Here is a 72,089-nt window from a genome sequence, read left to right as displayed (position 1 = left end):
AACTGATAATCTACTTCACAGCATGGTAGGTGTGAAAAATTATTAAAGTAATGACAAATATTTATTTTATTTTGAATTTTACCGGACTTGTATAATGCACGTGCTAGCTTTGATTCTTTAACTGGTTATTATTTGTGTGAATGTCAACATTAAATACGACATTTTTGTATATACTTGTATGTCCTGAGAGATCCCTTGACCACCCCCCTCTGTGCCCCTTCACAAACACTTCATTCCATTGGCCCTTTTACCATTTACACTGAAAATTTAAGCCCTTTTAATTAAACAAATTATTTTATTGATGTTTTCATTTAATTTCTTTCAGTTTACTAATTGAATTGTTAATCATTAGAAGTAACTGATATTTTCTTCTCTTTCTTCGGCTCTGTGGATCTTCTGTTGTAGTTTGTTGCCCAGCTGGATGCTTTACTGGTGACCTTACGTGGTTATTTATATATTTACTCTTTTTTTTTGTTCTTACTCGTTATTGTTGTTTTTCTTTCTGCTTATCTTTTCCCGACTTAATGAATGAAACATAAACAATTTGGCCTCGTGTTCTAATTCAACTTTCCTATAAAAAAAACTACCATTGCATTATTATATGATTTTTTAAATCTAATATTTGACTTGCACATTAGTGCAAAAAGATCGATTTATATAAGCCAGATTTACCATGTTTATCATATGTTCACTTTGATCAATACGCAGTACAGTAAACACACTTTATCATTTAATGTCAGAGATACTGTTAACTTTGATTCCAAATCTCTCAGTTGTTCGATTGTGGTTATCTTGAAGAAAATAAACGATCGCAGTTTGTAGTGCAAAATGTGTTGACGTTACCATATAGCCGGTTAAAGTACACAACAAAAGTTCATGAGTCCTTAATTAATGACGATAATACCAACAAAAATGTTATCATAAGGGAAACAAACATAATTTATTAAACAATAAGACTTGTTTTGATGATTTTTTTTCTTGTTTGCGCCACGAACGACAAATCAGGACAGGAGATTTGTAAATGAGTAATTGAAAAGGAAAACTGTGGTTACCTCCCCTGTCGTACAGTTATATCTTGTAATGAAATGGCATAAACTAAGATCACTTGCTGACATCTTTCATCATTGTTTAAAGATGTTTTAAATTCAAAAAGATCTTGGCATAAGTATGTTTATGCTGATCTTTGAATCGTTAAGCTTTCTCTAACATTTATCCATTTTGGAAGTTGGATAAGATGGACAAGTCTATTTAAGATTTTTAGCATGGTATTGATAAAGAATTTCAAATATCAAAATAGTAAAACGGCGTGACCAACAGTCTACAATTTGGTCAGACTCAAGTAGAATGGTTTGTGAGACGAAAGATACTAGTTGTATATATACTAGATGTAAACTTGTATGTGCTAGTTATGTACTAGTTGTATACTAGTTCTATACTAGTTCTTTACTAGTTGTATTCAAGTTGTTTAATAGTTGTATACTAGCTGTATACTAGCTATATACTAGTTGTATACTTTTGTTTACTAGTTGTATACTAGTTGTATATAAGTTGTTGCATTGTGTGCTAGTTGTGTACTAGTTGTAAACTAGTTGTACATGTATATTAGCTGTTGCATTGTGTACTACTTGTGTACTAGTTGTATACTGCTAGGCTGATGACTGGTAAGAATGTCATGTCAGCATCGTGATCAGCGTTTATAGGTTTATTGAGTACCGCTCAAGCCGGTGCTAGGGGGTGTGAGGGATGTTGCACGTATTCATTATCCCTCATGTACAGACTCAATCAAACCGGGTCTGCAATTCTCTTGTAATTTTGCTGTGATTAATGCTTCCGAGGGATCACTTTGTTTCCAGATTTTTATATATCATAAACACGTGCATGGCGTCTCAAATATTTGTTCATCAATTTCGAGAGACACTTAAAAAGTAGGTTTAATTGTCAAAATCAAATCAATGTTTACATGAACATTTTTATATCAATTTTATTACCAAAATCGTGAATACATTTGAATATTAAATCGATGTACTACTTTTGTTTTCCGATCATGTTAATGACGACATTTTATGAACTCGTTTATTACATGAAATAATGGTCGTTTACATTTTAATTTGGAACGATCATGTATTCTTTATTGAAAATATTTTAATTAACACATTAGATGGTTTACCTAATTATTATGTATTATTATTGTCCTCTAGTATGGTTTGCCTTTGTACTGCTGTTGTATAAAAATGATTTCTGTATTATGCACGTCATGTTTGTATCATGTATGATGCACTGAGCGAAGTTATATATAAACAATGATTTGTTTGTTTATATATATCATTGGACGATCGTTGTTTACAGGCAAACCTTCGGTCAAAAGTTCGAATAGATTCAGCAAGATCATTTTCCTTGCTCCTGGTAGTTTTCACCACCTTATAGAATTCTATGTCGAATGTATAATCTATTGCGTATTCTCTTTGTTTTCCATTGTTCTATAATAACACGTGAAACTGCAAAACATTGAAAATCGCTCTGTTACAGCTGACAAATAAATATTTCATTTATACCCATTCCATTTAAAATAAAATTAGGCAAAAAAAATGTTTTAGCATAAAGGTTTACTTATAGTCTTTTGACATTATATGCACAATGTACATGTTGGTAGCATTCACGAACTTGTAATAAATATATAGTGTGAAGTAAAACAGACGCCGTTCAAGTAAATTGCTCACAAAAAGAACAACTTTTGAATATTAATGTGGTTTTGATATTGCATTTCAGTTACTGGCGAAGATATCATGCTGATACGTGAACAGACGGAAAATAATGAAGCCGACAAGAAAAAACGAGACCGAAGGAAATTAACGAAGTTACTTGAAGAAACATCACATTTTTTATTCAAGGAAATTTACAAGATTGTAACAACTGGTCTTAAAAAAACATCAAAGCTATTTGCCGGCAGGGACATTCTGTATATTCTTCATTATTCCTATCTGAACAATTGATAATTTTCATTTCCTCAACAATAGATATTGTTACCTCAGCGACAGCGGAAAATCGAATAATAGTAACGGTATATGTCATGAGAGAGAATGTTTCATTATTGATGTCAACGACATATAATACGTTTTGCAAATATATAATACACACATTCTACTGAAGACTAAAGTTGGTACAATCTAAATGGATTAAGTTTATATATCAATCAGACGAATACACAGTCGATCCGTTTTCTTTAAAAATATTTGAAGTATATAAAATAAATTTTGCTTTTTCAGCTAACAAGCTGCGTAATTGGACAAGTTTATGTATTTTTGTGCACTTGTAAATACCTTTCAAAATAATTGTACTTTGACGATCTTTAAGTTTCACACACTCGTTTTCACGCACTAATTGAGTGTAGCAATTTTAAGTTGTGTATCAATCGAAATAATTTGTAATGTCATTTTACATTTTCAAATTACAGGAAAGCGGTTTTAAAAGCATTCACTCGATCAACATGAGCGTTAAATTGTGTTAAAAAGTTTAATTGGCGGAGCTTTTTTCAAAATTTAGTTCTTCACTTAGATAAAAGGAGAAATGCTTTAAGTATTTGTTGACTTGGTAGTAAACGGTGGTGAATTTATCAAAGTTTAAAACAATGACAGTGTTACCTTCTGAATATTCATAACGTAAAATTGACTACAAAACGTTTACGTATTCACTGGACTATTTAAACGAGAAACCTGTCACATGTGCGTAATATTTGTGTGTGTGCGCAGCAAGAGTTAAACATATTACTTCAAGATAATAATGGATTTTTGAATAGTTATGTAAACATTTAAAAGGTTTTTAATAGAGAAAAACATCTATAATAAAGTCATCATGTCGGCGTCAGCTTCTCGGGACAACCGACGGATGTCGGTTACAAGGGAAATTTTCCGCCGACAGTCCAGGGATATTCCTGTACATAGAAATTCTACTCCGCATCCGTAAGTATTTTCTTATTCCTGCATTTGAAAAACAACAACAAAAAAAACAACAAAAAACATTTAGATACATTGCAGTCATTTTATAACTGAGTTTAACCGCTAGTTTGTATTTAAGGTGAACGGCTAGTAAGTGTTTGGTGTGTTTAATGAAATATTCAAGTATAACAGAAAATTACAGATATGCATATTCTGTTGCGACCATCAGGGCCAACACTTCATATTTAAACAAAGTCGGAAATTGATTCTTTTTCTAGGGAGAAAAACAGCAGATTTGATTTCTGCTAATGCAAAATAAAAGAATTCTTACTGGAACAATTCTTTCTTAGCTGTCGATGGCATTATGTTTTTTCCTTTACTTAGATACAATCCATTATTTCATGTCGAGTAATCGACTTACTTGCAGAGCTGTTGACATAATCGACCTTATAAATAAATGATACAGTTATAAACATAAGACTGTCAAAAGATAAAAAGTAAGGTTAAAAAAGTTATAGTTTCTGTTTTGTCATGGTGTAAACCCAATCCCTATTAAAATGTTTATAGATGTCGAACAAATCTCATTTACTCCTTCATCTGGATGTGATAACATCATCTACATGCAGTTTATTTATGTTTACATGTTAGCTTGCAGCAGCTATATAACATGCTCAAATTTCAAACCTATATGAGAATACAAACGAGAAGAAACGTCTCTCTGCTGTCTATAAATTGCTTATCAACTTTAGCACACTTTATACAAATGTTACATGTAAATATGTCGCTAATCTTGCAATTTATCAGGTTTAAAGGGACTTGGTCTCAGCTTACAACAACAAAGTAAATTTGACATTACTTTTTGTAGCTTTTAGTGAAATTTTCCTTTATAATTAAGTTCACGACTGCGTGCCTTGTATTGTTAAGCATTATAATAATTAAATGTATAAGTGTATATAATAGCACACATTTATATCATTATATCTTATTTGATGATAGGGTTAAATGTTTTACCATTATGATACATGGTATGTCCGTTACTGATGTTTAAAATGATTTATTTTTAACTGATAGTTTACAAAAAGTTTATCTTCAAAGTAAATCCAATAACTGGTTTCCAGTTTATAATTTAAATACTTTAAATTGGCTATAAAACATTTTAAGGAATAAGAGAAACAACTTAAATTTACTCTCAATAAAACGTTTATAGTGCAATACACACAAGTGTAATCTTTAAATGTATCTTTAAATGTTTGAGACCTTGGCAAGAATGGGTGAAAATAAATTATTTCATACATTTCACCGGTCACTAACTTGTAATGTAGCATATCTGTATGTAAAATATATAAATATAGTTCTTGTTGTTACAATGGTTTATAAATTTATCAATACATGTGATTTTGAAATTTGTACAAGCTGCTATTTTTCTCAAATAGGTGAAAATCTGGAAACAAAGTGACCCCTCGGAAGCATAAATCGAAACAAAATTACATGAAAATTGCAAACTCGGTTTGATTGAGTCTGTACATGAGGGATTATGAATAAGTGCAACACACCTCACGCCCCCTAGCACCGGCTTGAGCGGTACTCAATTCTCAACACTTAATAGTGGCATCAATGATCCCGAAGGCCAGAAAACTATAACAACACTAAAAGTACGACATATTTGATATTTCAAACCATTATTTTTCTATTCTATCTATTTGTCCTCCACCCTCCACTTACTGTACTTACATGTATATATAAAATATACGAGTTTTGTTTTATTGCGACCATCTTTCACTGTAAATAAAGTAAATAAATGGTATATAAAACGTTCAAGCTATTTTCAAACTTGTTACTTGTTTTAACAAAATGTACCAAAATAAATTACGAAAACCTTTTTTTCTTTCCTTAATAATGCCCATAAACACACACACAGATGTACTGATGCTCAATGTTCAATAGTTTTAAGGGTGACCTCCTTTAACTTGCAAAACAAAATAGTTTACGACTACGAAGAATAGTCTTATCAGATCTTTCATTATCAGATCTTTCATTCTTACACGCACTTCACTCGAGGTCACGCTATACCTTTCTTTTTTACTCTAGTTAAATTTTTGTTAAAAATAGGTCAGTGCAATGATACATGCTCAAAATCAATGATTTAAATTCTGTTTAACAGGAATATGCGTGAGCATTGTGGTGACATGCGGGAAAATAATCATTAATGTCTCATGAATACGAGACAAAAGAAACCGTATTTCTTCCCCCCGGGAAAACAACAACAACAAAAAAAAACAAACAAAGTAAACACAAAAAAAACTTATCGTCTACAGATATGAATATAAGCAAGACATGCTTACTCGTGGTCACGAGATTATAAAAATGAAATCCTCGCATGTCCCCTATGTGATTCCGTAGGAACATGTGTTTTATACTAAACAGTGCAACAAAAAGGAACGCTATGAACGCAGGCCAATTATTGTACACTGAACACGACAAACTTATGATAATTGGCATTTTCATTAGAAAGAGAATAAAAGTGCCGTTTTATAGAATTAAGTTTTGGCATTGTGTAATTTAAAAAAAATGAATGTAAGCTATTAAAATAATTATATAACATTCAAATTAGACTAAAATCAGATTTCCATGTCACAATCCTTTGATAATTTCCTTCAGTATTTCCCCAGTGTTAAATACATATACATATTCTACAATGTATTAACTTCCTATATCATCATTATATCTTAATACCAGTATGTTTCAAAACGAACACTAAATTTCCTTCAGTTATACAAAAGATTTAATAAAGTATTTGCATTGTTTTATACTTGATAAACAAGACAAGTTACTTAGACATGAAGATGACGTAAACAAAAAAGAATGTTGTTTAAACAAGTGTATGATCTTAAAATAAGAGAAATAATGTAAAAGTAACTTAAAGCTAGTTTTTGACGTAATAAATCATAGTTCTTTAAACGAAATAACAACATTTGCATTTTTAATTTTCTTGTTTTTGTCATTGTTCAATCAATTTAAAGACTTATCTATGTTGTTAAATCGTTGTTATATCAATTAAGAGTAGATAAAAAAACTTCCGCCTTTAGTTTTTTTACTTTACTTTTCCTTGTTTGTGACATTTTTTTCAGTTTATTGTGACATATGCCAGTTTTAAGTTTTGACTTCACTCTTTTAGTTTTGTGACATTGCCTTATTTTACATTTGGCAGTCAATTACGATACTTTTCCCAGCTTTGTGAATTACAAACTGTGCTTTCTCTCTAAGACAAGACATATCTTCCATTTTTGTGTCGCCTCTACGGAGTAGTGGCGACATATAGAGATCACTTCTCCGTCGTCTGTCTGTCCGTCTGTCTGTCTGTCCGTCCGTCACAAAACTTGTCCGGACTACTCCTCATAAACTACTAGTGCAATTTCATCCAAACTTTACAGGAATGATCAGTACCAAGTCTAGTTGTGCATATTGTCAGCTTTTTCCGGTTCAATGATTTTTGTCAGAGTTATGGCCCTTTAATTATTTTTAATTTTAAAGTTTGTCCGGACTACTTCTCTTATACCACTCACGCAATTCCAATGAAACTTTACAGGATTGATCTGTAGCCTAAGTCCTTGCGCATATTGCACGAGTTTTCCGGTTGAATGATTTTTGGCCGATTTATGGCCCTTTGATAAAAAGGTGTTTTTTTCTGTGTGTTGCCAGATACACAAAAGCTTGTCCGGACCACTCCTCATAAACTACTGGTGCAATTTCATCCAAACTTTACAGGAATGATCAGTACCAAGTCTAGTTGTGCATATTGTCAGCTTTTTCCGGTTCAATGATTTTTGTCAGAGTTATGGCCCTTTAATAATTTTTATTTTTAAAGTTTGTCCGGACTACTTCTCTTTTACCACTAATGCAATTTCAATGAAACTTTACAGGATTGATCTGTAGCTCAAGTCCTTGCGCATATTGCATGGGTTTTGTGGTTGAATGATTTTTGGCCGAGTTATGGCCCTTTGATAAAAAGGTGTTTTTTCTGTGTGTTTCCAGATACGCAAAAGCTTGTCCGGACTACTCCTCATAAATACTGGTGCAATTTTATCCAAACTTTACAGGAATTATCAGTACCAAGTCTAGTTGTGTACTGTCCGTCTGTCTGTCTGTCTGTCTGTCTGTCACAAAATTTGTTCCAACATGAAATTGGCCATCATGAGGCGACACATGTGATTACTGATCGCTCTTGTAATAAATTTGCGATACAATTTATAATACCAAATTAATTAAGTTTCTATGTATTTTAATGTTTTCATAACTTATTTATTATTGGTTTGAATAATTTATAACTAAAAAACCGCCCAAATTAACATGAACATTTTTTGTTCAATTTTGATTGATGATTCTCAAAATGAATTAGTTAAAACTGTCTGCGTTAGACAGGTAAAGACAATTTCAAATCTTCAGCCGAGACAGTGCACAAATATGTGATAAACAACATGAAGAGTTGCCAACATATTTTGCACTAGTTTATCAGAATGTCACCAGTCTATCTGCATGCCACACATCAAATGACTTTCATGTGCATGTGCATACTTTAGAGAATGTAGATAGCAAATGATTGATATATTTCAAAACCGTATTCGCCATTTAAAGGTTGACGCCCTCACCTGGAGGGTTCTATTTATTTGTGTAAACCTCCTAACTAGGGAATAGGTCAATCACATAAATTACGTTAAAGATGCCTGTTATATGTTGAATATTGAAAACAGAGTATATAATTTTTGATTGTACCAGCAAAAATAAAATGACTTTCCGTAACTAGACCTACGTACTTATTAACACAAAGATGCTTACAAGCTATTTCTGTCATAACAATAGTCTTTAATAAACACGCTGGGTTTCTAGTTAATATTTAGGTCAGAAATTTGGGTGTTATTCCTTTCAACTATAATTACGTAGACAGACCGGATTAATCTTTTGCATGCTATACTAGATAAAAACGGACACATATTTAAAAATCACCAAACTTCAATTAGCTTGTAACAGTGTCTTGAAAGAAAGAAAAAAAAAACATCATCGTACACTGGCATTTGAATACATGCCATAGATAGGAAAATTTTATAAAAAATGATCTCAAACGTAATTTACTTGATACAATAAAATAATACTCAATACAATTTTATCATATCAGCACTGACTTTAGAAAGAAAATGCATGTATACACTGTATGGGTCTATCCATTTAAGACATAGGATTATTGTAAGACAACAGATCCATATATACTTGTTTCTGATTTAAAACTAGAAAATTTTGTTAAAACAAATTCATGCCTAGGTGGTCCTTGACCTTTTAGTTCGAAAACAGTTATTCATTTTACCTGCCAAAACATTATTATTACCTCTCAGAACATCAAATAAAAATGTAATGCATTATTAGTGGATGTTTTAACTGAACCTTGTAAGGAAAAATTGACATAAAGAAAAGGAAGACTCGCCTTTTCATCATCCTTACATATTTGATTTTATTACCAATTATCCGACTTAATATGTCAAGGTACTGAAATAATTATTGTTTTATCTTCGTTTGTCTAACGAGCCATTTACAAACGAGTGACAAAACGTTACTGCCTTTCGACAATTTAAGCGTATTTTAAACGCTGAACATTTTCATTTATTTGTAAAGAGAGAAAAACGATTATTGCCATGTCTAAGAGCTTACAGGTGTTAATTCATTTTTTCTTGCATTTTAATCTGAAAACATTGAAATGTGTCACAATGTTTTCCAATGGAATCACAGAACTACAAGATACATTTTATTTACAGAAAACTATGAAAATAGTCACCATTTTAACGCTAAACAAAATTGAAATGCATATCTGAAAACTGCCAGAAATTTTTTTTATGAGTGTCAAATCTCAACATTGTTATCTACGACATGTTTCAAACTCTATTTATATTTATCAAATTTGTTATTTTCTTGTTGTAAATAATCTTACAGTAGTTAACCTCGCTTTTATCCAAACAGAATACAGGAGTAAAATATTTATTGATAAGCATCTCACCTTACTATACTAGTATCAAATAAATCAAAATAGTTGTACAAATTTTCTATCGTTGTCATTTCTATACTTTCAGTCATAGTGAGCCAACCCAATCTTCTCCTGCCGGTATCCGAAAGAGGAGAACTTCAGGACCAAAGCCTCATCTACTGAAACGATTCTATGCCACTGCTCCTGAAGCCGAAAGGAAATACCTACTGGTTCCCAAATCATTCCGCAAAGCTCAGGAGAAACCAGTTAAGAGGAATTATTTTCGTTTAGGTCTACAAGCTCTTCGTAACAGGGTACCAGTCATTGATACAGTGTTAACGTACAACTTTAAAGAAAATCTTATTGCGGATCTTGTTGCCGGTCTAGCAGTGACAGGGCTGCATTTCCCACAAGGCCTTGCTTATGCATTATTAGCCGGTTTACCACCAGGTATAGGCATGGTCTCGACAATCTTTCCCGTGCTCATTTACATGTTCTTTGGTTCCGCAGCCCACACTTCTATTGGCACAAACGCCATAGTATCTATAATTATAGGGGATATGCTTCTAGAACCAAATGTCCAAGCGTTTATGCAAAAAGCGTCTCACTCAGGTCACCAAAATGTAGAAGTTCATCTGAATACAACAGAATCAATTATTATGGACAATGTAACAAGTACGTATACAATTGATTCAAGGACAGAACCAGAAGTGGATGAATCGGTTATGCAACTAAGAATAGCTCTTGTCGCTGGTGCTACATTTTACACAGGGGTCTTATTTGTCGTTATGGCTATATTTAGAATGGGATTTCTCGTAACGTATCTATCACAGTCATTCATGAGTGGCTTTACAACCGGTGTTGCAGTTCATATCTTCAGTAGTCAAATTAAAACAGCACTTGGTTTGAAGCTCCCTCCTATAGAAGGCGTTGGTAAGCTTGTCAAGTTGTATTTCAACACGTTTAAGTACATAGCTTCAGTAAACATCGGTGATCTAGTCGTGACAATTGTTTGTGTTATTACTCTTTTATTGGTAAAAATTGGAATAAATGAACGGTTGAAACTTAAAGTTCCAATACCTATAGATTTTATCCTGCTTGTACTTGCAACCATTATTTCCTACTTTGCCAAACTGCCAAGTCTAGGTGTTCACGCTCTTGGAAAAGTTGAGTTGGGAATCCCAGCACCGGAACTGCCAGCATTTACGCCAGCGGGTACATTGATCGTCTACGCCATTCAAATAGCGCTAGTGACATTCTTCCTCAACATCTCAGTCGTCAAGCTCATTGCAAGAAGAAACGGTTATGAAATCAGTGAGAACATAGAACTGAATGCCTATGGAATGTGTAACATCATTCCAGCGTTCTTTTCCAACATTCCAGCAAGTGTGGCGCCACCTAGAACGTCACTTCTTTCCAGCATGGGAGCAAAGACAACAATGAACGCAGTATCTACATTCGCTATAATGCTTGCGTTAATCTTCTACTTTGGTCAATTCTTTGAAACATGTCCGAAAGCAGTTTTAGCGTCAATGATCATGGTTGCCATGAAAGACCTTTTAAAACAGGTCACAGTCCTTCCGAAACTGTGGAAAGTCAACAAAAATGATTTCACAACATGGTTGTTTGCAGCGATTGTTTGTGTGTTTGCAGATATCCCCTATGGTCTTGCATTAGGCGTGCTAGTATCTCTACTTTCTGTTATAAATCAAAGCCAGAGAGGATGGGTTTCTGTTATTGGCAAATCTGATTCAGAGGATCTTTATTTAGATGCAGAAGATTACGGAGCCATACACGAGATACCGATGGTTAAAATTGTCCGAATGGAGTCGTCTTTATATTTTGCAACAGCAGAAATGTTTAGAAAAAACATATATAAAATAATCGAAAAGGATTCCGACAAATTTAGCGAAGAAAACAAAGATAAATCGTCATTGCATGATGGAAAATCGTCAAAAAGTTATGACGATGTCGAAGAGGCAATGATTGGTCAGGGTGGTATTTGTAAAGATACAATAAAAGAAGAAGAAGATGATGAACAAGAAAAAGTAGTGAGTTCGGACGAAGAGGAAGAAGATTCTTTCAAAATTAAAGTCTTGATAATTGATTGCATTCCGATAAACTTCATCGACGGTACGGGGTTAGACATGCTAAAATTGGTCATATTTGAGTTAGGATGTTTAGATATTTCAGTGTATCTTGCTAGGTGTTCGAGGTACATGCTTCATCTAATGGAGAAATCAGACATGTATGACGAATTTCCACGAGAAAATGTGTTTATTGACCTCCCTGATGCTGTCGATGCAGCTCTAAAATCATGTAAACCTAAAGTTAAAGATCATTTTGCAGAAATGGAGCCGGAACACAAACCTAAACCTTTTCCAAAAGTGATGTCATTAGGCTCAATCAGTTCAAACTATGACAACTTTATTCATCGCAACAGCATTTTCCAACCCTTGTAAACGTTTCAGTTACAGTGTTTTTGTACTCAAAGTGTTTTATATTACATTTTGTATGATATTACAATTGCTGATAAATTTTCTTAGAATTTCATTTCTGTAATTTTAATTTCCGGCAATATTTAATTCAGTATAACAATGAATTATTTTTTAGAAAAAGCTAATAGATTTGATGGGCTTGTAATGTATAATGAAGTAAGTGTGTTGAATCTAGATGATGGAAGATCAAAGAGAAAGCACTATCGAATTTAACTATTGGCCTTTTAAAGTAACAACAACGTTGTTATCATTCACATAGATTTATTGCGTAAAAGGAATGTGTTTTCCAGTGGTATCTACATTCAAAAGTTCGTTAATATCATTCAAAGTTTCATAAATTAAGCTCTCAGGAAAAGCACTCTAAAACTTTGCTAAGCGCTTAAACAAATTATTACACATTGTGAGACATTTTAAGTACGGCTAGACATTAAAAGATTCTTTTACCATTATCATTTGTACATTTCTCATAGAATAATATTTCCTTATGCTTCTAGGACAACGAGAGAAACATCTACATTCTTGGGTTGTTTGTCATTTGATGTAAATCTTATTGCTTACTTTATGTCTGCTTATTTGTAATCATATTTCAAATAATATTTGAAATGACGAAGCTTCGCTTTTGCTTCTGTTGAATATTACATATTCAACGATTGTTGTTGTAGTAATCATAAAATGTCTTATACACATACCTCGATGATATGAGTTTTTATGACAATATTTGTTGGTAAGGGCTCGCTCAATACTATACATATAAATATAATGGTGCCCGTGTTGTTATATTTTCTTATCCATCACTTGGTCCTTACTTGGCGGATATGATAGTTCCAAATATATATAGAATACTTACAATAGCAAAGGTAATGGTTTCCCTAGGTGCAAGTGTACAATTTTCTTTTCCTTCGATGTAGGTCGTTGTGTTTACATACTTTTACATTTTGTAACTAATCTAATAGATCCAATATTTTGATTTACGAATTATTTCAAATATTTGTAACAAAAAGAGTTACATTATAATCTGTTCACACTTTTGGTAGAAAAGGAATAATAGGTAAATAATGTACAACCTTTTAGCACCCCGGTCATTTTAAGAACTAAATTAAACAAAGTTCAAACGTTAATACAGCCTAGTGGCACATCAAAGTGATAGTCTTTTATTCAATGTAAAGCGCTAGTGTTGCATCTCGTATACCATTTCATATACATTCTTTCTGACTTGCGACAAAAGGATGACAATTCTAAAATCTTCAATGTTGGTTAATAACGTGCCTGCAGAGTCAACCATGCCTAGTTTAAACCTCGTGGCTACGACACCTGCACATTGAAAATTAGTGAAACATGTAGCTCTGTAGAGTTTTTGTCGTCAAAAGACGATTGCATGATACATACTGATATTAAAACATAAACGTGTAAAAACTATTAAGAAGAAGTTGTTGCAAATGATGTGACAAAATTGTGACAAGGGCTGTAATTTTAATGAAAATATTTTCACCAGTGATGCATGTAGAATAATAGAAATAGAAACACATTAATATACAAATGAGCCGTGTCATGACAAAACCAACATAATGGGTTTGCGACCAGCATGGATCCAGACCAGCCTGCGCATCCGCGCAGTCTGATCAGGATCCATGCTGTTCGCTATCAGTTTCTCTACTTGTAATAGGGTTGGTTAGCGAACAGCATGGATCCTGATCAGACTTCGCGGATGCGCAGGCTGGTCTGGATCCATGCTGGTCGCAAACCCATTATGTTGGTTTTGTCGTGACGCGGCTAAAATAAGAAATGAAAGTGTTTCGTGTATATGAATGAGACATGTGTTCTGTAAAGATTTCAACGGAAGAAGTAGCAATTCCAATGATGGCCTCTTTTCCTCTCCCGTAAATTATTTGTCAAGTTTTTATTTCTGAAAATGCATACAGTGAGTGATTACAAAAATCAAAGCATTCCTAGGAATAAAGTGAAGATAATGTAATTTATTTATGTTGTATGAAATAACTAAGCTGTAAAATTATGATTAAAATTGTAGGATTCAAAACTAAAATGTTACGTGTCAACCTCGTGCGTCAAGAATCATCGCTTTTTTAAATGTATCAAATGTGTTTGTGCTTCACATAAATAATCAATTTGACATCCAACAACCTTACTGTTACATTTGCTAAAAGTATGACGGAGGCATGCATTTTATCATAATAATCATTTCTGTTAATACAAGTATTTGATAAGTCATCATAAATTACATGATTTACACACGTAGTCCACGTATCATAAATACACTTATGAGAGAAATATTGACCCAGTGATCTACTTTATCTTACAATTGTATCATAGTTTGGGGACCTTTCTGTTGAAAATGTGACAGAGTTAAAACGTATACATAAACAAGCACAATGCGTTAACTGGAGTGCAGGTATTAGTTACCCGCACTCCAGAGCATGCTCATTGATTGGTTCATTTTGTCTGAGGTCGACAGAGAAAGGGATAGCGATGGAAATATCATATTAAGATGCTCGTTCATTGGTTACTTTTTTGTGGGGTTTCATATTGTGGTATCAGGGAACGTGTTTTTATGTTTGACTATGATACAAAAGAGAAAGAACATCAAAACATCGGCAATTTATACTCAATTTATATTTGTATTTGTACAAATCAGATAGCCTCGTGTGTCGATGCTCTTTCTATTACTAACTAAATCGAAACTATAAAATATAAAGTTTTACATTACAGTTGACAACGATAACGATAAATTATTAATAATGCTTGAAGGAATATCTTCCTCTGTCGAAGTAATCTTTTTATCACACGGAGTTAATATAGATATGAATGTTATGTTTTAAATGGTATAAAACTGTATCGAAAGGTATGTAAGCCAGATAAGCCGTTATATTGATAACAACAATAGCAATTGATTTTTAAAGTCCAGCAGAAACATGATACGAGGTCACGATGATATGACGTGATTTCACTATATAACATTGCTGTTTTATACATGCAAACACAAAGTACTTGCAATCGGTTGTGTAGTTGATGCATATCATTTTACATTCAATTGTGGTAACTTCACGTGCGTGACTCAGAATTCAATTACTGTCGATTAACTTCAAAATTAACAATTGGAGCGAAAACTGTTAAAAAAAACAAGAATATGTCAAACTCAGCATATACAGTGAAACCCCTCTAAACCGGACATATTTCCGACCAATCTATTTTAGGGGTTTCCGAACTACTTTCTATGCAGAGACAACATTGTGTAAAGTTGAGCATATAAATACCAGTATATTTAAGAATTGTTTGCTTTCAGGTGATAAAAATTATACTTGACATTCTTTAACGGTATAAAGTCTTTGATTTATAACATATAAATATAATGTATAGCAGTTTATATTCTTTAAATCCCAACGAATATTTATTGACCCTTTTTGAGTATGTAAGATATGCAATTCTCGCATGATCTTTTGATTTTAAAATATGTATAATATAAATAAAAGTTCAAAGAATCAATCAGCTTAAATAGAGAAAAAGTATAATATTGTTGGTAAAATTCATATTTTCCGGCCTTTTATTTTATTTATTTATTATTTTTTTTTTTTGCATCTGACCATTCAAAATGGTTTACTGCCATTAAGACGTTTGATTTAAATGAAAGTATTACTGATAAGTTAAATGTGTATATATATGTAATTCAAAATATAAAACCTAGGTAGTTTCATTCGTATGTCGAACAATGATTTAAGTCAAAAAGTCGGCATAGCTGCAGTTTCGTTTACGAATTCAGTTGTTTATTTTGCAACATGCAACCTGTTACATGAAGTGTGAAAATAAACTATTTTGTTATAAAATGTAGGCCAAGGTTGAGGAAAATAATTAGTTTTTCAAACGCTTGCACATGTTTCCACTTATCACTTTACAGATGCAAGAATTATTTGAAAGCAACAGACCTTAACGGAACCCCGCTTTGTTGGTTTCTTTATAAACGTCGTAGGCAATTGTAAGTTTCATAAACTCGTTTCTATTTAAGTAGTTGTATACTGGTGTAGGGAAATCAAGTAAAAACAATTAATTTATATGAAGTATCTGTTCTAACTTTCCAAAATAGAAATGCATTTATCACAATGTACATGTAGATTTAACATGACATGTTGTTACTGGTAGTGGTAGTTTATTCAAGTATGGTGAATAACAGCCAAATATAGTTCCTTCATTTTCTAAAATTTCAACATTTTTCAACAAGTTGTGGTTTTATATTTATATCTATCAAGCTGCAACGTTTGGATTTGTTAACGTTTTAGAATAATAAAAATCGGAATCCCTAAAAACGCCCAAAACGACAAAATTGAAAATGTTGCAGGCTTGGTTTGATTGAGCCTGTTCATGAACGGCACTGGAAGTGCAAGTTACCGTCTACACCCCTCTAGCACCGGCTTAAGCAGAATCCAACTTTGAAACATGGAAGTAGTGACATTTTGAATTTGGAAACATCCGCAAATGTGTTCAATGTAACACGAAAGTGATATTCCGTGAAAAGCGAAGTATGATCCCCTAATAAAGAATGCGTGTGCTCGAAATGAGAAAATAATGAGCGGAACTAAATAAAATGGAGTTTTGAAAAGGGATCTGAGGTTATAAAACCTGCGTATCACAGACAAAACAGCAAAAGACAAATTTAAAAGGTCGGTACTATATCTAAAGGATGATTATACAGTAATCAAGGAGGAATACTGGAACCATCCAAGTTGAAAAAGGTCAAAAAGAAGGAACTAAAATACCACAAACCATGTACACACAACAATAATGTCGTGCAAGGATCTGAAATATAACATCTTTGACTGTATGTACTGGACGACTTTTAACAGCATCCACACGGCACAAATAACGTGTTACGTCGCTCTGCACGTTGTGAATATGCCACCTTTGAAGGTTCTGGTTGTGAAGATTTTATTAAGATGCCTATTTTAGAAGATAATGGTCCGATTTAGAAAATGACGATTAAGAAGATGCCAGATTAGAAGATGTACATTGTGAAGATGCAGGCTTTGGAAGTTAATATAGTGATAAGGTTCGTGCTGTTATGTCTTAATTGTAACGTATTTGGTAAGATGTCCGGAGTAATCTCCCTTTCAGTACATTACATGTAGGTCTATCTACATTAGTCAACAACAGTTGTTTAAGTCTAAACATAACGTGTTATTATATCAGTTGAAATAAGATACTCTTTGAATTTCTCATTAAAGTCTTGACATTTTTACTTAGCATGCAAAAAAGTATTTATAATGGTGCTAATTACATTCCATCACTGAGCTAGTCACGAACATCGAATATCAACTTTCATGTATATTCACCGTTAGCTATACTCTTACTGATGAAAGAAAATACAAAAGGAATTTGAACGTTATATACATTCTCGTGCAATGGTGATACATTTTTCACTTTGTGAAATTCATCTAGATGTAATAAAATGAAATCATTTGAATAATGATAATGCATGAATAGTTGAAATCAACCTGCATACACAGGCGAAGAAAACATATAAATACGTAAATTTATCTTCTATTCGTCTGTTTTCAATCAAGTTGTGATGATAGATTTCAAAACACTATTAAACATTCTTCTAACTATCGGCATATTATTGAAATAATCTTTTTAAATCACAATTTAATTATTTTGTCACCCGTTTCTATGGTTGACGATGACTTTTAAAATATTAAGTTAATTTGTTTCTATTTCCTATCATTACGGATAAACAAAAGAGAGAGGTTGATTAACGGTGGGTATCGTTGTTTCTCACCCAGGGACCCACCAGGGATCATTTGTTAGGATTTTACTTTCGCCAAGCCAGTTATCTATTACATATCACTAGAACTGGTTGGTAAAGATAACGAATTCTTCTGTGATTTATATTTCATTGCAAATAGGCTTTCATTGTCCCTCTTGTAATCGTATAAGCTATCATCAATATATGAGCCGCGTCACGACAAAACCAACATAGTGCGTTTGCGACCAGCATGGATCCAGACCAGCCTGTGCATCCGCGCAGTCTGATCAGGATCCATGCTGTTCGCTATCAGTTTCTCTACATGTAATAGAGTTGGTAAGCGAACAGCATGGATCCTGATCAGAGTGCGCGGACGCTGGTCTGGATCCATGCTGGTCGCAAACTCACTATGTTGGTTTTGTCATGACGCGGCTCATATATGTAAAATATTACGTTGTCAGACTGAACATTCATTTATAATTTGTAAACTTTGCCAAAATAGTAACATTTTACAGTCATGGATTTTTTTTAAAAGATTAAAATAGCAACTGGATCTTTTTGATATATCACGCATTTAAATGTTAACATATGTCAAATTCAACGACAAAAACAAACAGACAAAAACATAGAAATAAGTAAATAAATGAAGGATATTCAAGAAGTTCTGAGATAATCATAATATGCCAACACTTGGCCTGACCACCCAGGCTCTTTAATCGTAAACGGACGACTTTAATGTTCTCAAATTTGTGTTCATACAGATGTAAATAAATCACAAATATTATTAAAGGTAGTTGTATTCACAAAAGCACTATATTTGCTGATGAAGCGTTTTTTGACGTTAAGTTGTAATAAATTGTTGTTATTATTGCTTCATAAAATCTAAAGTTATGTTTTCACAAAAAACAAAGTGAAAGAACACGCAAGTTAAAGCTGTCAGGAGAAAAAATTATTTGTAGGTATTAAAATGCATATTTCTTTTCCGGCCGATTAGTATATACAATAATGACAAACACCTTCATATTACGTTCTAGGTACACATGCACCAATGATATTTTTACTTACAATTGGTCAAATTAGAAAGAATTGTCTTTTGTTCTTTAGTCTCGTTTTTTTTTTTAAATCTTATCTTTAATCGTCACAAAATGATATGAAAGGAATCAAGACAGTCTTTTTTTGAAACAGTTCTACCTTATAATTGATATATTGCGTGTTGCATCTTTATTTCACAGCTTAAAATAGACACAAAGTACTTGGTTTATACAGAATCTATTTCAGATTCATTATGTAGGAATTGACATACATTGTACATGTACTTTCAAATCCGTCTTGGAACCAACCAGCACTGTGCAATAAATATAAAGTTTCTTGCTCGAGGAAACAACGACAGACGGGGTTTGAACCCATGTGGTTAACAATCATTAGATTACTAGCCCGACGCATAAACCATTCGGCCATACCGCCACACCACAAAGTACTTGACATGGTTTCTGCCTACAACTTTGAATACTGCAACCTATGCTGAGTTTTGCTTTTTAATGATTTAGTAATTAGACATCAAAAGGTGCTCAGTGCACTAATAACAAGTGTACAACTTCTTTTTAGGGATTATGGGTTCGAGCCCTACTTAGACTACGTCCTTGCTTCCTCATATGACACCAGTATTAATTAGTTCTCCTGGAACCTGACTCGAACTTCTCCTGGAACCTGACTCGAACATGAATTATTGAATATATTGCAGATATTTTTGTACATGTGTATTGCTAATAAGCTTATATAAATACAGCCAAACTAAACTCCGGTTTGTGTTTGATCCGCTGTGTTTGAGGCGTCCATGCAACCATTGTCGTCTAAAAGTTCACATCATACAAAGCAGTGAATGTACTACAAGCCAGTGGAATATGATTATTTTGTGGTTAATACCAAAACAGTTTCGGCAGTATGTAGCACGAATAGAAAAACATTTGACTGTGAATCGAGCGACCTTGGTTCGATTCCCGTACGGTGCCGGTTATTTTTGTTGTGACTGATCATGAAATTTTTTCAACGGTCTTCGCACTGTACCCTTTAATATGTACAGACGTCCCTTGCAGAAGTGATGGCAACTGGTACTGGTAAACTGCTTGAAAACCTGTCCAGGAAAGATACGGTGACTGAATCTGTGCTCTTGTGAATTCAAAGTGCCTTACTGCCGTGATACAGAGGGTAAACTACTTACATAACAACCATCAGGTCAATGAAAACAACTCGCTTTGAAATGTGCTTTCGCTGATAAATCGTTTACGCAGAAATGTATGATTTACTATTTAACTGTGACAAATGTCATTTTGATAAATAACTTTCACATATATGGAAGACTGAAATAACAGTTCATTAAGTACCATTTCAATAAAGCATACTCGGGGGGTGATTCGCCTGACTTTAAATGTTAAGTTGATTTGTTGGTGGACATTGTCTCTTTTTGAAATGAAATGTATACCGGTTTTGAAATGTGTTTGATAAAACCAGCTGCTCTAATAATTCTTTTGACATGGCAACGTCAACATTTGCCAACACGATTTTGGTTGATTTAACCTGGTGGCCTAGTTTATGACGCAAAATGACAAGTTTTAAAAGTGGATCTGTAAATCAATAAGATAAGTATTCTTACAAAGTTTGCTAAAGAAAAATTCAACTTGAAGTGTGCAAACAATGTCTTTTTATATGACCTAATAGCACAGCGTGTTTCATTCGTTTTTTTCAGGGCAATCCCTATTCAAACTGATATAAAATCTGATAGAAATATTCTGATAAAGTGCTAAGAAGATCCAATTAAAACAGCGACTTGTAGAATGTTTATATATGATCCTGGACAACGAACTCCGCATTTTATTACCGATGATCATTGTTTGAGATATCGCCAAGGTGACGTAAAGTTAATCAATAGAAACAACATCTTAACAAGAAACATTTTATAAAGATTTTATTTGACGTCATCAAGTGTATATTTAATCAAGTAGATATAGTGGTTTCAAAGCAACACATTATTTACAATTTGATAATGCACTTTTTAAGTGAACAAATGATTAAATGCATTTTTCGATTGGAATTTTAGCTAAAAGCATGTATTTTGAACTCATATTCTTTTCAATTCAAAGGCAAACGAATGTAGTAAGTTATATATACATTATAAACCGTATTTTAATATAACGTAATAATGAATTTGTTATATAAAAAGCAATTATAACATATTTTAATATAACGTAATAATGAACTTGTTATATAAAAAAAGCAATAATAACGTATTTTAATATAACGTAATTATGAACTTGTTATATCAAAGTACCTCCAAATGACTTCCTATCAAATTTCACATACTTAATTTTTGATATGATTTTGTAAATTTTGCATTATTGTGCGATTTTTGATCATTGTTCAAATTGAACAATCTCATTTTAATTTTCAGTTCAATCAGTAACGGAGTAGGAAATCTATTCAACCTCTATCGAAGATCGTATTCATCGATAAATAAAATAAGCCAAACACTCGAAGACAAAAAAATTGAAAGAATTGCATATACCAAATCTATACAGCATACCAAATTTAATATGACATCACTATGTGCGTAAGTTTCATAATGTGTTCATTTTTTATACACTATACCTTTTGGATTTAGTCCATAAAGACTGAAAGCTAATTAATTTACACTAAAATATACAAGTATGTACACTCATATCAAAATCATTTACTTGTATCTTGTAACAGTTATACTAATTAAGAAAGGCATGCTAAATTGGCATGATTACAAAACTCACAAATATCAACTAATATAGTCACTTTGTGCGAAGCTGTACATTTCTTTAGAAAAGCATCCATGTGTATCTATATACATGTACATGCAAATATCAATCAAAGAAGCAGTTTTATCCTTTACCACGCTTAATATCTGAAATAGATTCATTCATAATTTTTTATGAAAACTTTCAAAATAAATACAAACTGATTAGCAAACAGTGTAGAAAATGATCAGACGGTACAGCACGGGTGCACGGCTGATCTTTGTCGGCACTAGTCGCATTGGTAATTCAGCCGCCTCCAGCAGGCTTACGATTAATCTCTAACTAAATATCACGAAAAGGCACTGTCTCCCAATACTATTTTATAAAACACACCCACACAAAAGTTTTAAACATGAATTACTGGCCAACAGACAACGATTTTTAAACTATTAGAAACATAATATGTAAAAGAATATAAATCTGATTTTTGTATTTTTTTTGTGAATGTCAAACTTAACAAACAGATTATTTTTCATTGGAGTACTTCATATTTTACGCCTCTATCTACCCGTAACAAATATGCTGTCATACAAACAGAGAAACGATTGTGTATAAGTTTTGGCTTGAAAAGATAATGACTTAATGATAAAATTTGAAAATTGATAATTTCACATCACATGAAAACCATATTTTCATAAAAAGTTCAATTCTACATTAATGACATTCTAGACAAAGCTAGTCAAAATCATAACAACCTAGACAAAACAAGTCAAAGTCATAACAAATCAGCATTCACTGATATAGAACACTGTTAATTTGTGTCAAAATATGACTTGCAAAAATTCAATAGTTTTTTCCTGTATTTCCAAACACGCAAGTGTGGTTTTGTCGAAGCATCACTTTCTGAAAACAACTGAAACAAACACACGCCAACCTCGGGCTTAAACATCGGGTTTTATCCCTTTTAAAGTAACTCTCCTTTTTTTATTAAACAAATCTCTTACCCTTTTTACACAAAGGTAAAGGTGTTCTTCTGGAATTATTTTAATATTCACAAAAAGCAGGTTTCCCGTTGAAGGTCCGTTTCATTAGAATCTTTTTCTTAATACATCTCGCGCTACCATTTTCCGTTAAAAAACGCAGTTTTCACTGGGAATATACATGCTTTTCTTTTTGTTTTTTGTTAAACCGATTGTCGGTAAAGCATTTTCCCCTTTTTTTCTGAACATCGGTCTTGGCCCGTGCGAGGGTTTTACACGATTACGGGCTTGAACCTAGACTTTTTTTCAATTAAACACTCTTGCCATGCCAGTTTCTTGTTATTTATTTCAATTTTTTCCCTCTGATTTCACATTATTGGTTATTGGAACGTCATTCACATTAATTTTGGGTTTTAAAAGAGTGAGTTCCTTATCAGTATACATCGGGGGTGGTTTATTGCGATGTCACCTAATTTGGGGGTCGCGTTTCCATAAGGCAGGTTATTTATCATCTCGCCCCTTTTTTGACTGAAGGGGGTTGGGTTTAAAATAATTTTTCGTGATGTATTTTCATTTACAAAAGTAAAAAATTTACTTTGTCAAAAGGTACTTCTTCTTATCACATTTTAATCACAGCGCTCCCCTTTCAAGAATTTCCTTTTCCTCATCTTTCTCTGAAACAGGAAAATTTTGTCTGATTAAATAGTCATTCTTTAAATTAATTACGACTGGGTTTAGTTGATAATGTACCGATCAAGAAATATAATGCGAAAATAAATGTACAGAATGTCCATTCGCTGAGATTTTTCATGAAATATATACGTGTGTTTACCATATTTTAATATTGATTTAAATGTTTTTTTTATATATGATCATGTTCTTAGTCTTTCATTACTCTTTTATTTAGAATGGTTTTGTACGTATTTTTCTTTTATAACTTGATATTGTTCATGTATGTACACAAGTGAGACTTGAATAAACAAATTATCTTGTTTTGTCTATAAATTTTGGGTAGACGTATGTATAAAATTTTTTTTGTAAAAAATCAATATTTATCAAAAGTTTTCAAAACAGTCATTTAGACTTCGCAAGAAAAACAAGAGATCATTCAGCTATTTCTAAGCAATTGTAACTTACCTATATAGTTTGTGTTGAAACACTTGTTGTACAGATCTGATATCCGAATATTGTTCTGTGATAAGTCAAGGTAACCCTGAAATCAGAATAGCATGTCTATAAAACTATTTTGTTCTTTATAGCCGTACAAATTAACCAGCATTGCTTTTGTACAATTTGGTAACGCTAACTTCTGTATATACATGGGAAAAACAGTGAGCACTCCTGACGTTTTACAATAATTGTGACTTTTATACAGAAACCTTGACATTATCTAAATGTATATATATATTGCCTGTATTAGCGCTACGAGTAATGTTTAATAATTGTATTCCGTCTGTGTCAGATGTTTAATATTTATTCGGCCCTCTGTTCCATTTGTTAGCTGGTGCAGCGGCATATTGAATCATCTGCAATTTGTAATGCGTTAATAATGATATTTTGTCTTCTGAATCAAATGTCTGAGTGCTTAACTTAACTTAAGGTTTTGACTGCCTCCCTCTCGCCATCTTTGTATTTTGGCGACACAAATTTCTTAATTCCATTATATCTGTATGACTGTCATTGACTTCTTTCAACATATTTAACTAGTTTGTTATTCAAGGGATGTTCTTTCTTTGTGAAAAATGTGAACGATTTGTTTTAACTAAACTAAATATCTTCTTATCATTCATTTATTTTATTATAGAGATGCATATCTTCACAGGACAGACGAATCTTTTGAGTGAGAAATAAGAATAAATCACAAATTTTTAATCTTGATGTAAGGCTTGTCCAGATATTTTTTTTTACATTCATAACACATTGTATATTTGATCATATATAGAGTGATCTATAATGGTTGACGCACGCACACGCAATTTTATAATTTATAAGAACATACTTGAAAATGATCAATTGCATGTCTGACATATAATACACCTGACAGGTTGTTATCTTTCCTGAACCTATTTGCACTTATTTTGGTCTGAAATTATTTTCGGATTGAGAATCTCTTCCAACTTGTTGAAAGATACTGCACTTAAAATTATTTTTTTAGAATGAGGTATTAGAAGTTTTATTAAGAATAGTTTAATGTACTGATACTGATATGTAACACGAAACAGGATGAAAAAAAGCTAAAAGTTCAATGAATAAAAAATCTTCAATATATTTACCTAACATTAATGTTAAACATTGTTTTTACATATTGTAATACCAAACAAATGCTAGAAATATGCATGCATTACCGTTTTCTCTTGCAGTATTCTATCAAATATTTTGGCTAATGTTGCAAAGGAAGGTCTGTCGGCGGCGTCAATTTTCCAACATTTCTGCATCACTGCATACCTTTTAATATTAAAATGAATTTGTTACATCTACCTACGACTGCAGTATCATACAGTAAAATGTCAAGAAATATTTTTGAACCTGGGATGGAACTCGATAACAGTATCAAATTAATCGTACTATATGTGCATTAAGATACAAATAAAAAATTTGAAAGGTTTCTTCCTTTAACTAAGGTAACCAAAATTGAATACATTTGTAGTTATAATAAAATTGGATACAATGTAGGAAAGTCAAATTTCTACTCCTACTGAAAGTAGATACAAATGATATATAGAATGTGAATGGAGTAAAAAAGTAAAATTTACATTTCATCTTGACAATTTTCTGGTCGATCCATACGATATCCTCCAATCAACAAGTTATACAATCTTTCAGGGGGTATACCAGGGTATGGTGGGGCTCCAAGTGTCACCAACTCCCATAAAACGATACCATACGACCAGCTATAAATTATAGAAACATATGTTGTTAAATACTTTGTTCTTCACAATTTGTCACTTATATATACATAAATACATTACAGCACTTGATGGTCAGCCAGTTACTTGTTAGATCAAAAAAATATATCCTGTATTACGCTGGTCTGTATCTAAAATAAAGACTTATAAAACGCATACACGTATATACATGTATATCCATTGTTTTATTTAAGAGTGACATTCGTTTGAATTTTGTTACTTAGACAAATTATCTTATATAATAAAAATGATTGTTAGGTCATGAAATATAATAAAACACTATCAAGGCAAGTAATTCTTATTAAATGTTGTCTTTGCTAATGATAATTCAATGTCATCTCTATTTGCCATTTGTATTTGTATACATTCGGATTGAATTTTTGATGAAAAGTTAATTAAGTATGCAACAAGTAATTATTAACTAAATATCAACAGTACAACTACAATTTTAACAATTCTTTTTTTAAAAAAAGGACATCTTTAATAACGGAACAAACAAGATAAACGGGCCAATGAAAGCTTTTCTATCATAAACATGATTTTGTTTAAAAAAAAAGAAATTTGGTGTAAAAGTATATAATTACTGAGGAGAAAATATTAAATGAATATACATGTATGTACAGCCATTCATCCAATGTAAAAAAATGTTTAAGATTATTTTCAAAATATATTGCTGCATGCCTAACAATTGTTACATAATGAACTTGACATTTTATTTTTTTTATAGGAATAGCGGTTATCTGAAGCATGAAAAAAAACGAGAAAAAAGTCTAAAAATGACTGACAGAAAATATAGATGTAAAAATATATATCTTATGTAATAATGTTTGTGAGAGATACAAATGTTATAGCGACTCATTTTATAATCTTTCTACTTTTGAAAACCGTTTCTAATTGTAAATGAACCAAATTTAAGACATTTAGTACATTGTAGTAATACAAGGTCATATTAAATGAAAACAATAAAATATCTCACATGTCACTTCTGGTGGTGTATATCTGTGCATACAGAGATTCTGGTGCAAGCCACTTTACCGGTATTCTGCCCTGAAATTATAGTTTTGTCATCATTATTTAAAATTATATCAGAAAACAACACGTCTATGTTAATTTAACTTAGCTTGTATCTTATGATGGTATATTTGAATGACCTTGAACAAAAGTAAAATATCATATGATGTAAAACATTTAGCGTTTACACCATATTTTATAGTTTTCATTTGTAACGTTGATTTATTTATACATCATATTTATTTGCCATGGAAACCTGAAATAACACCATTTAGTAGATTGAATTTCCTCGCTAAAGTAAGTTAACTGACAACAATATGTGTTATGTAATATACATGTATGTGTTTAAAATGGTAATACAAAATTATTCTTTTGGGCGTCCGTGGCCGAGTGTTAAAGGTCGCTGTGGATTCAAATCCCGACAGGGACTTTTGGATTTTTCATGTGATGAAACTATCCAGATAACTAACGTAACGTCGGTGGTTCTACTCAGGTGCCTGTTAGCTATAGTGCCTGAAATAATGCACGGAAGAGCACCTGAAGTCTTCCTTCACCAGTAAAGCTGGAACGCTGCCATATGAGCTATACTGTGTCTGTGCGACGTTAAACCCAATGAAACGAACATACAATCAAACAAAACTATTTTATCCTTTTAACTTACTTTGCTCTTTTTGAGATATGTATCTGCCTCATACACATCACGGGTGAGTCCAAAGTCTGAGATTTTTAACACTTTACCAGAAGCAACGAGGATATTTCGAGCGGCTAGATCTCGATGAACCAACTGAAAAAACACAATAAACATATTTATTTTAAAAAAATCGTTGAAAAATATGAGAAATATATTACATATATTGCTGAAATTAATATTCTCCCTTGCAATTATAATTTCGATTACATAACCGTTACATAAGCTACATTCGAAGACAAACATCATGTGCTCCTTTACTTTTTACTTGGACAATATATGACTACATATGGGCCATTCTGGTTTATTGATTCTTATAACGTTACGAAAATAACTCTCTCAGTAACTATTTACGTCGTAATTTACATAATGTTTCTTAAATGCCAGTTTTAAAACTTAATGCAAAAATAATGTTTTTGTCATAACACATGGGGTGAAAACGCTACTTTTTATACATTATAGTTAGCATGTGGTGAGACATTCAATTTTTATGTTTTATGTAGCTGTAGCTTCATTCTATTTATCATGTTTAACAAATTTACCAGACATGCTCAATCACATGAACAATTTATTATACATATTTACCTGTATAAACAGGTATAGTCTAATTAATGTACATGTTATTCAAATTAGAAAATCATATTAATACATGCTACATAATGCCTGAACAATAAACACCTAATCATAAGTCGTGTACGATGTACAACAATGTTAAATTTAAAACCTTGTTGTTTTTTTGTTAAGACATGTCATACCTTAACAAATAATACTTCAAAAACAACAATAACAACAACTATAGTATGAGCCACATATATGCAAGTATATATATCATAGCGCTATTAATCACATGTTTGGAAATGTTCAAACGTATATTGTTAAGATTGACAGGCTGCCTGAGGATGCTCTACAAAATAATTGTACGATTAAATTATGTTTCAGTTTATTTAGCTTTTGTGTTAAAGGAATATGATAGAGGGCTTTTCTTATGAATAATTTGAAACATTTGAAAATAACAATTTTAACAATGAAAATAACCATTTATGCTGTTTTAAATCATGTTCAACATCAGCGGTTATGTTTAGTGTCGCTAAGCTAAAATAGCTTTGTTGCTATTATATTTACCTTTATTTCGCTTAGATAACTCATGCCTTTGGCTATTTGCCATGCAAAGGAGAGCAGATCCCGCATACTGAGCAAGTCCCCATTTAATTCCGGGTCTGTTTGTTCCTTTACGTTGGGAGACTTCAATCTACCGGATACAAAAATAGAGGTTTTAGATTGGACGTTAAATGAAAGGGATCATAAAATCAAACATCCGTATGAGTTTTGAACGTAAATCAATTTTTATAATTGTATGTTAAACATAAATTTCTCAAAACTATTTATCTTTGTGACAAACTTCATATTAATTATTGCACTTCATAATACACATTTGTCTCGCGTATAACATACATGCCATTATTAAATAGTTGTATGGTTTTGTTAAGACAAATGAGCTTAATACGTCTCAATGATTGTCAAATGTAGCTGGCATTGAAAATTCTAATTGATAAGAACGCGCTAAAACTAATACGCGGATCATAATTTATCCACTTTTATCGTCAGTTTTGACAACTGAGGACTTATCACTCAAACTTTAAAAGGAAGATGTACGACTTGGATAAAAGTATAAATCGACAAAGAATAGTAGATCAAGGAACCCTGAAGGACAATGCAATTTTTTGTGTGTTCCAATATTCTACTTTACTCCAATAAAAAACAACATAAAAAATGACTTTAAAAGGTTAATATTTATATAGTTTACATAATCAATTTCTCTATAAATCAGATACTTAGAGATCTTATCCATTATATTATGATCTACCATGACATTTAGCCTACTTATTTTGTTGCAACGGTTTCAAAGGTGAAGGCGATTGAATCAGGAACATTTAACATGATAGATGTGTTTATCAGGACACTATACAAGGTAAATAATCAATCAAACCCAGCAAATTATTCAATGCCTTATATTTGATTAGGAGTTTCAGTTAATTTACCTAACAGCAGAATTCACGTATCCGTTCTCTTCTAGACGGCTCCGACGAAGATACTTCAACAGACATCCATGTTGACAAAATTCAACCACCAGATAAAAAGGCCCTGCAGATAAAAATATCGTTTTCTTAAAATAAAATTCTAGCAATTTAAAAAATGTTTGAATTATACAAGATGTGATGTGGTAAGTCTAGTAAAGGATTATTTTAATAGTGTTAATATCCTTTATCTATGCAACTTTATTCATGCATGTTTGTAACTGTACTTTTAATAAGTCACAGGTGTGCAGTTTGTGAATTATAATGTTATATAATTTGTTAAAATGTCTTTTGCGTGTAAAATTCATCACTTTAACTACACTAAACCGCAACATTTCATCAGCATTACGCCAAATGCGAGATAGAAGACAATGGTATGGAAAGTAAGACATATTCAAGGTCATACCGTCAACAGTGCACGCGCCAACCAGACGAACAACATTTGGGTGACTAACGTCCTTCAAAAGGTTATATTCTGACCATAAATCTTGCTCTTCCAACTGCGTTGAACAATCTACAAAATGTGAGAACATAAATTTATGCCTTCATTTTGACATTATTAACATAATTAATTTACTTTCAACTAGAAATTAATATCTCAAAAATAATCGAAACTCAAATTAGTATCGTTAAGAAATGGTTGAGAGAGAGAGCGAGAGTACAAAATGTAAATCCAATTAAATGGTTGAAATTTCATATTTAATACAGCAATCATCTTAAGAAAGTGTGGGTTTCTATGAACCTGTTTGCAGAAAATGTTGGGGTCGTTGTCAAAGTACAGTCACTGGTTTGCATCAGACATTCACCTTAGAAAATTCAATAATAGCAACACACTTAAAGCACCTTTTTACCAAACAATTATTTATATCACCTAGCCTCCGCGCAGTCTGATCAGTATCCATGCTGTTCGTTTACCAACTCTATTACAAGTGGAGAAACTGATAGCGAACAGCATGGATTCTGATCAGACTGCGCGGATGCGCAGGCTGGTCAGGATCCATGCTGGTCGCAAACGCATTATGTTGGTTTTGTCGTGACGCGGCTCAAATCAAGTGTAGTATCTTACGTTTTAACATTTTCACTGCCACATTACGGACACCCTGATCTTCACTTGTCATTCTAGCTTTAACAACAAGGCCAAATTCACCCTCTCCGAGAGTTTTCTCTAGTGTTAACGAATCTCTAGGAATCTCCCAACGCTCGCTATCCTCGTACTGTAAATGATTTAACAAGAAAAATAAATTTTTAAAACGGTGCAACAGAAACAATCAATTAATAATGTACACGTGTAAAAGTGCTGAAAAAAGACAATTATACAAAAGGAAAATAAAATTAATTAATTTTTGCCAATTAAGAAGCAATTAATATAATCAAAGTTCTAAGATTTCTGTGTATTTTGCGTTTTTATTTGTTTCTGTCTTTATTGTAAAAAAGGTAATATATATCACCAACAGCAATTTTGTCATAGTTACACAATCGAAAAAGTCTAGACTTAAATTTGAAAATCATGTCATATAAAATTGTCATGTCAATTTGTACCCTATGACTGTAATTCCGTTGGTAATTAATGTTTAAAATGATGCGTGACATACAAATGTTGTTGTATGCATTAGTTACGACTGATACAATTTGCACATAAAGAAAAGAGATACAGGAGATTATCCAAGACCTCATATCAACTTGACGAAGAAACGGGAAAACATAGTCGCTGCCTAAACAGACAGCAACAAAAATGTAATTTATAAACCAAAGAAAGTTTGACTTCTTACCATGTACTGGATTTGTGTAGAATAGATGGGACCTTTTTGTGACCAATGATCAGAAGAGTAAGAAAGTCTTCTTTCACGTTCATCCTGGTAGTCAGAAGGTAATCCAGATATAGACACTACACTTCCCACGTGCTTTAAAATAAAATGCTTATACGTGAATTAAGGGCTTACAATACTGTGGCATTACAAATAATAATATGCATGTTTTTTGTCATTCTATGAAACAAATTTTAATTATTTGAACTATTCATATTTGCTATATATGCTTTGTCTTATCGCCAGATGTTATTATGTTTTATTCAATTGATTGTTTCAAAAACTTGACATACACATAATCTTCTAATTGTAGAAAAAGTGGGTTTCTTATTCGGAGGTTGCGAGTTCGAAAAGCAACAGAGGTTAGACTTTTGTTAGGATTCTTCTAACCACACCGGTGTAATTATTACTTAAACTGCCGCCAAACAAACAAACAAGGTGTGAATGAGCAAACAAATAAACGGGCTTCAGGTAATTTGAAATGATTTCAAAAATTGTTGTTGCATACCTTCATGTTTGTTTTCCGTCTGTCGTTTTTCTTCTTCGTGAACCACAGCATGAACAGTGAAAACGTTATCAGGAAAAACATGGTTATACCTACACCTATAGCTACTCCACACACCTTATCACAAATAGGTGGCTGGTCAGTCACAAGAGCTGTAAAGGTAAATATACAACTGCTGTTTAATCCTAGGTACATTTGTTTCTGCGATATGATGTCTTTGTGGTCGAATTTGAAAGCATTTGTTTAAATACCTTTAAAGAACGCATAGTGCTTATGTTTAGACTAGAGATGCAAGAGATGTTGTACTTTAAAGTCATTGTTTCATATGAATGTTCAAACCGCGTCAATATTTTTCTTTATTGTAAAATTGTAGTCAAACATTTCGCAAATATATTGGAAAGGGGGACAAAAGTAACGACTTATACATACAATACTTTCTTTCGAAAAAACAGAACCGGAAGAAATTTTCAAATATGCTAGACAATGTAGTATGATAAATGTCATATACAATGTATTGACAAATATGAACTGACTTATGTGTCGAATGTTTAGTTCTGTGAAAAGGGTAACCGGAAGAGTTCTCTTTCAAAATATGTCAGACAATGAAGTGTTATAAAAGCCATATCTTGACTGACAGCCTAACAAATTGTCATTGTCTTATACCAGGAAATGCAGCATTCACTAAAAGGTAGTAAAGACATAAGTATAATAGCATAAGCCTTTAGAAGATCCTAATCTCGATGTTTTTTCTCTTTTCTCTGATATAAATAATTTTAAAGTGGTCAGGGGTAATAACCGGTTTACTCGCACTTAAATTGTCTACAAAGGTTGTCTGCTCATGCTGTATAAAGGTTACAGCCATTTTTTTTGCATTCGAACAATTTAAATATCATCAAACCTATTGTTTATGTATTGTTTTAATTCAACCAAAAAATAAGATACATATGTGTTCGTAAATTCTTTATATATGTGAATTTAGATTTTGATTGATGAATGTTGTTCTTTAAAGTTTACGTTAAAAATGATGAATGACTTAACGATGGACAAGTCAATTTACGACATTAACCTTGGTTATGGTAAAAAGTAAATGTTAATTTTGAATGTTACCTATGGTATCGGTATGATAAGTCTCATTCTCAATCTGCGTCACGGACTGTGGTATTATTGATTTAGGTGTCTTTTCGAAGTCATATCTCATATCATTCTCTGTAGATATCTTTGACGTTGCTACACTTGGTCTGTCTGATTGTACAGGATCAGGGGCTTCTAGTCCATTCTTAAATATCAATATTAGAGATAATGTATCGAAAACAAAACTGGCAACAGTAATTAAATGAAATATTTGATTGTATATCTTACAACAATTTGAGTACTTAAGTTTAGCAAAGAAGTCGAACGACAAACATCTTTCTCATTCCCGACATATTATGTTTTAAACACCAAGAAACAACATAAAATTTAATTAAGACTGCAGTTATAAGTGCCATATCAATAATTTTATAAAGTGACACCGACTGAATGACAAATACTGATTTTGCTGTGTACGACAAATAAGAAAATTAAAGAGTTACTAGGTAACATTTTAGTTAGCATAATAATGTTTTCTATAAAATTGATGTAATGTTGACTCTGAAACATTTCTATTTATGTTTCTATGGTGATAGACAAATAATTCAATACAATAATTACCTTAACAGTTGTATTAACATTGAAACCAGGTTTCGGTTCGTGTGGTGGCATACATGTACAGTAAATCCCATTGTCTTCTTCACACCAGCAAGGGCTCTCAGCCATCATAATACCGCGAGGATTTCCTAACAAATAAGCCCCTGATACCTCGGCTGTAAACATACAATTTTAGGATCTATATAATTCTACGCAAAAAATTCAGATGGTTTGAAAAACACAGTTATTAAATATAACAAAATATTCCTACTTAAAATGTTTAGGACACATCTTAATAGACCATGTTTAGTTTACATATATTTGAATATATGTGATTCTAAAGAATAAATTATTTTCTAAAGAGCTTAAATAAAAGGATGTTGATAATGTTCGAATACAGCTTTACAGCTTATAATGTTACACTTTCTTTTACACGTACATTTCATGAATAAACCAAGTTTGTGATCTGCTTTCGTAGCTGTAAAGGTATTTTCCTGTCCTAGAATTATATGAAATGCAAAATTGTGTAACCCTATCAAAGAGAAAGAAATACAATAAAAGAATATTAAATACATGTAGTATACATACTAGTACAATCTTGTGGACAAAGGTGGGGAAATCTGTTTTCAAGCTCATCACACACCAGATTGGGACACGTTGCAATTTCATGAGTGCATGTACCATAATTTTTTGACATGCGCGGATTTCTTTCACTTCCACGCATTACACATCCTCCAGAAGTAAGCCCAACGCCACATGCCCCGGAACATGACTGAGTGGAGTCATGTACTGAACAACCTTCATCTAAAAGGAAAATATTAGCATGTGTCAAGCTCTATATAATCATAATTCTTGTATATTTGTGAATATATAAAACACTTTTAAACTTTTTTTCTGAGAAGTCTATTAAATTTATCTGAAAAAAAAAATGATCAAGGATAGGTTTGTATTTCGCTATAACAAACTTTAAACTTTATTAGATAAGTTATCAAGAACCAAACTTTAATCATCAGGACATTTTTGTCGTTTAATTGATAGCCAGAAACGCAGTCAGAAGGCTTCTGGAATGTTTTAAAGACATTGATTTTTGTATATTTCTCCGTCGTGTTCCAAATCAACCTAGTTTTGGTAAGCGGAGAAAGTATTTCGTCATTAAATTCAACTTTGTAATACGATCATCTCTTATTGTTTGATAATCGGCCTGTTTTTATTTGAGCCGCGTCACGACAAAACCAACATATTGCGTTTGCGACCAGCATGGATCCAGACCAGCCTGCGCTTCCGTGTAGTCTGATCAGGATCCATGTTGTTCGCTTACAAACCCTATAACAAGTAGAGAAACTGATAGCGAACATCATGGATCCTGATCAGACTGCGCGGATGCGCAGGCTGGTCTGGATCCATGCTGGTCGCAAACCCATTATGTTGGTTTTGTCGTGACGCGGCTCATTTATACTCACCACATGATATGGAGTTTCTACCGCTTCCCTGTAAAGCAACATCAATTGCAATATTAGGTCCATCATGAACTACAACAGTCATTGAATGTCTGGAAGGTGCGGCGGCAAGGGCAGCTGTGTTCTCAACATAAATGATGCCAGACCTTGGGGTTATACCAAAGATTTCATCTCGAAGTGTATATTTAGTGCTAATCTCCCCGGCACCATTGATAGTGTGTAACTGTTCAAATAAAATAAAAACAAAACAAAAATAAGAACAGCATACTATTAAGTGTTGCGATGGTTATAATAAAACGAATAAAAAGTCTTATGTTAGTCATCCCGAAGAAATGATATTCAAAGCAAAACATACCCTTGCAAGACGTGTTGCATTCCTGAAAAATGATAACGCCAGTGTCGATTTAAAAGACATAGATGGAGGAGAGTCATCTAACGGCTTGTGTATGTTTATAACAACCGTAGCCTGAAAATAAAAAAAAAAATACACATGTAATTCAATGTCGAGAGCGAACAATTTTTTGACAATTTTTCAATATATTGTAATGCATTGCTTTCATTTTACCACGAAATTATCGTTTACCAGCTATTCCTAGTGATCACTTTTTATTTGGTAAAATTCATTACATTTAAACATTCAAGCAAATTTTAATTGCTGAATCCTAGTGGATAAATGAGCATTTAATAAGAGGATGAAAAATATGAAGCACAAATTAACTTGAAATTATGTATCCAAATACCAACCAAATAATTAACGCAAAAAAGCAGTTATTTATTATACACCAAGTATAACAAAATATCTCAATGTACTAATATCAGAAAAATCTAATTATTACCGAATTGTTCATCTTGGAATCAGATTGAATCATATTCTCATCAACAACAGCTATTTCACATTTGTACAGAGTGTCAGTAATGTAGTCAATGTTCTCTAGATGAATACCTGTAAATAAATAAAAAAATGCATTAAAGATATACACCAAACAATCAATTAAAATACAGCATATTTGATCGCCTTAAGAACAAAATGAAACAAATAAGGCATCAGACAATACTAACTACATTAAGAGAAATATAACGATAAAACATAATAAGTCATCGTAAAATCACATTTTTATAAAGTTCCAAAATATGAAAATAATTCGCACCAAAAAGGAAAATGCACCATTGTGTGTTTATCTAGATTAAAACGAGACTATTTATTTATTTGTAATATAATCTTTAGGATACGAAATTTATATATTCAATGGATAAAGGCAACAACAATTCCTATTTTTTACTTTCTTTTACTTTTATTTAATTATAAGGGACACGAACAACCAGTTATAAAAAAGCAATCGTAAAAGAAATCCATTGCCGAAAAATTGATATCTCTAATTCGAAATGCGTGTTTCACAATTATTGTGCATTTCGTAAATGTATTGTCGATACAATCAAATTATCAAAATTTTTAATGCATTACTGCAAATGTTTGTCATATTTTTGTCAAGTTAAAACATTTGATCTTAGGATAAAAGTTTCTTTGAAAAAAAAATCTCAATAAAAAATTGTCATTGGAATAAACCTAAGCATAATTTTGTTTTCATCTTACAAGACAACTTTGAACTATCTTTTTGCATATGTTTTAAGTAAATGTAACGACATACCGTTCTTGTAAATTATTTTTTACAACAATTCATCTTTAGCTTCTTTTCACTTTTATACTGATATTTCTTTACTATATTTGTATCCTATTTGATAATCACGTATATCAGATGCTTTTATTTTCTTCAATTCTAAACAATATAATATATCGGCGATGATATTCCTGTCAAACTGATCGATAAGACTAAGAATCAGCAGTTTTTATTCTAATATCTATATAAACATCGTTTTGTTCTACGTCAAAAATAAGCTGATGATACTATCAAATAACAGTTGAAATATAATAAAAAGCTTTAGTATAAAAACAATGACGTAAATTTATGGGAACACAGTTGGTTGCCTCTGTTTGAAACAATCAAACAATCATCGGATTCGTTAATATGTGTTATTCTCCGGCATAATCAACTTATAATGTACAAGTGTATAATAGGCTCATTAAAATCCCAGAAAGTAATAGCCCCTTAATCTTTGCGTAACGTATAAAGTAATGTACTGATATTCAATAAGCACATTACTCTGTCATTTGTTACTTTTAATCAAACGATAGTTGTAAACACATTCCAATCCAGCACACGGATGTAAACGTGCTTACTTAAATTTAATATGATTGTTTTTGCCGTGTCCACAAGAACGTCAGGTTTGAATAAAGTCAGCTGTTGCGACTTTAATGATGTCAGCAGAAAAACTAAAGTGGACAAAACACGCACATAGACACATTTCTCTTGTAGTTCATTTCAATATTTTTATCAATTAATCTTCTGAAATAATAATGCTGAATAATTGAGAAATATTATGTAAATAAAACAAGTTGGCCTATATTAAGAACTCATATCTTAAGCAGAATTTAACCATTCCTTCTACATACATATTTTGTTAAAATAATCTTTTAATCTTCTTTTTTCAATATTTAGACAGCGTTAATTATAACAAAGAGAAAAAGGAATGCCTAAAGAACGCCTAAAACGGCAAAATTTAAAATGTTGCTGTCTTGGTTTAATTACGCCTGTTGATGTACGATAATGGAAATTGCAAGCTACTGTATGCTACTGCCAACACCCGCCGCCTAGTTCCGGTTAAGAGGAATTTAACATGTAAACATGAAAAGTTTGAATTTATTAAGATCGCAAGAAAGAGAATGCATGTGCACTAAAACTGTAAATGATGCGCAGAACTAAGTAAAATGATTTTTTGACAGGCGATAATCATTTTCGGGTTTGCCATTTAGAATATTGATACTTGTATTTGCTTACATTAACAATTCTTATCAACATAAACGGTTTTATTTAATGTCAAATCAGCAACGTTACTTTTTAAAAACATTGTTTAATCAGCCATAAGAAGAAAAAAGTTTCATTCATCAACTACATGTTTGCCTTTTACTCATTAGGGTTCTTGTTAACGTTTAATGCATGACTATAACAAAGCTATTTAACTGTTTAAATAAGGAAACAAAAGCTGTTTGATTTCCATTTTGCTCTTATTGCTTCTGTGTTTATGATAATAAAACTCAGTTGTCGATCTGACAATGTATTCAGGGGATTATATTTCAATCAGAGCCCAAAGACTTCTGCCTAAGAAAATATTCACATTGTAATTCAATACATAGAAAATAAACCGGCTTTTGTAACTTATCATACTTGTTGAGTTAATGCAGACTATTTGACGTCAAAATGAATTGAAATATAACCATAATGATAATTGAGTTTTGCCTATTAAAATGTATTAAATAGTACAATAAAAAAAGATACTATACTATACGAATGTGTAGGTTTTGAAATATCAATTATATTTAAAAGGTTTACTCACTTTAATATAAAATACAAAAAAAGCTCTCACGTGTTCGAACATGCGGTTTACATTTTTCTTCTGTTAATAGTTTGAGAATACACTCCTATTTTAATTATTTAAAAACAACATTTTTTTACGTTGCAGTGTAATTATTAAGAATTTAAAAAGAAACATTTTAATATTAACTGAACTGCTGAGTAAGCTTGCATGTCATTCCGATAACGTGTTTAAAGTTACTGAATCGACGCTACAAACATTAAATTCAATTGATTTATACATGATTTAGGCAACGTGGCTGAGGTAGGGCTGTTTTGACGTAATAGGTGCGGCACATGGCGATTTTTCTCTGCATGTTGCACTTAATAGCTACCCTCGAACAATGGTATAAGTTGAATACTTGGCATTTATTTTGAGGGCAATACATATAACGTTAGTTTATTAGTATTTCCAATATAATCAAACGTTATGACCTAACAATGAATACTTTCTTAAACGGTATTTTATAATCGATTTTAAACACCTTGGCCTTTTAAATTAATATAAAAAACCTCATTATTCTATATCTTTGAACCTTTTCACTTCTGAGAACTGAATAATAGCCACTAAACCCAGTATTATAACAGTTCAAAAACAAAGCAAACTTTGTAATTTAAATTTTAAGGTTAACATGATTCTATTTAATGGTGTTTACACATTTAACTCTAACTGCCTACAAATTGCCTTATTTAACTGCAAAGTTTAATTAAAGCACATGTAACAATTACGTCAGGTGTCTACCGGGCGTTTTAGAATTTCATTTTGGTGTCACGTTATAGTTAAAAGGAATGTGAAGGTCTATTGGCCGTAATGCTCTTATATATACTTGTGGACATCACTTTTTACAGACAATTTTAGATTAAGGAATTTCATCTTGACAGACTTTTTAGATTGTGTTATTTTGATATCTTTCATTAGATCCCCGTTAACGAATTCCGACAGTACTGATCTGTCTTAAATACAGACAATGTAATTGATCGGTAGTAGACCCCCTGTCACCGTTCATGCTTGCAGAGAATATTTTCAAATAATTGTCAAATAAACTATTCTCAGAACACGATAACGCAAGACAGTCTTGTGTATAATGTTATTACTTTTAACCTCTAATAACATTTAACAATGTATAATTTAAGAATAAATAAATCCTTTAAAAATCGCATGGAATTTTTTAGATGTAACTAAGTAAGTGGTTTAATGTATTGGTTTACCCTTAAGTGTTTATAGAATTTAATTGCATCTTCTATAACAAGTCATAACAGCTCAAAGAACAATGCTTATTGGCTACTTAAAAATTGTTTCTAATAGGTAAATAATGAGAAACGTTTACAAAATGGCATGAGCATTGACATGTGAATGTTTTAACAACTCTCGATGTACTTAAAAACATGTGCTTGAAACATTGACTGTACATTTTCAAAGCATATGATCACACAATTGTATATTCACTTTTATTAACATAAGAAAATAGCCCCGGTGGAAATTGATCACATGTTGTCATCATTTCAAACGTTTCCAGACTTTACAATTTAAATTATTTAAAGTAATTTACGGACTCCCTGATGTTGTGAGTAACCGTCACGTTATCATATTGTAAGGAAATAAAGTGAAAAGAAATGGTCGAAATGTGTTTCCAGTTCACGTCTGAAACTTAAAATGCAGTATCAAGTCACTTTGTTATTTGTCTTTAAACAAACCTTCGGATTGATTTGTATTGTAAAAACAAAAATTAAGCAACAAAAAAAAGAAGAAAAAAAAAGAATCATTTATCAGCACCAAATTTACGGCACAGTTGAAAATCTCGCAAGCTCGGTTTGATTGAACCTGTGCATGGACGGTAGTGGTTAGTGCATGCAATCGTCTAAGCCCCCCAACCACCAGCTAAAGCAAAGTTCAACATTTGAATATGACATGGCAGAATTTGAATTTAGACAAATCTGCAGATGTGTAAAACGTTTTCATTACAAGCCGTCAGATGCAAAAGGTAGCACGGGGGAACATTTGAGACTTTGATAAATTTATTTGGTCACGTGTCATCTTTTCATTATTCTCCTGCTTTTTTCGTTAAAAAATTTTGAAACGAAATATCACAATGGTTCCGTTTTTAACTGCTGCAAGTTTGTCGAGAAATAATGATTAGTATGTTGGTCTATGCAATATGGTTGTTCAATTGTTGATCAACATTTCATGCGACGAAATAATGTTATGGCAACATAAAATGTGTGGTGATATCATTCAATCATAGTCTACAAATAATTATATTACAATGAATGCGGTAAAGTTTTGCCTGTACCAGCAATATATGATATGGCCTGCTTACTTCCTATTTATGCAGAGCAATCCGGTTTTTACGTTACCAGGTCCATTCAAAAGTTTTATGACATAATAAAGAATCATTTAAATTTAGAAATAAACAGTTCTTACTTCAAAGCAGGGCAAGTAGCTGACGCAAAGTCAGGATGATTAGATCTACACTGAACCCATTATTTTGGACTTTATCAGAAACGGTAAAATACTTACGCAATCTGCAGACTAATTTTGCAAGTTGAGGACGTACGCAGTGAAGATTTGTTTTGCACACATTTAGCTCATCTGTTATAGTTTTCACCACATGATTGGAGATCGTGTCACTCTCAGCGTCCATATCTTCTACTATCTCTTCAATTATGTCCAAGGACTGTAAGGATATAAACAATGTGATTTTAGGACACAAGATGTCTCTTTTCTCTCTTATATATGACAAATGAGAGAATAAGCAATATATTCTTATAAATGTATATAATGTACGAAAGGGACAGGAAGTGTTCAAACTTATAAAAAAACATTAAAGTACTATTTACATCACACACGTGTATTTTGAAGTTCTGTATGAAATTAAACTAGTTTGTATTGTTTGTGTTATGTTTTTATCTGAACATTTTCCAATTCGATTACATAAAGAAACAACCTCTAAATTTGGAACTGTTATTTGGCACGATATCAAATTTGTATATAGAGAATAATGTATTATAGAATTTACATGAAGATACTCAAAGTCATTCCCCTTCAGATTGAATGAAATGCAAATATCACAAAATTTCACATATTCGTGCCGTTCATATGAATTTCAGCTCAAATAAATCCTTAGCACAAAAGCATCTAAACAGATGAACACTAGTTCATTACTTTTAATACCACTACTAGATTAGATAAATGAGGCCAAATCAGAATGACCTACCGCGATATTAATTACATTTCAATTGCGATGTAATTTCAAAATTAAAACTATTTAACGAGGAACCTATATTGTCTTTTGACATGATGTGGTTCACGATATGTTACTTGTATAATATTTACCATTGATGTGTGAACTCTTGTAAAGACTTGCTTTCAATAGTTAAAGTTCTGAGTGTATACAAATTTACAACCTTTCAATATATTAAAATTTAAGAATAATTCAACTAGCACTAACGGTACTTGTATTAATTTTATTAAACAGTTATTACCCATTTTCCTTTACTGTTCTATTCAATTGATGTTCATAAATTGCAAACCATAACAGCAATTCTCGCAGAATAAAACGTTAATAACAATAATATTTTACTATATCTATTTCTTCATCGATATCAAAAGTGTAGAAAACATAACGCATGAGTTGTATCAATTGATATTTTCATGAGAAAAGGCATGCAAAGCTTAAAGAAGAAAGAAACTAAGGCTTGCATCAGGAAACTTATAGGTGATTGTTGAATGGAGCTTCTAGGGCTTGCTTCCTTGCTTTTATTTCAAGCTTTTAGCGGCTATTTAGACTTTAACAGTGATCAATAAAGAACAAAGTAAAAACACATTAGCTCATAAATTCGCACATTTAAAGACCTGGAAAAGACCCAATCGCAGGAGCCCTGCAGACTTAATAGCTTGCAATGATGTAAAAAATAAGACATTTACGAGAGCTATCGTGAAGAGTGGCATAACCTATGTTTCCTTTCAAGTTAACATTCACAGCTCTATGAATGAGGCATTTGTGTTTTAAAGATTACCAATACATACGATATATTTCAATGAAATGATGAAAAGCAAGCCTTTGAAATTTTCAGTTGTAAAGGATGGGTTCTGAACATGTAGACATTGGCATATATAAACACGAAAAAGTGCAATTTCTCTGGTAAAAAAATCTTCATCATATAAAGGTGTTTTATAAAATTAGTTAATTTCTTTGAAATTCTGTTTTTAGTTTCTAAAATGTTGGATGATACCTAAAATATATGACATTTCTCTTTTGTTGCTATAACACTCGCAAGTAAGTCAATTGGTTCACCACAGAGCTGTGTTATTCCCTGACAATTTATTGTATAAATTTCATAGTCTTGTTACATTGCAGATAAATAAAAAAAATGCTAGGACAGGTAATTTTGAAAACTGGAAATGATCACAGTATTTGTCTGGTGTAATCATATTTTAATGTATTGTGTGGAACTTAACACATTCCTAATGCTATCATATAAAGATAAAAGAAGAACACATAAATATATTACGTAAACAATACTGAAATTACTATTATCTCTTCACTTTATTAGGGTGACATCTTTTGTTTCTATATATCATTAAAGCGAAAGTGAGAATTGAAAAAATCCACTATGTTTTATGTCATAAAAATACATAATTTTAAGAACTCCACATGACTCCCTATTTTAATCTTTATAAAATAGAAGCTTAGACTAACAGACTCCTAAGATGTGAAACAGACACAAACCTGGGGCTTTGTTCCATTCTGAATTTCGACATATTTACTTATATGTTGCAGTCCATTGTGATGATGGAAACGTGGTGGGTTGTCATTAACATCAAGTACGGTTATGTTTATTCGATGTCTATTTGACGGGTATATTACGTCATCAATTTTTACTTCACATGTAATCTTTAATGGTTGAATACCGGAAATGCTGTCCGGTTGACCTTTGTTATCACCCAGTGATTCCCTATCCAGCTGTTTTATAAGCGTTACCTCAGATGTTATAGGGTCAATGCTAAACCGACTTTTCGCTGAAATTAATAAAAATCATAAGTCAAAACTATAAAAAATATGAACACATATATTTTTTTAATATGACTGGTTATTTCGTTTAATATTTAGTTTTGATGTATTGTACCTTTGTACATTGGACAAATATGTCTTACACCAGCGATGTCATATTAGCGACAGACACGTTATAACATAGCTTTTAAATTTTTAAATAAGGTTATAAGTTTTGTTTAAAAGTTTGTTTTAAAAAGCTAAGTATTCCTACAATAGTTGTTTTTTTAATATCAAGGAAAAATGAGATATTTAAATTAATTCTTCAACAATATATTACAATACTACTTATAAAATCTTAAATCCATAATGTTATACGTATCACAACATGACAAACAAAATATCTAGTTCAGGTTTGTTTAAATGCCAATGAATCCGATTGTGAAAGGTAAAGTAGGAAGATAAATTTAAACATTTTTAAACAATACCAAAAGATCAAAATGGGGTCGTATCAATATAAATAATGCTATCACTTGTTTTCAGAAAGACTTTCTGTGATTTTGTAATAAGTGCTTTTTCTTCAATACAATCCCTTTTGTTTTGCGCGAAACCATTCAATTATAGAGTAGCGGGTAAGTAAACAATTTTTCGCAACATGTGTGGATTTAAATGATTTTCAAATCTCTTGTACTAATTTCCCTTTTTAAATGAAAGTAAGCGTTCGTTTTTATTCCAATTTTCACACGGCGAGATTGATTCAGCGCAATTGTAGTTTTCAATTTCCGATTCAACTCAGTGTGCCTGGAAAATCTGTTCAGATAAATAATGTCTGTCCTTGTCAGTATAATAGAGCTATCAGTAAGGAAATGTCCCAAACAATAGATGACACGAATACTCCATTCCATTGATGGCCCAATTCCTTCTCGTATAAAGCTGTACATATCAATCAAAAAGACGCAATATGAATAAAGCTTCCGGATTATTGTTATAACTTGCATATTGACTATTGAATAACAACCATTGAATAGACAAAGAAAACCGTTTTCCATAGCCGCATAAAACAGTTTCTTACCTGCGATAACAAAAAAACGACCTATCTAGTTAAAATATAACAGGGCTTCAGATATAAATCCTTCATCTCGTAAAAATGTTTAAAACCTTACAGATACGTTGCATGATCAGATAATGTTTTTAACATTTCCTAGGTTATGCATATATCTTTTTAAGATTCAGATGTCTACAACCAAATTTATATTATTAATAGAGAAGCTCCCTATCACATTGAAGTATAATTACAGACATCCTTTCAAGCCATATCTGTGACAGTTGCAATTACTTATAATACGTTTTTTCTTGGCGGCTACAGCAATATTGTAAGTTTCTTGTATCCGCTAGGGTGTCATAGTGGTCTTACATACCAATAGCTTTTCACAATTCTCATCAATAGGCACGCATATCCCGCAGATGAAATCTCATATTAATCGAACAATCAATTTTGTTGGTATCCGGCTTGTGAAACGGAATAACAATCATGTTCTACGTGCAAAAATCCCCGACAAACTTTTATGAATAGAAACTAAAACATTCATTTCAGCCTTTAACATTTAAATTTAACTGTGTGTTAAATCATAATGCATGTTGTGTTTATGCCATCTTAAAGAATAGAGGATCGGTATTTTTCAGAGCAGTTTTAAAGTTCGGTTATTATTTGCACAACGAAGTGAAGAACACTTCCTTTTTTAAACATATAGAAATGTGATATTACATAACCATTTTTTGCAATAAACTGATCTATCTATGGATAAATTGTATTTTTTTTTATTTCTGTAAAACATTGTTTTCAAATTATATATTATCAGTTTTTTACAGAATTCAGTGACGCATTAGCAATCTGAAGTATTTTGTGTGTTACAAAACTATTGAATATAGGCCAAACTTTTATCAGACAATAATGATAGCCCTGAATGTTAAGCATGTATAGCTAGCTATATACAAGGAATATGATGCTGCAAACAATTATTCAAATGTATGATGACAAATATTGATAGGGCGACATGCACGGAACATTTTATCTTTTAAACGTCAGAGTTATCACGTTATTTTGACAGAAACCAGAAACACCTATCTATTAATCTGTATTTAACCAGTAAATCTGGAGGTGGAAACCAAAAGAAAAACGTCGCATGGTCTTCACCCAATTTTTTCGAAAAGGTCACATATTCCATATCATTTTTATTGGTTTATGTTTTTTTAATGTAGAGATAAAAAGAAAAGTTGTGTATATAATTTGTTAAGAGTTGCACCAATTATACAAATGCTTTATTTCTTAGAACTAGTGAAAGTAGAGAAAATGTTCTATTTTCATAAGCTCCCATTGTTAGACATTAATTCTTTATTGATATCTATCTTATTACTAATTACGTATTTGATCCTATCTGTACTGTCATTTGTTGAAAGTAAATATGTGTATATAGTTTACACTATATGTGTATCTTTTCTCAGACATCAATACATGCATACGCGAATACATGCGTTAATTAAATAATGTTATGACCACACGCGGTCTTGTTAAGCACTCGGCATTATGCATGCCTATATGAAATTACGAACTGTTTAATCAGTTAAAAGCATACCGTAATTCCCATTAGACATTCGATCGTTTCAAATACACTTTATTTGCTGACAGATGGTATTGTTGACATATTCTCTTGATTTATTTAAGCCTCCTACTTTAACTGAAAGGGCTAACAAAGTTAATAACATTATAAAGAGGACAACTACTGCCCGGGATGATGCTCGTGTTATTAATATGTATATATCTTAGGCTGGTGGGTGATTGTAATGGGAGATAGGCTGCTGTACGTCCTATGTCTTATTGGCCGTTTTACAGTGACCTATTTTTCTGCTAAAATGCATTTGTTTGAAGAATGAAATAAGGGAAGTGCACATAGGTAAATTATTATGTCTTTCAGGGCATGGCGTAGCTTTTTGGGGGTCCGTATTCTGTGTACCTTCTTTTAGCGGGTGGACCCTTATTAGAATAAGAACACATATATCTGAAGTAGAGAATTATGAGCAATGTTATTATTTTAGTGGTACAGACCAATATTTTGTTACTTAAAGAGTAAACAGACAAAGCTCACGTTTTTCTATCCTGTAATTTCTTTCGTATTTAAGGTCTTGCCAGCAGGTGTTCAATCGTCCTATCACTATATCTTTCACATTTTCTTCCACAACAAATGTTGAATCAGCAGAGAGATGGGAGAAACAGATGCGTTCAATAGTTAATTGATCAGGTACTATCTGGTTTGTGGCGAGCTGAGAATCCTCCTCTGTTTCATGAAAGTTTACTGTTACCATGGTAACGCTCGATACAACAACATCGTCTTTGTCTTTACATGATGCGGATACTTCAAATGAAACTGGGCCTGTAGAATATAGTTATTATATGAAAATACATTCATCGTGAAAGATGCATAATTAAACGAAAGATCATAATTGTGCCGCGTCACGACAAAACCAACGTAGTTGGTTTGCGACCAGTATGGATCCATACAAGCCTGCGCATTCACGCAGTCTGATCAAGATCCATGCTGTTAGCTTACCAACTATGTTACAATTTGAGAAACTGACAGCGAACAGCATGGATCCTGATCAGACTGCGCGGATGCGCAGGCTGGTCTGGGTCCATGCTGGTCGCAAACGCATTACGTTGGTTTTGTCGTGACGCGGCTCAATTATGTAGTTTAAGAGTACAACGGGCTTGGAGACAAACTTCGCACGAATCTTGCTTGGTGACATCTAAAAGCAGGATTCTGACTAAATAATTTGAAAAAAAATTCTGCTCTGCTGCTTTCTTTTCATAAAAAATATACGATTGAATAGATTTCAATGCGTTGATGACAATAAAAATATAAATCATTTAATGGGGCTTTGGTTTAGATATATTAGATCACGTCATTCTGTCTAAAATGGGATTTTCTTTTGATATATAATTTACCTGTGGCATTTTGTGGAAGACTTTCTTTTAAATAAATGAATCCCGTAGAATTTATTGCAAACAAAGAATTGTCTCCTACGACGTCATACATTATGGCGTCAGGGTGGTCGGCTGATATTCCACATTCTTCGTTTGCTCTTGGATAGGCATACACTCTGCCAACTATTGTTCCAGTTGTCGACGGTATATGCAAACACAATTCAGGTTTCCGGTGGGCAAAATAAACAGCTTCCGAGTCTGAAAAAGAATTGTAAATACAATAAATTGATCACATCTCAAATTTAATGAAGAAAAGTCATACGCTATTGTTTGTTCTGTAACTGCGCCTGATAAGCTTTTGACGGTCAACAATATTTAATGGTTTGTTTATTTTGGCATAATTTATTGGCCAGGTCAATTAAAACAACTAAAATGATTGATCTTACCTAAGGGAGCCTTTAGAAGCGCAATGGTGGAATTGGTTAATTTGTTTTAAATTGGAAAATTGTAATAATTACAGCATTACTGATGATAACAATCTATGATGATTAATGATTTGCCTGCAGACATAGCTTACAAGCTCGCACATTATTCTCGTGTGTTGTTTCACGTATCGATTGAAAAGGTATTTTTTGCAAGTGTCATTAGTTGCGCGCAGCACATAACGTATTTGGAAACATATCTAAACTAGGTCTAATTCTATTTTTCCGTTCAGATTATAAGCATTGTTGCTCATTATTTGTTAGTCTAATGGGAGAAATAAAACCGTTTACACTGAACATGTATAATTGAACAAAAGGTACATTCGACGATACAGTGTATCACCGGTTTTACGTTTTAAGCATTATCATTTAGTTAAATCAACACTATATTCGGAATTTAAGGTAAATAAATATCTTATAACTTTTACCATTACATAGATAAATATAAGAGCTCAATAAGAATATACATACTGTAATTGATCTGTTCTATAAGTTTTTTTACATTTGCAATCATAATCCCGCTTTCAAATACTTCTTAGAATATTTTCATAAACTAATAAAACCTATTATTGATTACAATGTTTTGATAAGAAAGATTTTGCTTATTATACTTTTTAATACCATTCGTAAAAAATCTAATCATGCGAACATACATTTATTGTTTTAGTATCTATAATTCATTTACGACAATTCAACCAGAAAATAAGATTGAAATCTTTTGAATCACAGCGAATGCTTAAGGTATAAGATTTGGATTCCTGTTTGGACGACATACTTGAAGAATCTGAGTAGAAAAAGAACCGTACCATGATTGGTTTCAACGTATAAGAGCACTTGTTTTAATGGAGTAACATTTTCAATTACCACGTTGTAAATAATTGATGTTGTAGTTGATTATATTCTGAGATTATTAATATGAAGTTCAGGCAGACACAACTGACATGCATATCGCCAATACAATCATACATTTTTTCTTGAAATGATTTTTATTTGCAGATGAAATTGATTTGTGACATTTATAACAAGAAATAACTTTTGATTTTGTTTTGCATGCAATATGTGTACAGTCACGTTTTCCGTTCGGAATTTAAGTCGACGTCTCAGACTGACGTCCTAGTCTTAGTATGATGTCTTTAAATTACCTTTAAATAAAGAATAATAACAACAATGAATTCGGAATGATATATTTGTATTTTTTTGGCATGCATTAAAACGATATCTTAAACAAATAATGCTGTATCAAAGTATATGATTGGATCATATTACCTGTTCCCTAAATACTCAAAAGTTAGATGCGAGAGTGCCTTGCTCTGCTTTGGAACAATAGACTATAAGGCTTTATTTTCATTCATTTTTAGGAAAAAAAGCAACAACAAAAAACCCGTAAAGACCGCCCTAAACTGCTAAACTTAAAATGTTCACGCAACTGTTGTTTAATACATATTTAACCATCTCTCTATAATATTTGATAGATTTTAGACTTGAAAGTCTTGAAAAAACACTTTTTTCTACTTATTTGAACGTTTGTCATATAATAATAAAATGAAAAAAAATATCTTAAAACTGAGATTTTGCAAATGAAAATACTATACACGTATATGTAGCATTTTGTAGGGACTTTGAACGAACTCGTACTCTTTGATAAAGTTGCCGTTTTCACTTTTATAACAAATAACTTTGTAATTATCTGACAAACATCGTGTAATTACGCTATTTAAGTTTTCTTTTACACCGAGATAAGATGTTAATCAATGAATATAGATTACATATTTAAACTTGAAAGACCAGTGTATGACGTCATTTCTTATAAATAGCGATCAGGTTTCAAATCGGATATCCTTCTGGTTATTGCAAGTCTGACGATATTAGATAAGCTGATAATCGGTTCTTGCAGGCGGATAAATATGCATCTACGTTCAGTGAAATAAGTAAAGAAAACAGTATATTTTGCATATATTCTATTTTCACTCACAAAATAGAATATTGAATAATTGAATAGAAATACTCATTTTTTTCTTTTACAGACAGCAGATGAAACATAATCAAGCCGCTTTGCTTTTATTTTTGATGATACAAAATCGCTCATTTTTATGTACGTATGTGGAAACACTTGTTAAATGTGAACTATCTTGTTTATGATGCATTAAGAATCAAACATATAATTCTACTTATTTAGTAACATTTATTTATTTAACATTTCTTTTTTAAGACATTTTAATGATTGCACAAATGCATGTCAGAACTATGCACAAACCAGTTCAATAAAATTGTAGTAAAAATACATTTTCCGGGATGCGGGACAATATAACACCAATAACTATTTACCATTATACTATAGACATAGTAGATTATTTCTCGTTTAAATGTAGTAAATATCTTTGTCGAAACACAGTCTAATTAATCTGCTCTAACAGAAAAAAGCGAATTCATTACAAGACTTCAGGAAAGCCTGGCTTGTCAATTACAGCAGAGCGGGATGATAACAATCAGTGTATCGGAAAACGTTGAAAACAACAGTTAATGAAATTCATATATGTAGAATAACATCTAATTCTTATTCATATCATAGGAAACAAGATTTAATTGCTGATGTAACTGATTAAACAGACACGTTAATTATTCGTGGCACATTTATTGTAATAAATAATTGTTCGAGAAGTAATGTGCTTAAGAGATATGACACAATTATCGTCAAAAAAACCTACTACGTATAAGAATAAAAACTAGTGTATACATTGAGCTTTCCATTGTTTAATTCACACCGACAACATCCTGATGCTGATGTTCTTTTTAATGTACGTACTGCAGGCTTGAAGAAAAACAACATACACTTACGACAACTATTTCGAATATTTTTGCATGTATTTGTGTGCTGGGTGTATCTTCTCTACGATTAAAAACATATATTTTCAATGTATTTAGTTTCTTTGTTATTGAATTATAAGAAAAAACACACACGAATACCTTTGGCAATAGAATTTTGAATGTTTTGAGGTAGATAAGAAAATTAACTTTATTTTGCAATTTCCTACTTCTTCTTTACATACAAGCACTTCTTGCTTATTCATGTCTTTCTATTTACAAATGTAATAGAACATTTCAAGCAATGAAAAAACTTTTTCACAAATTTTCATACCCTTATATGACAGAAAATGTTTGTCATTATGCTCCACAATACAGATCGATTTTCATTATTTATATTATATATTATTTTCTGCCAAGAAGAACTACCCCGGTGCCTTGTTTTCACTTATTGATTTTATTTTACGAAATCCCTTCCTCTTACTATTATACAACAATGCTTTGTATACGGGTCATCCTGCCTTTGCCGCAAAACAAATGATGTATCTATTGTAGCTCCATATCGCCGCCCCTTCTGTAAACACAAGCCTTGATAAACGCTAAATGACAATCACTATAGAATGAAAATAGCTTGAGTACGTTGAACCTTTTATCAGACAGGCAGACAGGCCTTGCAGACAGATAAAATTCCCCTGTCATCCATTATACCCAACAATTACCATATGTTTATAAATATTTAATAAGTTTACTTTCGTTTGTCACTTAATCATTTTCTTTTTTTATAAATAAATGTATTCACACTTGTCAACCGTTTTATATGAACATCAAATAATTTAGAAAGTTATCAACTTTATGTTTTATTACAAACAAGTTACTTAGATTCACCATCTGATTTAGTGAGTGTTTGATTACCCGTACGATGTTAGTATCTAAAATGGACTTGTTCATCTTTCAGGATGAACAAAATACCATTCATCATTTTCGGAACAATTTTATAATTAACACCGATTGAATATCGGACAGTCCACATCAAGATCAACATGATATGGCGGTGTTACTTTTGGACTCCACTGAGAACATAGGTCGTACCTGGTGCCGCAAACAGACTAACGATTAAAACGTTATGTTCTATGACATGCAAGGGTCCTTAAATAATTATCATTCTTAAAATTACAATTCTAAATGAACATATAAAATAGCTATTTTATTAGTTTGTATATGTGTATAACATTCACTTTAAGTTCTTTCTTTCATTGTCAATTTGTGACTATCGCCAAATAAACCCGTAGACAAAATATATTACCATTTGAATCATAATTACATTTACAAATTCAATGTTTAAACACAAATAACAAAATCTGTATTGGTTAAATATGAAATCAGAAGTGCCAAGGATTATTTCATGTCAAATGATTTCAAAATAAAAGAATCAACATTAACAAAACCAATTATTTGGACTTATTCATTGAACAAGATATATTTATATCATAGGGGTAATTATTTCAAACGTGTGTTGATACTAGTATTTTAAGAAGAAGAAAACGATGACGAAAAGAAGTTTAAAACAAAAACAATAGCAATAAGCTAAGAATTGTAAATATTGTTCATATTTGTTGATGATCAATATATGTTCTCCCTGAATCAAAATGTATTCATTGCAGTCTGCTTTTCTATAATAGAGTTTCTCGCGTTTTAAAGAATCATCGTATCTCTTCGACACTAAGATGCCACTCATTTGAATTGCTTTCATTACTTTCTTGTTAACGGATTTTACAAATATCTTCAAAATTTACATATATTTTAAACAGCATGGAATGGAATTTAATTATGTAATATGCAAGTAAATAATAAAAACGCTTCAACAAAGCGAAGGTATAGAAGGACACGTGAAAGAGAAAAAAGATAATTGACGTATGCTTGTTGATGACGCAGTTAATTAAGATCAGACATTTTCAGACATAGCTTTACGTGATTCAAAGGTACCCCTGATGAAGATGTTTTTAGACCAGTGATGGCTTTATACACTTACTATAAAATCATAGAGATCTGAATATTGAAACTCTTTGATTTAATATTGATCTGTAATCAATCTGTCAAAGTCTCGCCTAATGATCTTTTCAACATTGAATTAAAGACATGAACTCTTTGAGTTTAAATGCAATAAAATAAAATTTATACCTCTTTTGGTAAAACTGATATCAGCATAAAGGAAAAGAATAAACTTCTAGCCTCAATTAAAAGGGAGATATATATATTTGTACAGTTATTTTTAGATTCGCTTTTAAGAGTAATGTTGCCCGTATGCTACGGGAAACTATTTTAGAATCGACTTAATGAAATATACCACAGCACAATTAACTTGTTTTAAAAACTCTATTTGCAAAAAAAGAAAACAATCACATGAAGGTTCAAATACTGTATTTTCAATTCTATTACTCAAACTGAGATTTTTTAAATACTTAGTAATCATTATAGCATTTTAATCACAATACATTATTATTTTTTGGGCCAACTTTGGATGGTTATTTTAGACAAAACTGAATAGTGTCCACATGTTGTATAATGTTCAATATACTTTTGCCTTATCCTTTAACATTCCATTTTGTTTCCTTTTTGTTTCGAAAAATATAAATAAACATGTTCCTTATTTGATACATTTCAAGTTCTTAAAAATATAAAAGTTTAAGAATATAAGGAAAAGCGAAGTCTGTTTTCGATTAGATTAAACTAAACAATTCGGAAAAATACACGGAAATTCCAATTTCATTGATTTAAACAACTATTTACAGCAGTTATTTTCGCTTTATTAGTATCTTTTATTAAAAAATAAAGCGATCTTAAATCTATGAAATAAAATGCTTACACAGCAATTTTACGGTAAACCCTTTTTAAAGAAATCACGTAGTAAACAATAAACACATGTTTGTATCTTGGGACGTAAAAAACAGACATAAAAATTACTGGATGTAAATAATATAACACCAAAACGATTCACTTTTTCAGACGGTGCTTCTTTGCTGATTCTTTGTGCGCCAATTAAACTAGGATCTTATAAATAATTGTGTCTATGGTTTTAGGCAGATATTTGTGGAAAAGAATAGGAATAAGAATCACTTAATAGATCAAACGTATATATAGAAACCTCTTCAGACATTAACAATTTAATATGATTCCTGTCTTAAAATGTGATAAGATATAATGACATTTCGAAATGTTTTGACGCAATTTTTGAATACGCGAACGAAGGTGATAGTCCGCCTATGTCTGACATCGACATCTGCTGTAATTATAGAAAAGGATTGAAATATTTTAAGATCCAGCTTACATTTAGTTAATCAAATTTATCTCTTCAGATTTTCACTGTTTATGCTTCATGTTTAAATGAAAACATCAAACTTACTCATCCGATTTCATCTATCTTTATAATGAGAACAGACAAGAATCATTTTTCAAACAGAAATAACGACAAACAAATTGATATTATTATCCATTTGGTGTAGTTAAAAAGACATCTACTGTCAAAACAAAGTGAAACCATATTATTTTCTCTGTCTACAACTGTAAATCAAAGCATTGCTTATAACAGCGGCATAATACAGGTTTACTGAAGACAAGTATTTGAAATTTATAGCTTAATTAAGGCAGACATTTGAACATTTTTTTTAAAGTTTGCGACATGTATATTACATACTTTTGTGAATAAAGTGCGGCGGAAACGTCCGTAAGTAAGGCGTAGTGATCAAATTTGTTTCGCGACATATCTATCTTTTAGTTTGTCTAAAAATTTATTATTAAAGCTTTTTGATAATTGACAGCTTATTACATATAACAGACAAAATAAACGTTAATTCAATGTATCAATCTGAAAATATCTATCAATATAAAATACCATATACATGTATAAATATTTATGAAATATCTTAACAAAAAACAGTGATTGATTTAACTTCACACATGTATTAAAGACATGAATCTTTTAGTTAGTATCTACTCAATTTTAAAGCTGCAATAGTTGAAACATTTCAGGACGAGCAATACAATGTATATTTACAATAAAAAAAAACAATATACAGTCTCATCCTATGTAAAATTACAACTATTTGCATCACAGGCGTGACCGTCGGTCAGTAAAGTCAATATAATCACATAGTTGATATCAAATCATCATCAATCATGACATCGTTTATTAGCTACAGACCATCCTTTGTATAATGCTCTTACGTGTCATCATGACCTCGGTCTAATCCTATTCTAACGTTACATTTACTTAGTAATAAAATATTAACTTATACTAGATGTAAGCCTGCTACATAAATTGCATAATGGACATGAACTAATATTTCAACTATGATAATACGTACTACTTACCTATAAAATAAATGAATATCAATGTCAATGCTAGGATGCTGGCTGCTGTCATATTGAAGTGTAATCTATGCTGCTATATACATGTATATCTGAAAAATAAGATATAATATATTTGTATAGAAGATGCAATAATTAAACATTATCAGTAGGAAACGTCCATTTTAAAAACACAAAATTGATTTATATGACACTAATTTTTGAAACACATCTAAAGGTGGGAAACCCCTAAATTAAAATTTTAGTAAGGGCAGATAACTCAAAAAGAAATATTGTGACCCCCTATTTTATTTTCAATCATAATTCTTAAAGAAAATTGTGTTAGCTACTTTTAAATTTTCATTCTTTGCCCTTGTAAAGAACACTAAAATTTCCAAATGGAGGCAGTCTACCTTATGAAGCGTACATCAATAACAAATTTGAAATAAAGAAAACATTAAAGAAAACATATTTAAACTTTTAAAACTTAATGCAAAGACCAATATTGTACATCAATATCATTGATGTTACATGAATTCATTACCCAGTAAAACGTCAGTAAGTTTATATCAGTTTATACGACAATCTGTTAAAAATGATATGTCTTGATAGTTGGGCTTAAGTGAAAATTTTTTTTTGCTATTCTTCTTTGAAAAGCACATCTAAAATGAATGTTAAACCACTATGGAATTTTTACGACATCACATCTTTAACATCTCACATTTTTTATCCGATAAACTCGCGAACGTTTTTTTATGTAAAATATATCTAAAATATTTAAAATGTTTAAAATAAATCTAAAAAAAAAATAAAATGTTTAAAATAAATCTCAAATATACATGTATGAATAAGGCTTATACATTTTATAATTTCTCGACGCTATCTTTAATATACATGAAATGTACTTTTATTGAGAAATTGTGACATGTTCTGGTAAATATTTTATATTGTCTCATGTGTTGTGTGTTTCCAAAAGAGATTAAACATCCAGAATTACTTGCCACATGTGCGTTGATATTAAGTACCTAACAGCAACATGGTATAAATGGTATATAAATATATATATATTGAAGGCTGATAAGAAAGAAAACTGAATTTCCTTAGACACGAGATATGGAGTTTGTTTTTATTTTGTACTGAAGCAATATACATGAACATCACAATTTAAACTCATTGCTCTTTATCATAATTTATAAATGAACTCATCTCTTAGAGAGAAATACTATTGTGTCTCCCGGACTGTTCTCATTTCTTATAGCGTAATTTGGACACAAACACTTAAATAACAAGATAAATTATAAATCATAAATGAGCCGTGCTTGATAATACTAACTGACACTTTTCCATTGTTTAGTGATTTTTTGTTACGATAACAAAACAAACACAGATAGTTCAAGTAAGCTGAATCATAACTTCATGTAAATACATAAAGGCAAAAAATACATATCACACATATAAAACGTTTTAATGTCGAATATAGAATTTCGATAAAAAATGAAGCCTAATATATTTGCCTACTTGGAATTCTATAACTATTAAAGTCAAAACCTAAATCAGCTTAGATGTTACTGATTAATACTTGATGTCAATTAGAAGAAATTTCCCAGTGCATGCGTTCACATTACCTTTAAAGAACCATTTAATATCCTGTTAGAACCATTAAATTGTGTGAAGTACAGGAGATTTATCGGAAATAAAGGAAAACTTTGATTAGGTTCGAGTAGTTGTAGGGGAAAAGAATTAAACTAAGATGGAAAAACGATGGATGCAGCTTTATTTAACAACAACAGATTCTGGCCATTAAAGTGTATATTGACAACGTAAAATAAGAAAGTTATTATTATATAACAATAGATTTGTGTAATCGAAGCAGTCCAAAAATGCCTCGACATCTTAATTGTTCGAATATTTCACGTCTCACAAAGTGTCAAAATAACAACTTTAGTAACTTTATAAAACACATGTAAACTCCATAAAATATGTGCATAACTCCAACTGTTGAGAACAATAAAGTTACGCAAAAGAAAGATAATTGAACCACCTGCATTAAATGTGAAACTAGATTTATATAAACTAAGCACGTGTTAAAAGTAAGATGTTACGCAAAAGGGTCAAACATTGTTTGTTTATCAAACGCAATTTATCTTTAAGCCGCTTTAATCTTATCACGTCTTAAATCAGCACTTTACTTAACCAATATGATACCATGCACCTGTATTGAATTACAAAACATCTAACTCCATAAAATACTCTTCATTCATTAAAATGTAACGAAAAGGAAAATAAATTAAGTTGAAGGGATTTTAAAATCACAAGTTGGACACTGAGGCAATAAATTTGATCACCGAGGATATATCGGATAAAGACTCATTATTTGAGAGTACAATAAACAGAAGGCAAACTTGTTTGTAAATAGTTTTTGAAATGTCAAGTACCTGTGGCTCACGTTTGATATTTGTAAATACTTTCAAGGTGTTTTTGATAAGACTATATTACAGGACACTTAAAAATGTAACTTATTTTTGCACGTTTTTAGTTCATATTATTGTTGACATAAGGATTTGTGCTTTATGTTATATACACAATAAGAAATGTTTTTGGCAAGTGATTGTAGGAAAGCAATAGGTTGATTTTGTTTTTATTTTAACAATTTTTTTTAACTGGAATCTATCAACTGCTACCTAAATGTTACCTCATGCCAAACTTTATATTTAACAATACTAAAATTAGACAAACCAAACTGAATTATATAAATAATTTATAACTTTAATGCTATGCAATATATTCATACAAAAACTCTGAACACTGGGATTACTGGAACTTTAAGTAATTTCAATTGATAGAGTTACATAGAATATGTTAATTCTCTTATCAAGCTTGTATGAACATAATATCTTTTAATACATTTTTGTTGTTGTGTTTTTTTTATATAAGATATGTGATATTTTATAAGAAATGGTGTAGTTTATTTAGATAAAAATGTTGTTGACAACGAGCAAAAAAAGGAGAAAAAAACAGCAATAAAATTAACTTCCCACATACTTTTACATCTTAAAGATGCACAGTCCTCTTCTTGAGATTTTTTTATCTGATATTATAATAAAAGTCACTCTTATAACACTCTTGACTGATAACAGTCTTGATTGTGAGGTGACAATTGTTAACCTTAATATCTGTGTATGGTTATCTTTAGAAAAAATGCTTGGTGGTCCTATCTATTAGACTCCTGGAACAAAAACGTGATTAAGCCTTTGCCACCAATAAAAAGCCAGGTCAGGTTGTACGTCCGTACACTCTTAATATGCTCTTAACTGTAGTACCATCATTGTACTTAAAAATGAAACCGTGTTTCAAATTTTTAAAAATAGTCAAGGCAGTGCAAGCCCATTGAAAATTCTACAAGCCAAGGGTTAAGCTAGATTCTTGACTCAATGGGCGGTCAAACATTGATACTGTTATTTCAAAGAATCATCAATTAAACATACATTCCGTTTGCCAAATCGTTTTACAATTCTCTTTCATTAAGACTTGAATTTCAAAGCAGAAATTAGATATTTGAATCAATAGTATCTTATCCAATAAATGAGCAGCGACCTGACAAAATCAACATAGTGCGTTTGCGGCCAGCATGGATCCAGACCAGCCTGCGCATCCGCACAGCCTGATCAGGATCCATGATGTTTCTCTACATGTTATAGGGTTTGTAAGCGAACCGCATGGATCTTGATCAGACTGCGTGGAAACGCAGGCTGGTCTGGATCCATGACGGTCGCAAACGCACTATGTTGGTTTTGTCGTGGCACATTTAATGTTATGTCATTTTTCCGTCTATGTCTTATACTATTATACAAATAGGCAATGTTAACCTTTCTTAGGGAAATATTTTCGATTGACAGATAAGTTAGTTACGATTATTCCAGCTGAAGTGTTGAACAATAATTATTCCAGCTTATATTTATTGTTTAAATAGCACATTAATTACAATAAAGGCAATAATAAGATAAGGTGTATGGCAAAGGTGACATATTAACAGTCATGAACAAGGCCGTTAAACAGATTAATTTTCACCTGATAATAAATAATAAAGCATACACATATTTGAATTGCTAAGATAATTCTTAAAAGTTGATTAAACCTGTCATGGGTAAATTCCTTTTTTTAATGATAACTGAACACGCTGTTGAGCTTTATATTAAAAAGCATACTAGCTGAGCAAAAGCTATCGTCACGTCAATTTATTTGATCCATTGATTTAATAAGAGTATAGCTTTTATATCATTAATGCACTAATGCGTAAAGTTGGAAGTGTTTTTAATTAAAAAATGCAGACTCGTAGTTTAGATAAAGTTTCAATTTTTTAAATATCTCTTTTATAGGCTCTTACATAAAATACGTTTTGCAGATTATGTGCTTTCAAAAAATATTGATTCTAATATATGTAAAAGAAAAATCTCTACCGAACTTGTTTCCGCGTAAAATTAGATTGAAATTTCGTGCTTAATCCTAGGTTATCATAGAAATAGATTTTCTTTTGTTTTCCATGAATTTAGATGAATTCGTTACAATTGAAAAAAAAAACACCTCTAGGAAATATTGCTTGCGCTGTTTTGAATGCTACTAAAACCACTTGTTTTTGAAGACGATTTTATGCTTTGTAAGCTCTGTATGATAACAAGCTTATTTTATTTTTTTAAACGTAAACACCTGCAGCCTTGTTGAAGAGAATATATCAGCATTACTTTATATATTTAGAAAAAAAATTTGCAAAGATTTAAAACTTCACTGTTATAATAAATATGCATAAAACATTGTAACTTACCTTAACATTTAATAAACCAACAGAATAGATTAGTTTCCAACATACCTTATCTTCAAAAACATTTTAAACATACTGTTCAGTTGCACAAAACTTATATATAAAAAGGGGTTTGCAAACAGAAAAATAATAGGTTTAGCTGCGACAAGCTCTTTACCGTGTGTAACAGTATACTTTTTCCTAATGTATTTGACATCTTTAATCTTTAAAATTACTTACAACATCTTTTAAATGATATATTGAATATCATCGAAAGTATACAGTAGTGAAAAACTAAAATACTTATACTGTAACCGAATAGGAAAATGTATTAATGATTTCGATTTGAGATTTTTATCAAAAGAAGGCATTTTTTATAATTACAGTCGTTTATTGTGTTATTTTTAAATACCGTTGTTATTCGGTTGAAACTAAATTGCTGATTGGACATGTTTTTACCAATAATCGTTTTAATCTATGTTTCGCATCAATACTTTTGTTTATATGAAAAGCATGAAGTTGCAGATCTCAAACATGAAAACAGATTCAATGGCTGGTTGCAACATGATTCAAGTTTTAATTTGAAACAATTATTTACAAATTTAAAATATCAAGATGGTTATTTAGTGCTTTTGTCTGAGATCTGTATTTCAACAATGTCTGTTTTAACATTTGAACATTTAAGTCGCAATAAGTTAATGATAGAGAAACATAACTAAGATTCCCCTATCGATTGACTCATAATGGTAGGAATTTATATAAAAAATTTGACATCGCATCCTTTTGCTGGATTTCTAACCAACAAAGTCTTCTCTAAAGATGTCTTGGAAGATTTGAATTTATATTTATTTACCCTATTAGTATTTATAAATTGTTACAATTTGAATATAATAAAAATTAATTTAATATTATGTAAGGTACGTGGTTATAATATAAAAATGTAAACGGCTTAAACATGTATTGCGAGGACTGTAAATAGCTCTTTTTAAAGACGCATTGTACAAAAAAGTTCATGAAAAGTAATGATAAGTTGTTGATGAATTTAAGAATGTTCTTATTTCTAATTTTGAAGTAGTGGTCTTATGTAACTACATAAATAATCACAGTGTCATCCATCGTAATAAGTACTGAGTAAATAGCTGTACGAATGCTTTTATCATTATCTGCTTTATGTACCTACATTTGTTAAAATTTATACTTGTTAATCATGTTGTTCTTATGTATAAGTACTGCATATTAACCTGATTATGAATAAAAGTATTTGTCTTTATCACGTATAACTAGAGTCACTGATGTTTATTTATAGACATTTTCAACAAACGTTTATATATATTACTAATTTTTACACTTTAGTCGGCTGTAATTTAACTCTTATACTTTTTCTTATAAGTTTTAAAAGTTATAGGATAACATTAACACAGTATAGACTCATTATTTTTGTAAGTGTGTTATTGGTTCATGTTGTACTGCATTCATACAAATCGTCCAGTGTCGGTATCATGATATATGTGGATAAAGAAATTAGTGATATTAGAGTTAGTTTAACTGTAGGAACAAAGTTTATTTTAGCTGTTGATGTATTGGGTTAATTTAATTCTTATTACATATAAAACACATTTTAATATTATATATAATAGACAATTTTGTCGGAGATTGAAAGAAACTGATCTATATGATATAATAACAATTTTTCATGAGTTAAGTAAGTAAACATTAATATTCTGAATAATAAAATCCTTTTGCTCTTAAAGAAATTACACTTTATCAACATGCTAAATTTGTCACAAATGTGTATAGTTACCTGTTATTTTTTCCAGGATAATGTTAACTAGTCCACTATTCAGTAGCACTTCCCAGATTACTAGCTATTTAATTCAACTGCTTTGAAAAAGTCAAAGTAAGTGTCATTGTTAACTTTAATAACCAGTCAGACGAAGAATAAGTGACATATTTAATTTCCCGATGTGGTATGTTTTCTTCAAATTTACAACAAGCATTGGCACTTTCGGTCGTATCGATGGAAAATAAATCTATAATTAATCTTTAATATCACAAAAGCCAATCCAATACCATCTCCTTTCTAGATAACAATGTGTATGAAAGAGTTAGATTCTGTGAGAAAATCGGAAAACCTTTACTGGCATGCTTTACCAATACAAACAATGGAAAGTCTCATTATATTAGTACGTATTGGAAAATATCACGGGACAACTTCACATGTCTGCTTTCACCAGTTAGTCGTTGAAATGTAAAACAAACCCAGCAAATATTGCTAGTGTTCTTTTCTATGTAAATAGAATTAGCAAATACTTTGTTTTTCTAAACTTTTAAGCATTTGATTTCAACATTTAAATGTATTTCATTCCCACGATATCATTTTTAAAAATAAACGTTCATATTTTTAATTTATATAAGGCTGTTAATTTGCATCTGCGTATCTTCCAAACCACATCTAGCTGAATTCGTTTAATGGACATGTCTTGGTTTGATTATAGTACATTCTATTAAAACTTTCATGGATTTAAATATTAATATACAAAAACTGAGCCACAGACAGTATAGAGCCTGGTCAGATTGCACAAATATGCGAGTTGGCCTGACTTAATACTGTCACTTTCGTTTCAAGCAGGTTTAAACCCAGGACTTTAAAATTTTAAGTTATCATCCAGAACTACAGAAAAATATCATCTTAACTAATACAGAACTACAGAAATAGCGCCTTTTGACAGTTCTTAGATGATTTGGATTATCGTTAGACTTAAGGCCCTTAGACTATTTGTAGGTGATAAGAAACTCTTTAGCAGTTTTAAATATCAATGACTGATATTTTCAAAATATTTCCATGAATGTTTTTATTGAGATTTCTCATATGCATGAATTAGCGCTTAAGTGTTTTAATAAGTCGTAGGTAGCCTTTGACATTAGAAATTTAATATTTGTTTTACTTATATGTACAGGTATAAAATATATATCCCATAAATAACATCATAATGTGTTTTAATTGATCAATAATTAATCAGTATCAGTATTGCTTTGTCAAATCTTATGTAGGAGTGGCAAAAACGTTTTGTTTTGTTAACATAAACTTAAATGCTAGTGGGTTTGAAATAATCGTTACAAATTTTCATTATTCGTATTTGAATATTCGGAATGTGTAGGCAAATACATTGGCTGGCTAAATGATTGCGTGGACGCATTAAAAGTTTCTTAAAAGTTACTTGTACTGAAACCATTGAAAAATCATGGCGAATGTATTTGTTTCCCAACTTTTGTTACGCATTGATATATACTATATAGATTATTTTAAATATAAACATCTTTTCCTTATTCCTAATTCCAAGAAATCTGAGTCTATCAAATGATAAAAGGAAATATTACATTAGTAAAAACTTTCATCTATTTGCTTGTCTTTCTTTTTTTTATGTCCGTTTGTCTGTTTATCACAATTTCTTAACTAACAAATTACATTGTAATACAGAATGATATCATTGATATAAATAAATACTTACAAAAATAAATTAACGAATCTTTTCTTGTTCCTATTAATCTGATTTCTATCTTATTTCATATATAAGTACACTTTTGTATATGTTACGTTACAAAGAATAAAAATAATCACTCACTTATCCTATAAGATATCAGTTATGTTTTAGAAAAATAAGCATTTCATTGTTGCTTGAATTAAATGTATGACTATAAGGGATGATCCAGAAATACCAAGAATTAAGCCACAAATTCAATAATTCAATATTTTTTATGCAAAATCAAGACCCATTTTTGTATCAGGCAGTTTATTCAATGAACATCGCATTTTTGATCTGCGCCGCAAGTGCGTTTCCATGGTTATTTAAGGCGACCTGAGACGGTACTGGATGCCATTAAATCAATTATATTTTGCAAACTAAATAGATGCAACATCAAACTTTACGCAGGTATAAATTTAATCAAGACAATATGATTTTTTCAGAACTGTAAATTAGGTAATTCTAGATCATCCCTCATATTTCATAACAATTTACTTTTCATTATTAACTTTTTCTTGTTTTTTTTAATACGTATTATTATTAAGCATTTTCCTTTTATTATTTCGTTTATTTCAACAATTTATATAATACTATCAACAGTATATATTTTGTTTTATAGTTTCAAAATGAAGTATTTACATAAATTCAACAATACTTCACACGATTGAAGCATTTATTTGAACGTATATGTATGACATTTTACATTATGAGTTCCCTTCTTTTTGTAAATCTAAGGTGAAGAAAAAAATATGAAATGAAATTCTTCCTCAATATTTAGCGCATATTCAACATCATTTGCCAAAAGTATTATACTGTTTATTTATAATCTCTAAAACATAATTTACATGAAATATTGATGAAGAAAGTGTATTTAATTAACATATTTGAAAACAAATTCTACCAAATAAAATTAAACTTATTTTACATGACCTTTTTTATTTCTAAGCCAGACTAAAACACGGCATTGGCAAAAGCGCGATTGAGTAAAGAATTAAAAGCACTTAAGTCATTAACAAGACTTTAACTTAACTTGACAAAATGTCATATTGCTGTTATTTATACAGCTTTCTTCTATTATCCACTATTTCAGTCATGTATTACTTTGAGCTAAATGAAAAATACAGCGATAAAACCCATATTCAGGAAAAAGTACCATTTTAAATAGGATACCATTTAAAATTATCGGGTTTATTTAGATACCTACCACGTATTTTTTATTAAAGGTATTATAATCATTTCGATTGAGCTATTGATTGAGGTTGTTTATGATACAAAACGTATAGTTTCACAACTGATATTGAATTGATCATATTTTAATGGTAACAATGACTTCTTTTGTATAATGACTCGTGTCATTTTAAGCCTAAGATTTATAACAATCAATCTGTCGCACGATTAGAGGTTCAAATGACAAGAACATCTAAATGCTTTTACTTTCCAAGCGAACAAAAAATAATTGTGAGCATTATCTGTGTGTATAATCTATAAGCATGTCTTACTTTTAAAGGGCATGTGTTTTATAACGGTTAAATCTAAATGAACAGGGTATATAAAAATTTACAAATATGTGCATTTTTGTCATTGGCCTACAAATCAAAAGTTTATTTCACTTACCACTAAAGACAAATAAATAAATAAAGTTTCTCATTTTCAATAAAATTTCAGACTTTAATACTGTTTAGAAATTATTTCATAAAAATGCAGTCATATACTGTTCACCATTTTACAGAAGATGTTGAAATGTAAGAGGTAAATTTACAGCAACAAAAAAAAAACACCCTCACAATTCATTGCTACATGAAACCATATTCTTGCCCTTTATATGTTTGCATAAGTTGTGATTTGATATGGCTACGAATGTTATAAACTTTAATGCCTAATAAATATAATGTTATGTTATATATTCCCAAACACTAAACACGTAACAAGATTTGCAATTCTTTATATAATATATTATCTGTTCTCTTTATTATCCCCTAGTCCATCTTTTGAGTATCTTTATATTTATTCTACAAGCATATTCTCAGTTGTATATCTACATGACACCTAGTCACCAATGTTTTACATGTTATAAATGTTGATAAAGAACATTGAATTAATATGTTCTCCCATCTAAATGTTTATACATAACAAGACTCTTGGAATACATATTAATATAGAAACATAAATGGATGCACTTGATTGAAACAAACTTAAAATGAATATCTTTATTTGATTTCATTTGTTTTAATACCGAATATTGTGATAAACGGTTTTCAAAACACTCTATGCTCGCATTTGTCTTAATGAAGAGCTCTCTTTAAAGAAGTAGATTATGTCTGGCCTTGGTAGATAGAAACAACACAACATCTCTATTGACGCAGCACTAGAAGCTCTGAATTTAATTTTAATGCACTGGAATGTACTTTCAATTCGTTCTAACAAACACTTACATTTGAATGTAAAAGTTTTGGTTATTTTCTTCATCGAATATAAACTATTACATTTTTCTTCTTTTAACTAGATAGCGCTTCTCTCTTATACAAGATATTATGGCAAAAATGGTTATTATAGCATCAACAGAAAATGTTTTAAGAATTCCAAATACATAGCGGCAAGGAACCTAATTTTCCTACATAAGAATATATAATACCAATTTTAACAAAAGTTTAAAAATGTATCATTTGATTACATATAAAATAATAGTTCTGATTCTAGGTAGTTACAATAAATCTTCATTTAAGCTAAAAAATGAGGCTTTAAGAAAGTCCAGCCTTGACTGAGATAAAATATATAAAGAACAATGTATTTGATAGCCGAATCCTTAGAATTTCATTTTATCAAAATGACATTAGAAAATGCGACGACGTTCAAATTATGAGAATGGCTTCTGTCTAGGAAAGTAACTCTAATTTAAGAGTACTTAAATTTTAGCTTCACTTAATCAATCATTTTCAATATTAAATCTATATCCTGACATAGGACATGTTTTGCCTTACATAGTGAATATCTGTCTTTTCAATTATGAAGCAGTTACCTTCTTTCACAGGTATACTACTCATAAGTCAATCCTAGCAACAATAAGTTTGTTTACGATTTTCAATTTACTTGAATCTAACCTTTACATTTAGGTTTATATTTGGATTTTGTTTGTACCAAAATATTTCAAATTTTGTATAGATCATCTAAAAGTATTTTTGTTTTTATAACTGCTATTCTTAAATCAGGAGGCCGTACTGAAAATAAGTGAACACGTTTTTTTTGTGTAAAATTTCTTTGTAACCTTCTCAAAATAAAGATTTTATTATTATCATCATTTATATAGTCTTTAAATGTACCAAATAAATTATTTTGACATTCTACGTCCACTTGTATAAAAAACATAGTGAATAAATGTCCGATTTTTCAAAAGATTCTAAATTATTCTTGACGGGTCACATATGACTGTTGAAAAGATTTGTGCTTGATTAATTAACTATCACAACATTTCAAAGGCACATGTGATACACCATATGCCACCCTGACTGAAAATCAAACGTGAAGTTGGCTATCTATTATTCCGATAAAGGTTCATGTCATGTGATACATGTCATACATGTGATACATGTCCACTATTGTGGAATACATTTTTCTTTTCTGAAAAAATCGTTTCTTTTCTTTTCTCTGTTTCTCAACGTTATTTGCGATTCATTACTTCCACTAAAATAACAGATTTCATCAACTCCTTTGTCGTCTCAAACATAGCTTAAAACTTTACAATATAGTTTTAAAATATAAAATGGAAAAATGACAAAATGAAATGAAAATCTTAAAGGGAAATTTGGTGCTATCAAATACAACTTATTTTTATTTGAGAAATTTGGCTACTTTAATTATGCTGCTCACCTGGGCGTCGGGATGACACTTTCATCATAGTTAAAGTCTTTTATAGCTGCTTCTCCAATGAACCACTAAAACTATGTGCTTGTAAATTTACACATGTTTTTGAGATTAATGTCAAATGCCCATATATCTTTCATGAATTGTGACAGAATTATAACATTTTGTAATATTTCTGGTTAAAGTTTGCAATGTAACATCAAATTTTCAAAACTACTGAAGGGATTCAGTTGAAACTCAATATTTATCTTCATGATCATTATTCGGAATAATTATTATTGGAAGGTCATTCTCCAAATCTCATTCTACAGACAGGGTATTGAATTGAAATATTGCCCTTTGTGATCTTACAAAAATTACCTATTCACTATATTAGACTCATATCTATCTAAATAAAATATATATCGATTCTAAATAAACGCTATCAAATACTAAGAATAGTCGAGCGGGAGTCCTATTGTAAAAATATTGTTCCTGTTTTTTTACCAACAACTCGACCTTGATATATATATCTTTATGGCGATTATCAAACTAAGAACGTCAGTTTGTTAACTGACTGTCTAAATTTGTTTACTGTGATCAAGAAAGACCGATAAGCAATTACAGCCTACATGTATGTGACAGGTATGATAGTGTAAATGACACATACAATTTACAACATATCATTGATAGCTTATATTTCTTCATAAAACGCAGTGTAGAAAATGCGATTGATTTAAGCCGAAAATAAAAGCAATTAAGCAACACCTAAAGAACGTTTTTCAATTGATCATTTAATTGCATAACTATTTGACCTCGTTACTTTACAGCAACGTTGTGATTTAGTTACATAATACAGAAAAAAAAATGTCTTTGAAATAATCTAATAGTTAAAGCGAAAAGAACATATAATGTTCTAATTTATTCTTAAGCAATAGAGATGAAAAAACATAGAGACGGGTGTGGTATCATACAGAAGTTCTATAAATATAAAATATAACCCAAAAAATCAATTATACCTAAAGAATGTAGCCTTCTTAATAACCATCTATAAATATGGGGAAAAATAAAAGTATCTAAAATATAGTTACGGTCTAGTGGGTCGGGGACTCTTAACTGTGCTGAATACCCTTTACTGTATATTGGTACTATAGGTCTATAAGGTATTGATACAATCAGGTACAGAACTGATGTGATGTGTAGATCTCCAACTCATCTGATAGTAATCAGACAACACCGTTGTAAACAGATATAAAATTTATTGAACAAGTTAATATTTCTGATAACAATAATTGTTAAACAATCATGAATAATTTATATCAGCAAACAGCTCTCATAATAACTCAAAACAGCTCACAAATCACCTTACAATAATTTAGTACCGCTACACCTTCAAAACAATATTTAGTACTGATGAACCAAAAATCTCCGTGTTACGTGTATCAGTTTTACTCCGCGGTGACAATAGTTACCAGATTTACTTCAATAAATAGTATATCAGTTACTTAAATGTTGTTATGTAAAAGTTATATAAAATTCTAATATCGGTTGTATAAAAATATCTAAGCTCTGTATTTAACTCAACTAGATATAATTAAACTTGACTTGTTTGTTACTTAAATTTAACATTAAATTTAAGATTTCAGCAGACAAATTAACGTACGTCTACTACCAAGAATTTCTAAATCTGAACTTTTTTTGTGACCAAGAATCTGCTGCTTTTATACTAGGCAGTGGTAGAAATGACCAAAAAATGGGTAAAAACCAAGAATTGGTAGAAATAACCCAGAACTGGTAGAAGGGTAGCTACCCAAAAATGGTCGATACCAAAAACGGGTAGAAAACTATCTACCAAAAACGGGTAGAAAACTATCTACCAAAAACGGGTAGAAAACTATTTACCAAAAACTGGTAGAAACTATTTGCCAAAACCGGGTAGAAACTTTCTACCAAAAACTGGTAGAAACTATTTACCAAAACCGGGTAGAAACCATCTACCAAAACCGGGTAGAAACTATCTACCAAAATCTGGTAGAAAACTATCTAAATTTAACCAGACAAAATGGCTTAATTTCCTTAGAAAAACAAAAACTTTAAATGAAATTTAACATGGAATATTACAATAAATAATTAACTTCCCCAAAACAGGAAGTGTCACATAATACCGGGGTATTACAATATTCTTGAAATTCTTGTATTTTCCAGAGCAGAGTAAAGTGAAATCTAACGGGGACAATAATATGCTCTGATACGTGAGCAAAATATCGAATTTACAAGAAAATTATAAGACGTAGTCACTAAAAGGTATTATTATTTGCAAAATCGTCCTAGTGGCTTTAGTTCACTTCTTCTGTATGCCAAGCAACGTACATATCGTCTACATCAATGACACGAATAGCAGATTTCCGATATACAAAACGTATTACATATTTCTGCAAAATCATCGTGATAATCATGATATGCCAAAGTTATTTGTCAAATTTAACATTTGAAGAATATAATATAATGTCAATATTTTCTAAAATTTATTACGGAAATACGACGATGTTGCTTGTTAAAAATAAACATATGCATATTATTACAGCATTAAACATTCTGAATTTTTGCATCATTGATATTCATTTTGTATATCTTAAAGTCATGCATGATTGATATATTATGTTTGATTCTAATCAAATTGATTTGGTATAGAGGTTTTCACGGTCCTATCATAGAAATTCTGTAATTCACTTCATGAGATATGGCAGAGTATATTCGTACAAAGTTATGGAAGAAAGTGAAAAAACATACAAAACTTGCATCTGTAACAACATTTTTTTCAACCCTTAAATATACAATGTAATTTGAGTACAAAATCTCCTAACGTCTCATTATGCCCAATAAATGCTTGTATTTTTATTGCTCAAAATCTTTTATTTTTTGTCCTTTTAAACTCGCCAAAAGGTTACTTACTCACTGAACGATTACTTGAATCGTATTTGCTTCTGTTGCTTTTTTTTTGGCAATTAGTACAATAAAATTGTTAATGGTATGGTGGTATGAAAGACAAATTCTACTTTCTTTACATTTTGCTACTTTTTTTGAAGAAATGATTTCACATTTAGCGCTAATTCATTCAGATGAGAAACATCTAACATGATTATAAACTGTTATTTAAATGTTATAAAACTCATTTTTGCCTTTCTAAATAAGGAAAAAATATTCAATTCTTCACAATGTGCCTTTAATCTATAAACCCAGGAAACGAAAGGTAAAACAATATATTCACACAGACTAACTTATAAAGGAAAGTGTAAATGTTATAAATGTAATCTGATTTTTACTATCAAAGCTTACCAGTTAATGTAAAAAAGGCGGAATGTTTAAAATCTTAAAGAACTACAACCGATATGTAATTAACTACTGTTGTTATAAGCTTAATGTTGTTCAGTAACTTTTATGAACATTGACATGAAATAATTTCTGTCCAACCTTAAGCCATATGTATTCGTCAGCTAGACATATAATAGCGCCATTTATTATATTGATTTTTCATTAAATTTATACAACTGATTGATTCCTAGTAATTTAGACGTACCGATAAACTATGATACCGAAACAATATCACGTGTTGAATGAGTTTTCGAGTTATTTACATCACAATTATTGTATTCTATATAATATACAAAAATGATTAGAAAATGATTCGCCCAACGAAAGGGTTTAGTGTTTATGACTCACCTCCAGGGAGTTTTCATATAGACTTGCAAGCAAAAATTAAAAGTGTTCAATATAATTTCCTTTAACTTGGCAAGTGGTTAAAATATGATGACAAGGTGTCACTGATCTTAGTTTTGAGTTATTTATTTCAGTTTTATTTTGGTAGATGGTTCTACAACGGAAGTGTCGATGGCTCTCATTTAAACAGATCGCCAAATTGTGAAAGAGACATTGTTTAGTAGGGATGTAAATAGTGTTGTAAACCGTGGATAATTTTCATAATTTACCAAAGCCTTAATTAATAAAAAACAAACCAATCGTAAATATTTACAAAAATGTTATTCAGAATACATAGGATACACAGAACAACTCAGGATTATAATTTAAGTGTCAAAAATAATAGAATTGCCCATACCTAGGAAACGCAGCCACATGGTTATTAGTTTCAGTCAAAGCTAGATTAATAAACGACAAAAATGTGTTAAAATATTAGAATTGTTTTGTTACCACATAATCAGCAAATCTTTATCATGAAACCATAATGTCTTTAGTGTGTATTTCAAATTTATACCAATATTTATCGAAACACCTGATGTTCTTAATAGTGAGTAGGTTTGTACGAATGATTGGCTAGAATTCCAACCATGAATTTTTTTATGCATTTATATTAGCTAAAGAAATGTATAAATGTCATCTTGGAAACTGATATCATTAGAAAAAAAATATAAATCCATATGGCGTATATGTGTGTGAGCGTTTCAGAATTAATAAATGGTATTTCTGAGTTTTGTTGCCTCACAATTCTATTTTGATATGCTTTCTGAAAACGACTAGGTTTTTTATACTTCATAAATGCAGATTAATACATATTAGGAACCTAATAAGAAAAGAAAATAAGCTAACTTAAACACTTTATGTATTAAATAACCTTTCAAATATTGTTTAGCTTAAATAATTAAAATTCAACGCAACACGGAAAAAAGTGCGAAAGGTGAAAGGTGAAAAAGAACTAAAAGTTTGGACAAAAAATGACTTGATTTTGCAAACACTTTTAGCTGGAAAATATAGTCATGAATTCCATGGTTTTGTATATTTTCATTCATACACACATACAGAGCTAAGCCAATAAGCTG

At 31.1% G+C, this 72,089-nt stretch overlaps 2 protein-coding genes across 2 annotated transcripts; one reads left to right on the top strand and one right to left on the bottom strand.

Moving 5' to 3' along the window:
* Positions 1 to 2,766: 2,766 nt before the first annotated feature.
* LOC132734815 (prestin-like) lies at positions 2,767 to 13,205 on the top strand. Its single transcript, XM_060721668.1, has 2 exons — positions 2,767 to 3,956; positions 10,046 to 13,205. The coding sequence occupies exons 1-2, from the start codon at positions 3,850 to 3,852 to the stop codon at positions 12,399 to 12,401; spliced, it is 2,463 nt and encodes an 820-aa protein (XP_060577651.1). The 5' UTR covers positions 2,767 to 3,849; the 3' UTR covers positions 12,402 to 13,205.
* A 10,349-nt stretch (positions 13,206 to 23,554) lies between these two features.
* On the bottom strand, positions 23,555 to 62,095 carry LOC132734829 (proto-oncogene tyrosine-protein kinase receptor Ret-like). Its single transcript, XM_060721683.1, has 24 exons — positions 61,698 to 62,095; positions 55,126 to 55,214; positions 47,495 to 47,731; positions 46,638 to 46,922; positions 43,234 to 43,523; positions 41,022 to 41,178; positions 35,873 to 35,979; positions 35,392 to 35,502; positions 35,040 to 35,259; positions 34,168 to 34,383; positions 33,604 to 33,755; positions 33,022 to 33,190; positions 31,918 to 32,066; positions 31,374 to 31,505; positions 30,671 to 30,818; positions 30,011 to 30,118; positions 29,569 to 29,671; positions 28,652 to 28,778; positions 27,503 to 27,625; positions 26,807 to 26,877; positions 25,678 to 25,815; positions 25,270 to 25,369; positions 24,062 to 24,137; positions 23,555 to 23,598 (listed from the first exon to the last, which is right to left on the bottom strand). The coding sequence occupies exons 2-24, from the start codon at positions 55,175 to 55,177 to the stop codon at positions 23,555 to 23,557; spliced, it is 3,315 nt and encodes a 1,104-aa protein (XP_060577666.1). The 5' UTR covers positions 55,178 to 55,214; positions 61,698 to 62,095.
* Between the last annotated feature and the right edge of the window lie 9,994 nt (positions 62,096 to 72,089).

The sequence above is a fragment of the Ruditapes philippinarum genome, unplaced genomic scaffold (assembly GCF_026571515.1).
Source record: "Ruditapes philippinarum isolate M1 unplaced genomic scaffold, ASM2657151v2 ctg39_1_1_1_1, whole genome shotgun sequence".
Lineage (NCBI taxonomy): Eukaryota > Metazoa > Mollusca > Bivalvia > Venerida > Veneridae > Ruditapes > Ruditapes philippinarum.
The sequence above is the reverse complement of the archived record's forward strand: the minus strand, read 5'-3'. Positions and strand labels throughout refer to the sequence as shown.

Bases quoted from the DNA above. Each gene is read 5' to 3' on its own strand.
- LOC132734815 (XM_060721668.1), top strand. From the start codon at position 3,850: ATGTCGGCGTCAGCTTCTCGGGACAACCGACGGATGTCGGTTACAAGG. The intron at 3,957-10,045 runs GTAAGTATTTTC...CTATACTTTCAG, and splicing joins AGAAATTCTACTCCGCATCC to TCATAGTGAGCCAACCCAAT.
- LOC132734829 (XM_060721683.1), bottom strand. From the start codon at position 55,177: ATGACAGCAGCCAGCATCCTAGCATTGACATTGATATTCATTTATTTT. The intron at 30,119-30,670 runs GTAAGATACTAC...CACATTTTGTAG, and splicing joins GGCAGTGAAAATGTTAAAAC to ATTGTTCAACGCAGTTGGAA. The intron at 28,779-29,568 runs GTAAATTAACTG...TGTATCCGGTAG, and splicing joins TACGTGAATTCTGCTGTTAG to ATTGAAGTCTCCCAACGTAA.